The 72,089-nt window shown below is 36.5% G+C and overlaps 1 long non-coding RNA gene across 1 annotated transcript; it reads right to left on the bottom strand.

Moving 5' to 3' along the window:
- Window positions 1-33,455: 33,455 nt before the first annotated feature.
- On the bottom strand, window positions 33,456-48,096 carry LOC122175146. The gene is made up of 4 exons (XR_006177319.1): window positions 47,913-48,096; window positions 43,262-43,365; window positions 38,127-38,186; window positions 33,456-35,301 (listed from the first exon to the last, which is right to left on the bottom strand). It is a non-coding gene; the product is annotated as an uncharacterized LOC122175146 (long non-coding RNA).
- Window positions 48,097-72,089: the final 23,993 nt, after the last annotated feature.

Raw genomic sequence — 72,089 nt, 5'->3', positions numbered from 1 at the left:
CAGAGTTCAGCGGTGTTCAACATTTTTACCTTTTTGTGGTTTCTGTTTCCATTAACTAAATACGCAACTTTTTAAAAAACTTTTTCTCTCATTTACATTTTTTTTTCTATCACTGACATCCATCTTTCTCAGATGCCACTGTCTCTCATTTGTTGCAAGCATTTCCTGGATTTCTTATACCCATCTCCAAGTGTCAGTGACACAATGTGAATTGGCATCCAGGCAACCTTCACAGCTAAGCCAAAATCTGTACAGAAAATGCAGCTCTTCTTTATGTAGATGCTCCCAATGTCAACTCTGACTTTGTTCAGACATAGAGTTTGTGGAAAGGAGGACTGATTCTGAATGCTAGCAATAACCTCTGACAGCTTTACCTGATGTTAACTGAGTATATTTCCATTATTCAAAATATACTCACTGCTTCCCCTGCAGACCTTCATTCACCAGAATGTCTCTAGGCTATTTTTCTCAAGGTTTGAAAAATGACTTATTGTGATTTTTTGATGCAAGTTAATACAGTGATAAGCAGAGTAAAGTCTCCATGAATAGCAAATCATTAATTTACTTCAGAAAATAAGACTTTGGTGATGAATAAACCCTGTAAGGATTCTACAGTTTTAAACAGTTTCACTGGCAGTGAATATGTGGACTGCCAGAAAGAAAAGTAAAGCATGTCACTAAACTAGCAGTTGTTTTATACAATTGATCAGCAAATACACTTTAGAAAGGAGGGTGCTTGACAAAGTGATTTGAGATTAGACTTCACTAAAATGGATGGATGATCTTTATTTTAAACATAATATACATCAAAATTATTGGAGTATGTAACTAGGAGATGTATCTAAGAAAAGTGGAGAAAGTTCAAAGCAAAATAAATAACTTCGTATTGTCTTTTTGAAATTTAGGCAATGTCGTGAGTCAGGACTCAGTTTCATATATATCAGTAAATTGAGAAAATCCTGATGGAAATGATCACAGTGAAGTTATTTGAGCAGTTCTGACATTTCCTGTCCAGACTTCATCACCCCAAGCCTGTTGCTTCTTTTAAATGAGAAGCAAGGAAAACGCGACTTCCACTCTATTTCTAGTGTTGTTTCATTCTTGCTTATTATGCTTAAAGTCATTTTCCCAAATCTACTAATCATCTTTTAAATTGTCTCAGCTGAGTTTTTCTTAACAGATTATTTTAACAGGTAAAGAATGACATGTTGCTGTTACAAGTGCAGGAATGTCCTAAATTCACTGAGAGCACAGTTATCAGGTTATCTATCATTATATCCACTGTCTTTAAAAAAGAAAATGTAAGATTTCCTTCCATAAAACAGTGATTCCTCAATTTTACTCTCAGTCCCAATGGAAATTCTGGTGGTTAATCTTACTTCTGTAATCATATTCATCCTGGATTTATGGACCTAGTTGTAAGTACTGTGACATTATTTGGGCTCCAGTTTCAGAATGAGTGCCGGGGCTGACAATGGAATTTTGAGAGCTTTGCTTTCACTCCCTCAGTGCAAGCTTGCCCAAGTAATGGAATAACAGCTATGTAGGAAAAATAGATAGATAGATAGATAGATAGATAGATAGATAGATAGATAATATTTTGCTAGCTAGGAGTGATGTTAGTCTTGTGTATTGAATAGAATTAGATTTTTTTATTATTTTTCAAGCAGTTCTAACATTTGAAATTCAAAACCAACAGTACATGCAGATCAGGAAAGTGACATTTCCAAGGTATTTATAAAATAAAATGAGAAAATCAGCACTGTATATCCTGGTCTTTCTTCAAATCACATTATTCTAGAAAAATCAAATTTCTGTGCCTAGCTATCTGAAGTCAAAACATACACGTCCAGATAAATATAAATCCTGAAGGATTTTCTTTTGTTCACAACCAGCAATAAGAAGTTGTGAGGGAAGATTAAGATTGCAGGTAAGGGATGGTGTGATAACTCTGCTCCTCTGCAGAAGGCTGCAGCCTGAACGGTCTCCTTGAAGACACTACCTCTTGGAAATCAAGAATGATGCTGAATCCATCAACTTTGTTGTTCTGGCAGTTAACTAGAGAATCAGACTCCATGTAAGTGTTAATACAGTGCTCACAAATGCAATAAATTTGTTGTACGTAAACCGCATTGCAGGATGATTGTGAGATAATTCCTTCTTTAAAAACAGTTTGATTTACAAATGCAACAATACTCTTGCTAGCAGCCTATGTTAAAGGATGAAAAGTTTAATTCATCCTTTTCTAGAAAACAACAAATTAAAGGTGAATAACAATGTCAACAAAAGCAAACTGACCTGCCTGATGAGGCCATGCCATCCTGCATTACGATACATATATGAAATCAAGAATTTACTTCTGATCCAGGTTGCGCAGAGAAAGAGGATTAAAGTAAAGCTCTATCCTGCTTTCCTTTTCCCTATTTCCTCCAGAGGAACAAACCAAAGAAGCAAGGTTAACACTTCCATATTTTTATGCTTTGTTTTTTTTTTCACCAACACCTTCGAAAGCACTTCAGAAAATAAAACTTAAATGAAAGCTTTCTGAGCAAAACTTAGATTTCAGCTGGGTTTATTAGCAGTGGGTTTATTAACAAAGAGCTGATTTGTAATTAATTAATTACAGCAATAATTTTCTGCATTGGAAATCACTCAGATCTTATCCAGAGGGTTTCAAAGGAACAGGAACACTGAATTGTCTTGGCCATGATACAAAAAAGAAAATCTATCCAGGAAAACTGTAATACATAGCAGATTGTATGAATGTTGTTTCATGAATGAATCAGAGCTTTGACATCCTTTTGGAGATAACCTACCGGCTCTAAGATGGTGAATTTAGTCCTGCCCTTCACAGCTTAATGTCAACCTTACAAACAAGCTTTGGCAATTTAAAAAATAACACAGAAACCACTAGAGCACATTGAATATGATCCAGAGGGGAAGAAGGGTGGGGAATCATGGTTTTGTTTTGTTTTTTTCTTTAAACTGCATTTTACTTCTTTCATATTTCCTCAACATGGAAATTTTTATACATTAGATTCATTCACATCTATGGGAAATACATTGAATCATAGAATGAGTTGGAAGGAACCTTAAAGATCATCTAGTTCCACCCCACCACATCAAACTGCCCAGGGCTCCATCCAACCTGGCCTTGAGCACCTTCAAGAGATGGGGAACCCACAGATTCTTTGGCAATCTTTTCAGCACCTTACCACTCTCAGAGCAATGAATTTCCTCTTGACATCTAATCTAAATCTTCTTTCTTTTGGTATATTCATGTATAAATACAGCAAACTATCTGTTGTTTTCAGGCTTTGACCAGCAACTAACTCCATAATTTGCCTTTGAACCTTGGTTGTTGGTTAAGATATAAAAGAAATACAGAAATTTCTTTCCAAGACTTTTGTTGTTTGTAATCTTCCAAAATCAGTAATTTCTACTGTAAATGGAGTGATTTTGATATAAATCAATTTTAATGATGAGAACAAGGAACCTTGGGATATGACAATCACTGAGAGAAATCTCATTCAACTGAGTCCCAATCATGACAGGGTCCTTAAGATCAGATGGCACTTTGGTCCTAGTGACCTTAAATACTGTAAACATTTGGATTGTATTTATATACCAAAGTTTATGGTAGAGAGGATCCCCATGGTAAAGAGCCATGTTAGAGCAGTGCTTGAAAAGGTACGATCTGTGAAAATCCCACATGGGATAATTTAGGGAAGATGGCATCCTGTGAAAGAGAACCTATATGAAGCAGGTGTAGAGTGACCATGAAAGAGATGCAGAGATGAAGTGTTGTAGACTGTTGGCAGCCCCCATTCCCCATTCCTCTGCTTGGAAGAGGAAGTAGAAGAGAATGGGTTGGGAATGTTTTTAGTTTGATTTCAGTTCTCATTAGCCTGCTATCAATAGGCAATAAATTGCCTGAATTTCCCTCTGCTGAATCTGATTTACTTGTAATGGTAATTTGGTGATGGATCCCTTTGTCCTTATCAGCCCTTGAACCTTTTTTCATTGTATTTTCTCCCCTCTTCCTTTGAGCAGAAGTATGAGAGTGAGTTGGTGGATCTCAGCTGCCCACGAGGATGAAACCACCAGTACCGCAAACTTAATAATGTTTGTAGCAAAGGAGACACAAAATTATGATAAGTGCATTACATTTAAAAGGGTAGACCAAATTTTTTGTTTTAAAGTAGAATTAATAGAGAGGAAGTAGAGAATGAAATAAAGCTCAGGATCACTCCTCAAGATTATTTCCAAGCTTCTTTGCCACTAGCAATGGTTTATATTTAATATTTACCCAATTTTTACTGAAATGTTAATTAGGTGAATTAAGATATCCAGAAGGCAGGAAGGGTTTCTGAAAAATGTAAATGAAAGTGCTTTTTGTTTCTCAGGTCATGTGTACAGCTTAAAAGCAAGGTGTTTTCATCTTTTGTACAATGCAATTCACATTTTATCTTGGTCTTTCACTACAGATAATTATAGTCAAATCACTAAAGACAATGGAAGAGAAATCTTATAGCTACAGATTTATGTGCGGCCAATGACAAAACAAATGAAAGTCAATTCGAAAGAAGTATGTACAGACGTGGGCAAAAAGGATGGTGAAGGAAAATAACCTGATTTTTCATTTGGATAAGTGAGAGATGCTGTCAAACATTTTCACCTCCAGGGCTTTTTTTGAATTAGCACTAGTTTGACAGTTTCTGCTGTGAGGTGCCTTAGGATTAAAAGTGTGGAGAATAGAGATGTCATTCTGACTCCAAGAGAAGATGACATTCAGTAGATTTGTATTGGATTGCATCTTTATCACGGTAAAAAGCATGTCTCACTTGTTCTAATAAGTGTCTTGCTTGCTTTTCATTTTCTGGACACCAAAAAATGCAGACTGACAGTCTGATTACTTCTCATAACTTCCATTAATGATTATTCATTCAATTACATTTTAAGGGACATTTATTTTTTAAGACCAGTGATATAGAGTGCAAGACAAGAGTGCCATACCAATTATTGTCTTCTACTCACATGCAATACAGAATTTACTGTATTATTCAACCAAAATGATAATTTCTTTATCAGTCATCTTTGAATGTAAATGCTGTCTCCCATGAGATTTCTACCTGAAATTGAAACATTTGGTAAACAGCATGGATAATTATATTATCTATGTCTGTTTATTTCATGAGGAGTCAGTAATGTTTTGTACATGTTTTGTAGCTTTTTTAGGAGCTTCTCCTAATGTTACATGAAGGAAAACAAACAAACAAAACAAAAAAAAAAACACCAAATAAATGTCCTTCCATTTATTTTGTAAACATTAAAAGGGAAAAATATTGGATTGAATGGAAGAGGATACTCTATATCTTAATTCCTTTCTAGTAATGGTAATAACTCCATAACAATGTTTGAAGAGATTTACCAATGATAGTACTGAAAAAAAAAAAAAAAAAAAATCAAGTCACAGGATACCATGTACAGCATACTTCAAACAAACTGTTTAATATGTTCAAAATTTTGCAGCCAAAAGTGGGACCACCTAAAGCTATTAGTCTCTTGTTCAATTATAGTATTCTAAACTGTTCTGAGCTTTCTTATTTCCCCTCAAGTTTAATATTCCAAAATTAATATGCATGAAATATTAGTAAACCAGGACTCTTTTAAATTAGGTGTTTTAATTAAGTGGCACCTAGAAGGTCGGAAATAAGAAGACTTTAAATACCATGAATATGCAGTTCAGAGGAAGAAATAGCACCAGAATTTGCATCTACTGCAGTATTACTCTTAAAACTCACACTTTGGTGCATGCTTTCTGTTAGTATTAGCAAATCACCATGGAAAAGTAGTGGATTAAAAAAAATCTCACCAGAATTTAGGTGAAATTAATACCTTTATTCTTTATCCAGCTCCATATTTCAGCTGAGATAATTATTTCCTGTCATGATACTTTTACCAGTAGAAACCATATTGCCCACTCAGACTTTACTGAGCCTGAATGTGTGATAAAAATATTTTAGTCTCCTATGATAAAAGTAGCCTATTCTTTTCCCTAAACCATTGCATTTTCCCTGAATTTGCTTTCTGATTTGTACTGAAAATGAACTTACTCAATACTTACTGTACTTAATTTCACATTTACCTGTTTGCCTTTTTTTTTTTTTTTTTTTTGATGGCCTTACAGTGACTTCTTGTAGACAACCAGTTATCAGTGAAAGTCTTTTTCAATTTCTGAGGAAAAAGCTTTTATTCAGTTCAGAAATTTTTGTTACTTAGTCCTAAGTAATTGAACTTTTTTTTTTTTTTTTCATTTTAATTTCTGTTCCTTTCCTCTTTTAATCTAATCATTCCTCCAAGGTACTGAGATTTTCTTCTACAATCCTACTCAGTTTTGCATCAGTACATTTCATGACCACGTGATTTCAAGAAAAAGATTTCATTAAAAAAGCTTTCATAAGACTCATCCTCTTCAGTCTTTCCTCTTTTCTGTACCATATTCTCTTTATCTAGGACCTTGCTTACCCTTAAAAACTTTTATGTAATCTTCATATTTTCTAGTTTTGACATTAACAGCCCATATGGCCATTGGGTACAACGCTTCAGTGGATTAGTTCTATTACGCTTTGTTACGAGGAGGGTCAAACTAGAAAGGAGAGCATTGCTTTGGGAAGTCCATTTTATTTATTTTTCACCTTATCTTGGGACAAAACAACTTGGCTAACTGAAATACATAAATTAGCTAAGTAAGAAAAAAAGTATTTATCTGGTGATAGTGCCTCAATAACAATTCTAGCAATTACATTAGTGAGAGAACTTAATGAATGTATTTATTTCAGTCTGTGGTTCAGATGTATATATGAGTATGTAAAGTGAACTGTGATCAAAACAGTTTGTGAAAAACCAAGATTGTTGTCCAAAGGGAGTAGCAGTTTTTTCTGTATTGTTTCTTTGCCATGATCTCCTGCTGTTCGTTTGAGAAGGACTCCCAGAAAAACATTTATAACATGTTTTGATTGCCAGTAATTCAAGCTGTCATGTTATTTTGTTGTTGTTGTTGTTTTGCTTTGCTTTATTTATTTATTTATTTATTTATTTATTTATTTATTTATTTATTTATTTTCTCCCAGAAAGCTTATTTTATTTCTGCTAGGAATAAATTCAAACTGTAATCAGTTATCCAATCGTTTTTTAGTAAGCTCTGAAATTTCAATACCACAGTTGAACTTTTCATCTAGGACTAGTCTCTAATTTCCATTAGAAATGCATGATTAAACAGTCTAAAATATATAGAGAAAAAATATGGATTGTTATGTCATTAAAGTGAATAAATTCTTTATGGATTGGATTACTTGCTGTTTTCCTTTGAATCTCTTTTTCTTGAAAAATATTTGTCACATTTGTACGAATGAAAACTGAACTTATGCACTGAGGACAAGAAGCATGGATTTCCCTCCTCTCTGCACCTTGCCCCATCCTTGGAGAGTTTGCTTGAAAATTTGAAGGAGTAGGTTATTTCTCATTTTGAACCATTCACAATTCTCTCATCTACAATTGTCAGCACTGAAGTCCATTGTATTTGTATGTCCACTGAACTTGAGATCACTGGCTCACTTACTTTAGACCAAAACTATTACTAAATATTCGCCACATTCTGCCATAATTGTCCCTAACAGTATTTGAAAAGCCACAAAAGATAAAAAGGCACTTAATCCAATTGTAGCCATGTGTATTTTGAGCATGCAGGACTGCAAAGTTGCTGCAAAATTTGGAAGAACATTAGGACAGAAAACTGAATGTGATATAAAATATCAGCACAGTAGAGGAGGAGGGGAAGAAAAAGCTGTCAAACTTCAACTACATCAAACCTTCCATTCTTTTGCAGTTGTCCCATTAATTCATGTTCCTCCAAAACACTTTTCTTGCCAAAATCAGAGTTATCCTTAGTTTTTTGAATGGGAATTACATTTCAATAAGAAAATATGTATTTCTTATACATGTATATACATTTTTCTAAAAATCTACATAAAATTACTTTAGCGAGCCTTTTCTAGGCAATGATAAATTGGCATAGAGCATTGCTATTATTGATTATAATGTTTATGAAGTGCTATAATGTTTACAAAGGTGCTTCTGGAACAGCCAGACGTACACCTTCACTGTCCTAAGCACAGGGAAGACAGAATGATTTACGATCATGCCTTAAAATGCTTTCAAAATGAATAGGAAAACGGGCAACAGATTAATGGAAAAGATGGTATATTTCTTGGCATATATATGGAAAAAGTAGTTTGGAACCTAGTGCGTTTATTCTACACTTATTTGCAAGAGACATTCACAAAATGAAACACAAAAGGAATTATAGTGTTTAAAAGACACAGTACAGGAAGAACCTAAAAGAGGGGAGAGAAGGATAAGTAGATCCAATAAAATGGTAAAAGAATTGTGGAGACTATGAAAAAAGATCAGTAGGAGAATAAACAGAATTGCTATTACAGACTAACTTTCAGGTCTAGTAATAACAGACTGTATTGCCTTTCCCATAAGTTCATTGATTTAAGTTAAAATGGAAAATTTAAATTTCATGGCTTGATGAGAGTTAACCACACTTGGCCAAAGAATGGACTTCTTTCTGTTCATTACAAAAAATATTAGGATATCAAAAAGCTTCCAGATGAATTTATCTTTTCATAGCAGATAGGGTGAACCATTTCATGAACATTTTATCATTTTAATATTAATTCATGTGTTATGTAAAATTCATCTTGAAACAAAAAGGTTTCAGAAATATAAAACTTTTTGTTCCAGGAAATAAAAAAAATAAAAAATAATAATAATAAAAAAGCCAACAACAAAAAAACAACAATAACATTTTCAAATAGTTTTATTTTCTCTACAATATGATATTATGTAATTTTGTCCAAACTGAAATCATTATACATGAAGAAAAGAAGACTGGTTTTCTCTGAATAGCACATGTAGAATTTTATGTATCTTTCTATTAGGGCAACGCAGAAGAAAATGTTTCAGTGAGAATTCTGTTCCTTCTTGGGCTCATCATGTTTTGAACACTGTATTTGGGACATGCACGGTGATTGCACAACACTGATTTAGCAAACTGAGAATGTAACTCCTGGTAAATCATAATTCTTCTATCAAGTGCAGAATACACTTCCATGATAGAGAACATATGAGATATTGAATGATATACCTTTATTCTCTCCAACAGCTTTATCTTCCATGTGTTGTAATTACTTTTTATTTCTGTGAAACTTCCTTTATTTCTTATAGTAATCATTTAGGAAAAACAACAAAAAGTTGTATGCATCCATACAGTGAATTTGAATGACAGCTGATCTTGACTGAAGACCAGAATAATTACATTTCGAAGGTATTTCAGGCAAGAAAGTTTGATTAATATCAAAGAAAGCCCTTTAATGTTACACCATTTTTTGAGTGGAGTGGCACATTTAATAATTATATGAAATGGCTTTAATTTTCAGCACCTTTCCTACACCTTTTTCATTTCCATTAGATTGACAGGATAAAAATACTTAATGCCCATACCAGAATTGCTAATATTCATAACTATAAAACTTCTTATATTTTCTGTGTAACTCTATGACTGGGGAAAAAAAAAAAAAAAAAAGAAAAAAAAAAAGTGTTACCTAAGTTATTTCTTCTCTTGTCTTTATATAAGTAAGAAAAAGAGGAAAAAAATACAGTGCTGTAGATTTACTAGTCCTGCAACTAGGTTAATAATCCAAAAGATATCAGAAAGTACTGACGATACAAAATTCCTTTTAGAAATATTAAATTAAAAAAATTTTAGTACAATTCTTTTATTCATATTGAATCATCTATCTTTTAAATAATGTATATACATTTCAAATCTCCATATGTCAAACAGTTGTTAACACAGAGAATAAAAATCATAATTCCGTTTTATGAATGAGTATCTGAAAGTGAATGTATTATTTAATTTTCATTGTATTTAACATTCCAAACTGCAAGAAACATCACTTGAATTGGCTGAGATGGCCCAGACACACTGCCCTGTAAAACAAGGAATCAATTCATTTTGGTAAATGCCCTTTTCACTGCATGCATGCTGTCGTTTCTTCCATAATATTTGTTTCTAGAAAGAATTTCCTTTCAGGCCGTTTCAAAAGGTCAGAAGCATCTTTCAGTGCTTTTTCAAAAAGCAACTGTTTCTATTTTTAGATTCTCCTGAAAGAGCTACTAAATTCCTTGTTTATAAATGAGAGAATGGATCACTAATCACAAAGGGATAGCTTCACAAAATTCTAAATATTTTTTAATTTGATTTTGTTACAGCATTCTTCTACTCTTAGAAAATTCATTCAACTCCTTCAAAAGTAAGCAATTTTAAAAGATCCTTTTGATCTTCAGTTTAATTCCATCAAGATCCTCCATTGTGAGGATAAATATTAAGGTCTATGTTCCTTTAAAGAGAAGGAGGAAAACACAGCAACCTATAGACTTTTACTACAGAACTGTTGTGTCAGTACATACCCACAAAAGGTACTTGTTTTTAGTTTAAGGTTTTTTGTTTTTGTTTGCTTCCTGTCCCAAAATGAACTGTACATTTCTAACACTTTTTAAATGAATATTTATTGCATAATATGCATTGGTCTGGGACATACAGTTGTGAACAAAATTGGTGCTTTTTGCATTGTTATAAAGTTTGCCATTTTCCAATATCAAATGAGAGCTGCATTAAGTATTTAATTTCTGTCACTTGTGCTAAAGGAAATGTGTGCTGTAAAGGTTAGTGAATTTGTTCTCTTGGGTCCCATTCCTGCCAACTATAATCTGAATTCTGTTATGCAGGGTTTTTTTGCACACTAGAAGAAAGTGCTGAGCACACTTTCTGTTTCATGAATAAACTTCAGTGAACTGTATTAAACCATTAAGCACATAGAAATGTTGTTGGAACTCACCTTGGCATGGCAGGGAACAGAGTGAGTGACCTAATAAATCATCCCTGAGCATCAGCTTTAAGATTTGGTAAACCAAGTTACAGAATTACTTCAGCTCCATTACAGAGCTCCTGCGTAGGGGTGCTGTTTCTGACAGATTATGTATAACCTAGTCCACATGAACAACACGTTTTAAAAAATAAAGGTGGGAGGAAGAATCAGAAAAGAAGGCATAAATAATGTCTTTAGATTCCCCCTATTTAATTTTTCATTCATAACCATTCTTCTGCTTCAATCATATCTACTTCTGCAGACCACGGGAAATGATCTGCTTCAGTGTAATTGTACAAGATTTTATGTCTGTGTCACCCCCAGAAAAAAATGTCTATATTTTTCATTGATACTTTTCTGCATGTGAACAGCTCAACTTTGCCTTCAAATTCTTTTGGTACTGGAAACAGCCAGTGGTTGACATTAATTATGGTCTAGCCAAGATTTCAGGAGATATGAGACAAAGTGCTGATGGCAGGATTACTGTAGGCTAACAGCATCATTTCCAAGATGGGAGAACAAGTCTTCCCCACATCCCATTCTCTTTTCTTAAAGTATATCAATAGCAAAAAAAGAAGACCAAGGAAAATGCGGTCCCACTCCTTAGTGGAGTGGGTGTCCTGGTAATGAAGGACACCACCAAGGCAACATTACTGAATATCTCCTTTGCTTCCATCTTTATTGCTAAGACTGTGTGGAGAAAAGAAGATGTCTTTGGGTGAGAAGAATCTGGTCAGAAATCATCAAAAATCAGACAAACTTCATAGAATCATAGAATTGCTCATGTTGGAAAAGGCCTTAAAGATCATTGGGTTTGAACACAACTTAATCACACTACCCTAATCTAACAACGCTACGCTAAATCATGTCCCTGAGCACCACATCCAAACGGTTTTAAACACATCCCAGGATGGTGACTCAGCCACTTCCCTGAGGAGCCTATTCCAGTGTTTAACCACCCTTTCTGTAATAAGGTATTTCTGGATATCCAACCTAAACCACCTCTCGTGCAGCCTCAACTCCATCCCTGGGAAAGTGGTGGAACAACTTATTCTGCATGCCATCTACAAACAAACAGAAGAGAAGAAGGTTATCAAAAGTAGTTAACATGGGCTTACTAAGGGGAAATTGTGCTTGACTAATGTGAAAGCCTTCCATGATGCCATGACCAATTGGATAAATAAGGGGAGAGCAATGAATGTTTTGTAACCGGACTTCAAGCAAGACTTTAGACATTGTCTCCTGTAACATTCTCATGGGTAAGCTTAGGAAGTGTGGGATAGATGAGTGTTTATAAAATCACAATCTGTGGAGATATTCCAGACCTGTCTGGACGCTTTCCTGTGCAACCTTTTGTAGACTGATTTCAAGAGAGTTGGACTAGATAATCTTCAGAGGTCCCTCCTAACACCTATGTTTCTCTGATTCTGTGATTCTCTTGTCCATTTCTTTCAAAGAAATGTGCAGGGGAGAGCACTCAGGTACATCTGCCTTGCAACCTCGTGGTCACAATGTTTAATTATTTATTCAAGATTTATATGGTCATTAGATGTAAGGAAAAATAAGGTGAGAAAAATGTATCAGTTTTTCCAGTGTAGCATACAAAACTGTAGTTAAAATCATGCCTATAAAGCAGCCCCTTTCCCTGGTCCTATTGGCAGCTCTAGGCCAAAGCCAGCCTGTGATAGAATAGAGGAGTAAATTCTGAAGCACTACTAAGCTGTGAATCTGACAGTAGTAAAATCTTATTAAGCACATTTGAAGATGACTCATCATTAACATCTTCCTAGAAAAAAACTCAGCCTTTAATTGTCAAGTTAAGAAGTAGGTCCTTATTACTGTGTAAGGTTAAACACTAAGGAACATTTACTCTGCAGCCAATAAATAAACAAATAAAAGTGTGTGTATATATTTATATATATATGTTTGTGTGTGTATGATGCATATAAGGATCTTCACATATTTGTTCTAGCCTTAAACTCTATCAAGTCAAAAAAATGTATCTTGATTTGATTGGAAAAAAGGTGTTATGTATTCATAGTTCAGAGATAACATGTCAAATGCTAAGTATTTTCAATTGTTTTTACAATTTTTTTTTTACAATTTTTTTTTAAATACTTTCCTTTTTTTTTTTTTTTTTTTTTTAATTTTTTTTGGTGACACTAATCCATGAAATCTTTTTTAGGCCATTTTCCTTGAGGGATCGGCAGATAATTAGATATTTTCTTTAGTGAAACAGAATAGACTAGTGAACATTGGCACAGTGGTGAGGCAGAGAAGATATAATTCAACAGATGAAGCAGATGGGAAATTTCTTGAATTTGCCATCTTACACAAAGAAAAGTACAGCATGCATATGAGCTGGCAACTTGCTATTATTCTACTGGTACCCAGCTGGCCGTAAGAAATGACTATGTACATTATTCTCTTCCATGCACACATACTCCTTGAGAAAATCAAGAAAGGATAGGAAGAGTTCTCAATTGTGACAACTAAAGCAAAATTACAAGATTAAAATTATTTCATTTTTGTAGCATAAGATCAATAATCCTATTGGCTATTAATTCATTTGTACTCCCTAGGCAATTGCATTATACCAGCACACTTTCAGCACTGAGTTAACACTGCCTGATAAAAGTATTCAACCTCTACTGTAATTGTAATTTACTTGTGGGATGGAATTATTTTTATCACGTGAATGATAAAGCTCTATCCCATTTTGTACTGATATATTGCCCTTATGTGAAGTGCCAGATCAGCAAGAAGAGACCATGAAGGGGAAAGGGAAGGAGAATAATATACAGAAAGGATATATCTATTAAAATTCAACGATACACAACAACACCATAATTTGCAAAGACACCTGAGTTTTCCAAGACTTCTGTCAGCATTTTTCAAGTCAAAGTAAAAATGTTCAGACTCTTTTAGAGTTCCTTTCATAGGCTGAATTTGGAATGACCAAAGGACACAAATCTGGTAAGTTGAATACACAGAACATTGAAGAAGAGTTTGTAAGCTTAAATACGATTATTTTTTTTCCAGCTATGTTGTCTAAAAAGGAAACAAAACAAAGCAAAATCAACAACAGTTAATCATCATATTTGTCCTGTTCAAGCTGCTTTGTACAGAGAAGCTAAAGAATATTAGAATTTTGATGATTTAAACAGTATTGCTTTATGTATACTTGTATGTATGCATATATTTAGGTGGTTTCATGTATATACATGGTATAGGCAGTTGCATTAGGATTCTATATCCTGACTTGCTCAAGGTCCTTTGCAACTGATTCTTCTTCATGCTTTACTGAGGAGACTATTTAATTTTCCACTGGCAAGCTGATTTTTTGCTTTATGTGTTGTATCACTAGACTGTTAGGGAAGACATCAGTAGGCAAGGAAGGGGCTCATGTCATGATTTCTTTTCCTGTGTCATTAGAACCTGAGCAAAACGTTGCTGTGGGCCAATACCATGGATTTTGGTTTGCATACTATAAATACAAAGAGAACTTTAGTAGAATAATTTTAAGACAGCAGTAACTTCTTCCAGATGTGTTGGGGTCCCATCAAATTTAGAGAAAAACAGTCAACTTGATGCACTTTGAATCATTCTGTTTTCCACTTCTCTATTCATTTATACCTTACAGTGCTCCAGGTAAAAGAAAATGAAACAAATAAATGTATATTGTATGGGCAGTTAAAAAAAAAAAAAAAAAAAAAAGCAACCAATCAAACAAACAAAACTCTTTTACTTGGCATAAATTTGATTTTATGCTGGTGGAAAACCAAAGTCAATAAGGCTCTTCTATGATTAAAGTGATGTCTACATATGTTGCAAATGGCCTTCTTACAGTACCAAATAGTGCGTATATGTGGTTGAACAAAAGTATGCATCATACTTGGAAGATAGGAGGTATGAGAAGAAGGAGGCAGCATTTTTTAGTCTGCTTCTGAAAATACAAGAAATATCCTACCAACATGGTCTAAGGCTTACTAAGTCTCTGAGAGCAACAGTAAAAGACTGCATATGGAGGGCATATAGGTCCGACCCTTGTATGCAGACAACTCCCTTAAACTTCCCCATATCTGCAGTTTTTGCTCTGGGAATGTTAGAGGGCATACACCTCCCTATTCACTTCCCTATTGTTCCCTTTATAGAAAAATAGAAACATTAGATGCATGAGACTTCTGGAGGTCATCTAGTCAACCTTTTGCTCAGTGCATGAATGTTGCTAAAGATAGGTCAGATCAGCAGTGACTATTTGAAAATGTCTGGAAAACCTCCAGAGATGAAGATCCCACAGTCTCCCTTCCTCTTATTTCAGTGTTGTGCAACAATTCCAGTAAAAATATTTCTGATGTTTAGTCTGAACCCTCAACAGCTTGTATCCATTGTTTTACAATCTGTCACCACAAGAATTGGGCTCCATCATCTCTGTAACTCCTCTTGATATAATTGCAAGCTGTTATGAGACTCCTTCTTTGACTCATTCAGAATAAACAGTTTCAACACCCTTGAACTTCCTATGTTGTGAGCTCTAGGTTAATTGCATTGGTTGCGCTTTGCTGACTTTATTTCTCCATGTGCATCTTGAATTTGAAGAGTCCAAGAATGAACACTGTGCTCCTCATGTTAATTCACCAGTGTTCATTAAGAGAATAACATAAACAGAGTTTCCTGTCACATTCCTTCTCCTGTAAATAAATATGGAGCATGACTTATTCACTGCTTAAGGGCTCTTGGCTTGTGTTAAACTCAGCATTCACAATGCTCACATCCTTTTCAGAAGAATTCTTGCTGCAGCTGATTCACATCTGTACGAATAAATAGCTTTACTCTGTACATGTCTGGAGCTTGCTCTTCTCCTTATCAGACTCTATGACAAGGAGTTTCTATTCACTCGTTCGTACAGTTCATCAAAATCCCTATAGAATGAGGCTTATTTATTTGATTTAACAGTCACTCAATAATGGAGTATTGACTTTGCTCATTGGATATCTAATTTGTCTCATTTAATTTGTCTGCTTAATTTCTTTAATCCTTTCCGAACCTCCTGATACTCTGTGTCTCCACAATCTCCTCTGGCAACAAGCTCCAGCACATTATTTCTTCCCTCATATGTTGACACCTGAAACTAATAATAATTATAATACAGAGATTTTAATATTCATAGCAAAGTCCAAAAGCTTATAAGGATTAGGATAATTTGAAAAATTACAAATTATATTGTAGCTTTCTCCAAATATGTTCATCTTTTTTTTTTTTTCTTTCCCTATAGCAGCAGTATGTGACTACTGTTAACATTTGAGATCCATGGAGACACGATTTTCCATATATGATCGGTTTTGCTTTCTTTCTTGTCTTTAGTAACTGAGTACCTAATTCAACATAACACCTAAGCACATCCATCAGCACGTTGTTTGTGTATTTTACTGAATAATTATGATGTATACAATCTAGTGCACTGCTGAATTAGGGCCTAAATGGAGCAACTACTCAATTGTCAGATATACTTACTGATTTGTTTCTTAAGTTCTTCAGTGTGTGTATGGAAGAAATGTCTTTCAAAAATGGTACAATGCCACAGCTAAAGGAATGTTCAACTGTTTGGTCATTCTTTCAGGTTAAATGAGGAAATGATGTCAGTGCAGCCAAACGTGTCCCTCTTTTATTGGAGAGAGAGCAGGAAAATAATTAGCCTCTTTGAGAACAGAAAACAAACAAGTCTTTATTTCTTTAGAAATTTCTCAGAAGAACTTCTACACCATAGGGACCAGAGAATCCTTTGTTTCACTTACCCAAGTTGTCAGTAAAAATGTTATTTCAACGTCAAGTGATTTATCAGGGATGGAAAATCTAACAAGCCAGAAATCTTTTAAGGAGTGGAAATGATAGCTGTAACTTTACATTCTCCAGATTCCATCACAAGAGTTTTTGCACTACAGAAGGATGTTTTCAGTAAACATTCTCTAATCTGATCTCTCTCTCCATTTTTTTATTTTATTTATTTATTTATTTATTTATTAGAATTCTCATAAATTTTAGCTTACATTTGGGTACTCGTGTACCCAACTCATGTGAAAAGAGTCACATATCAAATCATGATGTACAAATGGGTGAAGAGAAAGAAGAAGATGGACTGTGAGACTTTGATTTAAAAAAAAAAAAATCTCTCAAGAATAAATTCTTCATTTATTTAGATCTTCATTTATAAAAGATTTTATTGTGTTGAAGGGTTTTGAGATGGCAGTTCAAACTGAACTGCAAAAAAAATGGAAATAAATACATATGTAATTGTTCTTAGTATCTAACTATGAAATTTCAGGTCTTTCCTTCCAATAAAAGGAAAAACCACTTATGTAAATACAATATTTTAAACAAGCATAGACAATTTAAGATCTACTTTAAGAAAGACTTTTTATTTTACACCATTAAAGGGAGTATGATAGACCACAACCGCTTTGCTAAAATCAATATTCACATCAATTTTAGGAAATCTATGGATAGTTTCAAACTGCTAAAAGCAGAAGTATATAGCACATAGTATATAGCTATGTATATATGTATAGCATAGTATATAGCACCTGTAAAAATGTATATATACATCAAGTAATATGGTAACTCAGATTATAATTGAATTTTGGAGATCAGGCAGTCCAACATTCTAATCAGGTCAGTGTTAGCTATATAAGGTTAATTTCATCAGCTAGATCAACCTAAACAATTTGTCCTGTCAAATTTTGGATATCATCAGACACTGCAAAGATTTTGTGCGCATGTTTTCTGGAGCTTGACTACCCCCTCAGTACAACCAGATTTTCATCTCTGCATCTTCTCATCGTCCTGGCTGGATCTGAAGAGCTGGGTCACCTCTCCTATGAAGATAGGTTGAGGGAGTTGGTCTTGTTTAGCTTAGAGAAGAGAAGGTTGCAGGGAGAAGTCATAGAGAACTTCCAGTACTTGAATGGAGCTTGTAAGCAGGAGGGCGACTGACATTTTACACAAATAGTGATAGTACAAGAGGGAATGGCTTTAAACTGTAAGAGGGGAGATTTAGGTTAGATTTTAAAAAGAAATTCTTTATACAGATGGTGGTGAGGACTTGGTAGAGGCTGTCCAGAGAAGCTGTGGGTGCCCCATCCCCAGAGGTGCCCAAGGCCTCATCTGGTGGGTGGCAACTCTGTCCATGGCAAGGGCTTGGAATTAGATGATCTTTAAGGTCCTCTCCAAACTAAGCCATTCTATGTCTCTGTGATTATTTAGATGAAGTCTAAAGTAATACAACCCTTTTATTTGTCTTAAGGATGAACAAAACCAATTTTTTCAACCTCTTTCACTGTACTACTGGACTTGCTCCAATATGTGAATACCCATGGCCAACTGATTTAATGTACAGCCAACATGCTTATGATAATTTCTGCAAATTTCAGGTAGAGCACAGAGAAAGTGTCATGCTCGTTTCTCTGTTTGTTTGTTTATTTGTAAATAGACTATTGTTTGAATATAGGTCGTAAATTTTGCCTCAAGAAGTAGTTTCTTATTCGAGGCTGAAAGATCTTGGACTGTTCAGTCTGGAGAAGACTGAGAGAGGATCTCATATCTGTTTATAAGCATCTAAAGTGCGAAGTCAGGTCAGTGGGGGCAGAATATTTCGGTGGCATGCAGCAATAGAGCAAGAGGCAACAGGCAGAAACTGGAACACAGGAAGTTCCATACTAACACAAGGAAGAACTTTTATTACTGTGAGAGTAATGGAATACCTTAGCAGGCTGTCCAGAGAGGCTGTGGGTTCTCCTTCTCTGGAGATATTCAAGACCCACCTGGATGCCTACCTGTGCGACCTGCTGTAGGGAACTTGCTTTAGCAGGTGGGGTTTCAACTTGGTCTCTAGAGGTCTTTTCCAAACTCTACAATTCTGTGGTTCTGTGAATTGTACTCATTTCAATTTGTACTTAAACAGGTGTTTGAACAAGTGGCATCCTTAACAGCTTTTTTTGATTGGACACTTCAGGTAGTAATTTGAACTGTTGATCACAGGAGTTGTCAGAATTTGAACTACCAGACAGTAGTGGTTTTCTACATTTAAATGATTGAGACTTTATTTGTTTTTAACCTAAGGAAAAAATAAAGGCAGGAAATAAATAGAAAGCCACCTGAAATAGTGCTGCTTAACAATTTTTACTCCATTTTTTCCATGCAAAGTCAAAAGTGCATTAAAAAGTAATATTGTGCTGAGCTCACAAATATGCAAACGTCTCTAGATATCTTGTCTCAATAAAGTTTATAGAATGCATTCCCAGAGGTCTGACAACAAAACAGAATAAATCGCAAGGCTCATAAAAAGATAATGCATGCCATTTTTTTTGCTTACATAAACACAAACAAATGCAGCAAGAGGCAGGAGTGACTCTGAGAGGCAACTTCAAATCTTACTAGTTTCTTTTATCATCATACATATTTGTAATGATTACACTAACTAAGGCAGAAATAAATAGAAGGTTTTCTCAAGCACATCTTAAATATAAAATAATAAAAAAATTAAATAAGACAAAATCCTGCTTTCTTGAAAGTTCTGTAGCATATTGTCTTTTTTTTTTTATTGACAGTTATTTAGATGAGCTGGTCTGGATTATATTCTATAGTGACTCTCTTATTAAAAATAAATAATTAAAAAATCCCTACTTGCTACAGTGCAGCAGAAAACTACCAGCAAATTCCATTACTAACTCATAAAGAAATGCAACTGCATAGTGTTATATATTCTGAGAACTGTGAACCCAGGGAAATCCTCTTCTACATCATAAATTGGGGAATTTACTTTCCTTTACTTTACTCAAGAAAAAAGCTAGGGTTTCCCTTGCTGATATGATACTGGTTAAAAGTTAATTCAGCAAAAACAAATGAATATCTTTACATTATTACAGAATCACTGAATCACCAAGACTGGAAAAGACCTCCAAGACCAAATGTACACCTACCACTAATATTGCCCACAACACCACGTTCCTAATTACCACATTTACAAAGTAACTTGTAACAATTAACTTGTAACTTGTAACTTGTAACAATTAACTTGTAACTTGTAACAAAAAAAGTAACAATTACAAAGTATCCAGAGGTGAAGCGTTGCTGGACCTGCTGCTCACCAACGCAGAGGAGATCATCAAAGGCGTCAAGGTTGGAGGCTGCCTGGGCTCCAGCGACCACGCCCTGGTTGAGTTTGTGATCTCAAGCGATGTGGGCCTGGCAAAGAGCAGGACCAGGACACTGAACTTCAGAAGAGCAGACTTCAAGCTACTCAATGGATTGCTGGCCAAGATCCCCTGGCGCGCTGCCCTCAAAGACAAGGATGTTGAGGAGAGCTGGCGGCTCTTCAAAGATGCCCTCCTGGAAGCACAAGAGGTCTCCATTCCTCTGAATAAGAAAGTGGGCAGGCGAGGTAGGAAACCGGCATGGCTCAGCAAGGACCTGCTGAGAGAACTGAGGTCGAAGAAAGGGGTGTACAAGCTCTGGAAACAAGGCTGTGTCACCTGGGAAGAGTACAGGAATGCCGTCCGGACTTGCAGACGTGGGATCAGGGAAGCCAAGGCGCAGGCAGAACTGAACTTGGCAAGGGACGTGAAAAACAATAAGAAAACCTTCTACAGGTACATTGCCCAGAAGAGACAGGCCAAAACGGGTGTACCTACTTTGGTAAATTTAAAAGGAGAACTGGCTTCAACAGATGAAGAGAAAGCTGAGGTGCTGAATGAGTTCTTCACCTCGGTCTTCACTGGTGGCCAGGATTCTAGTCTTTTTCACGTCCCTGAACCCTGCATCCCCAAACCTCTATGTGGGGACCAAGGAGGTAAATCCCTCCCCACTGTAAGGGCAGAGCAAGTCCGAGAGTGCCTCCTTAGACTGAATGAATACAAGTCTATGGGGCCGGATGGCGTGCATCCCAGGGTCCTGAAGGAGCTGGCTGAGGTGGTTGCCGAGCCGCTCTCCATCATATTTGAGAAGTCGTGGCTGTCAGGTGAGGTCCCGAACGACTGGAGGAAGGGTCATGTCACTCCCATATACAAGAAGGGGAGCAGGGAGGACCTGGGGAACTACAGGCCGGTGAGTCTCACCTCCGTGCCTGGGAAGATCATGGAACAGATCCTCCTGGACAACATGCTCGGTCACATAAAGAATGAGCATGTGATCCGAGACAGCCAGCACGGCTTCACCAAAGGAAGGTCATGCCTAACTAATCTTGTGGCCTTCTATGATGGAGTGACGGCATTGGTGGACGAAGGGAAGGCGACCGATGTCATTTACCTGGACCTGAGCAAGGCCTTTGACATGGTCCCCCACCACATCCTCATCTCCAAATTGGAGGGAAGTGGATTTGATGGGTGGACGACCCGATGGATAAGCAATTGGTTGAAAGGCCGCAGACAGAGGGTGGTGGTCAATGGCTCTATGTCCAGGTGGAGGCCGGTAACAAGTGGTGTCCCCCAAGGGTCTGTCTTGGGACCGGTGCTCTTTAACATCTTTATTAATGACATCGATGAGGGAATTGAGTGCACCCTCAGCAAGTTTGCTGACGACACCAAGCTGAGTGGTGCGGTTGATACGGTGGAAGGAAGGGATGCCATTCAGAGGGACCTCGACAGGCTGGAGGGCTGGGCTCGGGTGAACCTGATGAGGTTCAACACGGCAAAGTGCAAGGTTTTGCATTTGGGCCGGAAGAACCCCAGGCACCTGTACAGGCTGGGAGGAGCGGTCCTTGAGAGCAGCTCGGCAGAGAAGGACCTGGGGGTCCTGATGGACGAGAGACTGAATATGAGCCAGCAGTGCGCTCTGGCAGCTCGAAAGGCAAATGGGATCCTGGGCTCCATCAGGAGAGGGGTGGCCAGCAGGGACAGGGAGGTGATTGTCCCTCTCTACTCGGCTCTTGTGAGGCCCCATCTGGAATACTGTGTCCAGGTGTGGAGCCCTCAGTACAAGAAAGACACTGAGATTTTGGAAAGGGTCCAGAGGAGGGCGACTAAGATGATCAGGGGGCTGGAGCACCTCCCCTATGAGGACAGGCTGAGGGAGTTGGGCTTGTTCAGCCTGGAGAAGAGAAGGCTGCGGGGTGACCTCATTGCAGCCTATCAATACCTGAAGGGAACCTACACCCAGGAGGGGAGTAAACTCTTCAAAAGGGCTGATAACAGCAGGACTAGGGGAAATGGATCCAAGTTGAAGGAGGGAAGATTTAGGTTGGATGTTAGGGGGAAGTTCTTTACTAGGAGAGTGGTTAGGCCCTGGAACGGGCTGCCCAGGGAGGTTGTGGATGCCCCGTCCTTGGACGTGTTTAAGGCCAGGTTGGACAGGGTCCTGGGCAACCTGATCTGAATGTGTATGTTTGGTGGCCCTGCTAGGCAGGGGGGTTGGAACTACATGATCCTTGGGGTCCCTTCCAACCCGGGTGATTCTGTGATTCTGTGATTCTGTGATTCTGTGTAACTGAATATCTTCGATCACCTCCTTGGGCTGTTATTTCCAGTGCCTAATCACTCTTACGGAGAATAAGTTTTCCCTATCATTCAACCTGAACCTCCCCTGGTGCAACTTGAGGCCATTCTCTCTAGTTCTATCACTAATTACATGGGAGAAGATGTTGACCTCCAGCTCATTTCAACTTCCCTTCAGGTAGCTGTAATCCCAGTTCCGTCGGCTACTCCTCATAAGGCTTGTGCTCCAGACTCCTTACCAGCTTTACTGCCCTTCTCTGAACAGTGTCTTTCTTGTAGAGAGGGGCCCAAAACTGAACACAGTACTAAAGGTGCAGCCTCATCAGTGCTGAAAACAGAGGGATAATGACTTCCCTGCTCCTGCTGCCAGCACTATCTCTGATTCAAGGCAGAAGAATTCACCTTCAGTGGCCACTTAGTCTAATATCATGAATCCCTCAAGCAGTGCATGTCAGGAAAGCAGAGGTGTATCTGCATTAGCAGTATGAGTAATCTGTTTAATAATAGTGGTCATCATAGTTGAAGTTGGTCTTGATTTCTGTAAAATGTCACAATTGTGATCTGGATCAGGTTTTCATGTTAAAACACCAAAATGGAATATTGTTGCTGTTGTGTTTGTGAGGTTCTAATGATATGAGAGAGTGCTTCTTTTGAGCAACAAGACTTTGACTAGATTAATTAATAGTTTTTTGAGGTTGGAGACATGGAAAAGAGAGATGACTTTTTACACATCTCCTCCTTAGGTCTAAAATAGCAGCAGTAAGGTGAAGCTTCATAGCTAGTTGTATTCATATTCATATGAGAATAACCATCACAAGACGCTGTGGCTGCAGGGATGCTGTAAAGAAAAAAATAGTAATATGAAAAAAACATTCTGGAGTAGCCTGATTTAAAATGGTATGTTCATCTTATGTAGAAATTGTAAATATGAGCAGAAAATCAGTGTCTGAGACTGCAGTGGATTCCTTCTTGAAGTCATCATTCAGAGTGATTCAGATGTCACCATTTAGAGCTCAAAATCAGTACCACAATGCACTTGAAAAAAAAGCATTTTGATTATGTAAACCAAGATATCTAAACTCTATACATTTCTACCTAAACCTCAAGTGAAAACGTTATACATTAGTACAAATACCAAGTGAATACAATAAAATGTTTCCATTGAGTATCTCACATCTTAAAAACAAAATTTAGAATCAAACATATCTGATTAAGACAATAAATTCTTAAATAATTTATATTTCAATTTTATTTGCGTACCCAATCTGCTAATAGTCCAGGAAAAATCTTTTCCCTTGATCTGTGTTAACAGTTTCATAACTCAAATCTGGACCTTTGCTGTTTACTTTGATCTTATTTTTCACTCATCTCCTCATCAAGGATTCTACATACAGAACGAGTGCAAAATGTATTGCTTACCTTTAGTTCATTTATAAAATTATCTCAGTATCTTAAATTCACTAGGAGTAAGGTGGAAGTAAGATGGTGGAAAAAGGGCAAAGAAAGAGAGAACGCAGAAAATTTCCATTCAGTGAATGACTTCCTCCTGGATTAATCTAGGCCGAACAATCAAAGTTAGATTAGATGTATTTTATTCTCTGCATCACTATTTTCTATTGCTTTGTTATTACGAAGTATGAATTTTCATCATGTGAATCCTATCAATAATATCTTAATATTTACTATTGTAGTAATGAACAGATGAGGGTGAGTTTTACTATTTTTTCCTTATCTCTGAGAAATATCAATATCTTCAGGATAGTTTTCAACGCATTATAATGTGGCTGGCGTGTTATAATTCTTCCATTTACATTAAAATGACTGCTGCAAAACAAAGTAATGTCAACCTATTTTACAGTGATTTTGCCTAAAAGAATAAGTACGCATGGACATGTTCTATTATCACCAGTAATGGAACAATTACAGTGTAAATCAATGTGATGTTCCAGAGTACCTGTAATTTGCATATTATATGTGGGTTTAAACTTCCTGAAGGTATTTAAAATTGAATTATACGAGCAAGAATGTACTTTTTGTAAGGCAAATTGAGATTCTTTCAGCAGTTGTATTACAAACAAGGAACCGTATCATTCAATTTTTAAGGCTTCAGGCTATCATCAATTGAAACAAGTCTCATACATTGGCTGAAGCAACTTTCTTATGAAGAAATGTTGAGGGAGTTGGGCTTGTTTAGCTTGGAGAGGAGAAGGCTCCAGGGAGACATCATTGCAGCCTTCTGGAATTCGAAATAAGCTTATAAGCTGTCTAGGAAGACACTTTTCCTAACCCCAACCTGACCCTTCCCTGATGCAGCTTCATGCGCTTGCCATGAGTCCTGTCTCTGTCATCAGAGTTCAGAGCTCAGTATGGTCCTTCCACTGTCTGTGAGGAGCTGCAGGCCACCATGAGGCCTCCCCTCAAGCCTCTTCTTCTCTGAGCTGAACAAAGCAATGGACCTCAGATACTCCTCATACATCTTTCCCTCTATGGACCCTTCACTAATTTTGCAGCTCAGCTTTAGGATGCTCTCCAATGGTTTCATGTCCTTTTTATATTACAGCACCCAGTCCTGCACATATGATTGGCCATTTTGGCTGTTTTCTCATGCAATTGTTGTCAACCAGAACCCTTAGATCCCTTTCCACAAAGCTGCACTGCGGCCTCTGTTCCCTCATTCAGTACATGTATTCAGGGTTATCCTATCTCAGGTGCAGAATCTGACACTTGCTATTCTGAAATTTCATGCAGTCGTTGATTGCTCAAACTTCCACCCCTAAGGGAGTCAACAGTTTATTTTAATTTAGTATTGTCTGCAAACTCACTTAGTAAATCTTCAAATCCTGCTGCCAAATCATTGATGGAATGATTAAAAAGAAGTGCCCCCACAAGGGAACTGTGCAGAACCCCACTAGTGTCTTAAGTTCTTTACAGAGAGAGTGGTGAGGTTCTGGAGTGCTGGAACAGCTGCCCAGAGACACTGTGGATGCCCCATCCCTGGAGGTGTTCAAGGCCAAGTTGGATTGGGCCCTGGGCAGCCTGATCTAGTACTAAATGTGGAGGTTGGTGACCCTGCATGTGGCAGGGGGGTTGGAGATTTATGATCCTTGAGGCCTCTTCCAACCCTGGCCATTCTGTGATTCTGTGATAGCGACAGGCCACCATCACTACTATAAGAAATATTATTGAAAGCTTTGCTGAAATCCAAACTCCCTCTCATTAACCCACGTTGGATATCAACAGTCTGTTAATCTATAAATAAATATTAGCCTCATCAATGACTATTTCCTTCAAACTAACCATTTTTGAGTAAAGGGACCTGAGATTTATATCAGGTATCTATCTCTGATATCTATCTGTCTCTGATATCTTATATCAGATATCTATCTCTGGATAAGAATCTAAAGATTCTAGTTTGTGTTCATTTTGGACTTTTGAACCATTTAAAGTGGTCTTGCAGTCAAAATCCCACAGGTCACTCAATTCTTACAGCCCACCTACAATACGAATATTTCCTAGAGACCCTAAACTACTGTCTCCTTGACTACTGTCACTTATTCTCTAAGAGACATTCAGTCCAGAGTTGACAAAGAATACATTCATCTACTGAACAGGTATAACCTGAATATTTTTCCTGCTCTCTACTACAATTTCCTTGCATTTTCTGGAGTCATATAAATGTAAGAACATGCTTCCAATTGAGTGATTACTGGCAGGTTTGATTATATAAATAGCACTCTGCAATTCAACAGAGTTGCAGGCAACAATGAAGGATTTGCTGCAGATGTATTCTTCCTTTGCAGTCTCATTTATCAATGTACAGTTTCTTACTTGCCATTTATCATCTGCTTTTCTGTGCTTCCCTCGACATATGGAGGATTTGTAGTCTGCTAAGTGGAGCAAGGCCTTGTCTTGAATACCTTAGCATCCCTGGCCAGCCAACATACTCCTGCTTTTTCCCCAGTTTAACTTTTCTTTAAATAAACTTGACAGATTCAATATATCCTCCCTGCAAAGGATATATTTAGAGAAATTGTGAGTAACAGGGAATAAACTGAAAGGCTACAGCTGATAGAAAAAGAGTGAGACAGAGAGAAATGCCCCTCTAATGCATGTATGAATTTATAATAACAAGCAGTAGTGATAATTGCATGTCTTTTAACTGAAGTGGACCATAAAACAGTGTGATGGAATATAAGCATGAGTGCCAGGTGGGAAGCAAGTCTTCTGTTTTGCAAGTACTTTCAGGTTTTGGAGAGGTAGGGTGAAAAGAAGATCCTTGTTCTCGTTAGTTATGAAAGCAGTTGGGCATCCTGGTCCTTTCACCAAAGAAAGAGTACATGGCATCTAAATATGTCTCAGCCTTGCAAATGCTCCAGTATGGTTATCTAATAACAGAAGCAAAGACAGAATCAATAAAAAATAATGTTCTGGCAGAAATCTAATTAAATAATTCACTTAATTTAAAAAAAAAAAAAAAAAAAAAAAAAAAAAAAAAAGCAACGAGTTGTTTTGATAGTGACCTTTCAAAGTTTCTTTTATTTTCATTTTCAAATGTCAAAACAAGGCATTTTGACAATTGTACAATGTGATATATTTTCTTCGAAGATGAAATGTGGTATTTTTCACAATCAGTCTCATTTTGCAAATGGGTTCACTTTTTGAAAAAAAAAAATCAGTATTTTCAGGACTGGGGAGGGAAATAAAATATATACATATATCTTTCTGGAGAACAGTAATTTCTGCAGCAAAAAGAAGCACATACCTGGGGCTACCTGTCCTGATCCAGAAACCAAAAGATTGGGTCTCCAGGTGAATAAGGATCCTTTAAGATTTACGTTGTTGCCTAGGCTAGTTACTTCTAGCATCTTAAATGAACTGGAAGGACAAGTATGGCTGAGCTGGGATTTGGCCTGCCATGAGTCCACCACCTGGCCTAGCAAAATCCCTGAGCTGACCACCGGGTGGAGGAATTATACAGAATAACGTTTTCCATTTGTAATAACCTTGATGTTACCTAAACAGATTCTAGCATTCTTGTCTCTAGTCAATGTACCAGAAGTTGGTGAAGGACTGACTTCACCAAACTGTGTTCAACTGCATCCTTGTGGAGAACACATCTGACATTGTTGGTTGAAGGAGATGAGAATTAGGAGAGATTAGTTCATCTTGTGGTTGTTATGGATTTGCACAATCTTGGGCTGAGTATGGGACAGTTTCTCAGAGAATATTGCTGTGTTACTGATGCTGTATCTGAGCCAAGGGACCCACCACTCAGCAAGACTTTCATAGGGTCAAGCTCATATTGCTAAATAGCACCAGGATTGTGCAGACTTCCAACAAGGCAGGATGGATCTCTTTTATCTCTTTTATCATTACTATTTATTCTTATCTATTCTTATCTATTTTTCATTTCCAGCTTTTTTAAGATTTATAACACAAAGATTTTTGAACACCCCATGCATTTTTCCTGGAGGTATGTCCTCCTTCTATGTTTCCATGTCTAAAAAATCCCACACACAGTCAACATAGGATGGTAAAACATCAAGTTCACTGATGGGACTTAGATATCACTGGACCTTCTTTCAGATGTTAAGTTTTACCTAAACAACTATTCTCTGCTTTATTCATCCAATTTTGCAAGAAAAGTCAAAAGCACATCATATTTTGAGATATTTTGAGATATATGTTCATCACACTCTATTTAGGGTTTTGTATTGCTACCTGTCACAGTAGTGTTTGATATCAACATGCACCAATTTGATTAACAAAAGCCAGTGTCCCAGAGGACTGTTAGAAGAGACAGTATGATAGAGCAGATTCTTAATTGGTGTCAATTATGAGAACTCCACTGGAACTGATAGAAACATGAATGTTTTCTCCAGCAGATTCATCCAAAATTTCCAATCCCTCAAAAAAATATCCACTACCACAACCATCCACTGCCACTTCCATCTACTTCTTCAGAGAGCTCACACCTTCTCAATGTATTATGTTAAATATTATATGTATTTAAAAGTACATGCAAACCCAAAACCCTGCTGCAATAACAACAGAAATAATACAGTGGTAATAATTAGGGACAAAGAAATAGAAATTCTTACCTCCAGAATAGCACTCAACACATTTGTGAATTTATTCTTATCAGTGGACAGTGGATCAAATGCAAAGCAACTAACAAGGTTGTTTTTGAACTGTCTCCATTTGTGACTTCTGATAAGAAAATTAGTAGAGGGCAATTAAAATAAACAGAGATAGACTTAGTAGAATGCTTTCTATGAGACTCTTCTGTCTTTCTTAATCAACTAAGAATAGGCTGTGATTACTGTAATCATTATGCAATTAATCACTATAATTACTTTTTATTGGAATAATAGTTTTAAAAGCAACTAACATACTTTCTTTTCTTGCTTGACTGGAAGACATTAAGTGCTTGTCAAGAAGTTGCTAAAATTATGTCTTTGTAGTTTATTTTTTCTTTTTTTTTTCTATCTTATCTTATTGTTTTTGTTTTCTTTTTTTAATGAAAGTAACAGCACAAATTTATGCACATCATGTATACTAACAATATTCACGCAAAGTAGGAGTTATGCAGTGGTGATAGGAAGCTATTTTAGTGTAACTGGGATATTGCATGTTTCTATATATTTCTACATAGCATACACTTATGTGCAGCTATCCACACTGTGGTCACAATTGCATGTGCGTTTACATCAATAGAAAAAAAAAATAGAAATATTACAAATACTGGATGACCTTTCAGGGTCTCTTCCAACTTAAACGATTGACTCTATGAATGCACTGATAATTTTAAACCAGGCCTGCCTAGTCAGTGTCAAGGTGTCCAAAGCATTGAGGCATTCCCAAAGCAAAGTCATTGTATGCATCTTCGAACAATGACCCCAGGATACTCAGATCCTGGGTATCACATATTTAGATTTGGCAACTGGGGGCATGATTTAGTAGGCGTGATGGCAATGAGTTGATGATTGGAATAGATGATCTTTGTGTTCTTTTCCAACCTTAAAGATTCTATGATTCTGTGTTACCTTAGTAAATTTCAAACATAAATTCTGTCCAATTATTTTAAAATACAGAAGAGGTCAAAAATATAGTAGATATTTTATATCAACATTTTCTAAAATGATTTAGTCTGAAATGTTGATGTAAAGCATGGATTCAATTGCTGTGAAATTATGCTGTTTAAAAACACTTTCACTCCACCCGTCCACCTTTTAAAGATGGATATGCAATGGCTATTTTTATGTTTCTCCCAAGCAGGGTGTAAAAGTGCTTTTAAATAGCACCCACCAACTCCCCTCTGAAGTGGGACTAAGCCAGTGTACAAAAAACAGGTGATTAAGGTGGAATGGCTTTTAAATATCAATTTCTCCCCACGCTCTCATCTTTCCAAGCATGGCTCTAATTCGCAGCCCAGCAAAAGTGCTCTTAAATGGCAACTTCCTGCCAGTGTGGGATCCAACTGGTACATTCTGAAGAAGTCAATCAATATCACTTGAGTTTAGCACACAGTAGATTTTTACAGAGGGTTGCTGGAGCATTTAGGCAGTTAAGGGAATTACACTGGGATTGAAGGTACTCATGCAGACATAGGCACATTCTTACAGGATATTTTTATTTGGACATTTTCTGACATCTGGAAAAATTCTAATTCTTTTAGAGGGGTAATAAGAAATGCTTTGCCTATATTAGAATTTTTATATAGACAAGATAATGTGTCAGCAGAAATTTCCTGCATAGAAGTCCATGACACAGTTGATCACATAGGAGCACTGAGTGAAATAGTAACAACTTTTTTTTTTTTTTTTTTTAATTAAGAAATTATTTCAGAGAATCCTGTTGTAGTGTTCTTCATTGGGATTCAGGGAATGGTTATTTGTTTATTTGTTTTGATGAACAAAGAAAACCTCAGTAATTTCATATCTGATTAACCAATGCATTGTGGATACTTTGAAGCCATTTTTTATCATTTTAAAAAATTTGTGTGTTTTCTTTTGAAATAAGTATTGCTTTTTGAGATTTCAAAGTAAAATAAATGCTTCTAAAATTGGTATTGTCTGTACCTATTCACAAAGTATTTCATGAATTCTCAAAGAATTGAAATAGCCACAAATTTCCATTAATACATTTGGCAAAACCTGTGGGCAAGTTTTAGCCAAGTATGATGACTAATTTCCTGCTCTTGAAGATGTTTCCTGAGCAATGAAAGGATACACAGTTCTAGAGATGTTTGATGTGTAAAAAGAAAATGTCTATCTCCATTTTGCTTTCTGCCTGTTATCTTGTTATCATTAAAAAAATATTTGGATTTGTAAAGGGACATCATTCATAGTCCTTGATGTATGTTTCATTAATTTTCCATATGTAATTAATGAAAATAAAGAAAAAGATAAGGTGACAGTGATATGCCTTAGTTCATCACTAAAGTTTCACACAATATTTTACACTTAGGTTTTTTTCAAGTAGCATTCCATTTCTGAATTATTCTGTAATATTTTGTGGGTGAACAGAGTAAAAGAGAAGATGCTGATTTCACTGAAGTCAACTGAAATTCTTCAATTGGTTACACTAAGAACTGGATTTTTGAGACAAAGGGTTTGGGGTCTATCAGCATTGTAGGAACCCCCTTACTTGCACAATTTGCAGATTTGCCCAATTTCATGGATTACCATTTTCTAAGTTTCTAAGTCATCCCCCCATTACTCCATGCTGTTGGCCAGCTTTAGCCCTGAAAAGCATTGCGTGGAAAAAAATCAGTTTGTTCAGCAGTGGAGGAAGCACAGTCCTGTTTCCAGAGCATGGAACAGCACAGAAGAGCTGTTCTCACTGAACCTCGTTACAGATGTTCATTGTCAGACAGTGTCCCTCATTCGCCTATGAAAGCTAGAGTGAATTAAAAAATAGCATATTTTTTTCACTGAAATCCACAGCAGATATGGCCATCAAGAGAGTTTGGATTGTATTTCTATGTATATTTTAGTGTTTTGCAAGAGAGAAAATGTGAAATTCACCACTATGGTGTTGTAATATGTGTGGATTTGACATTATGACAAAACAAGAATGTATTATGCCTTTGAGTCATGTAGGTGAACACCTGTTAACTTTAGGTTTTGGCTCAGAACCAACGACAAATTTTCTAATTATCTATCTGAAAGCACCTAGCTCCACCTGGTTTAGACACAAAAAGCCCATTAGTTTTTCCCAGATTAAGCTAAAACAGAGGTCCAGACTACTGGAAATATTTGAAGAGTGATAATTTCCCCTTTGGTGCACTTGAATTGATCTGCAGTGGAGCCTATGAAATTTGAATGTTTTCCGTCTGCCTAGAGGGAATTTTTCATATGTGCAGTAATAATGTGCTTCTAATCTCTAATATGTGTGGAAAAAAAAAAAAAAAAAAAGAAAAAAAAAATTAGAAGTTTCCTTTTTTTTTTTTTCCCTTTTAATTTACAGCAACTGATTCAGGTCATCTAAGCATGAAAGTAAATGAAAGTAAATCAAGTCTTCAAAAAATATTTGGGGCTGCAGTCGAGTCACGATGAGCTGAGGTTGAGGAACAGAATTAGCATGTCTGGGATTTCCAGACTCAAGTCCCTGTACATCAGTAAGATAAGAGGAAATACATCGCATTGTCTCTGGATGCAACTTCTTACACAAACATGAACCCTGGATTTTTAAAGGTTTTCTGTAACATTTCCCTTCTGCTCATTTGGCACCTGCTGATGAAAGAGACCTCGGAGTGATATTCTCAGATTTCTTTAGATCAGATCAAAAGTGACTCTCAGCCTTTCAGAGTAGGGCAAAGAAAATAGCCTTTTTTCTTTTTTCTTTTCTTTTTTTTCTGCAAAGCTGAATTGGGCATAAGAATGGTTTCATCAAACAAAAAATAAGGAAAACAGAGGAAAATTAAGCAGTGCTGAGCATGGCCTGTTTGCAGCGCTGTAAAGTCACTAAAATCTTTAAGGTGCCTAAAATATTTGATATTCATGCCGTTCAGAAGTTGCGACAACCATTAGATAGATATAAAAATTTGTCATTTAATTTTTTTTTTTTTTTTTTTGCCAGCACCAGCAATATAGACATTGAAATTTCCTCAGGAAGTGCTTATCTCATCAAGAGTAAAATTATAGTATATAAAATACTAATTACGGTATTATGAAGAAAGGTGAACTTTCTGGTGACATTGTATCCATTAGTAGAATACTAATGTTCTTCCTTCCTAAAGAACAAGTCACACATCATCATTTCTGTTATTTTCTCATCCGACAAAATATTTTTATAAAATAGATATGATGATTTATTAAATCTTAAGAATCCCCAGCATGTATTTTGGATCACATCTAAATCAGATTTAATTGGTATGCACTGAGAAATTCTTCATGATGTCTAGCCAGCAAGATAGTACAAGAATCTCTTCTTAGAGCCTTGTAGCTTCATGCTACAGAAACAAAAAACTAATAACGATCAGGTATCGTTCTGAAAGATAAATTATGGGGTTATGTTAGAATACCATGACAATTATATTTCTATGCTTCTGTGATGAAGAAATGAGTAGATTTTAATGATTTGCAAATTTACTGCAGTTGGGCTAAGACCAGGTAGAGTCCTCTGAAATCTCATTAACTTTGGTTGACATCTTTATTTAAATAATTGTCTTCTTTTTCATGTATGCAAACAAAATCAGTACCTTGGAAAGCTGCACTATCTTTACTTCCAGAACCTTTTCTGGTTTCTTCAATGCATTTTTTTGTTCACTTTGTGTTTATTCTTGTGGTTTTCTTGGTACTGTCAAAAGCAGTCAATCTGATCTCATGAAATGTCGTACGGAGACTATAAAATATTAAATAAGTTTGTATAAGTTTTGGATATCTAACAAAAGCCATTTCATTGTGTTCCAGCTGTATACAGTCAGTTATGATCACCTTTGGTCAGGTTTAAAATAAAAGCAGAAAAAAAATTCTCAATAAATATTTAATCTGACAAATTTAACTTCTTTTTCCAGTCATATAGTAGTATCCTCCAGTAGATGAAGTTACTCACATATAATTAGATTTTTTTCCCTTTCCTATATACAAAAGCAAGCTTCAAATATTCTGTATTCTCTGTATTAACTCCAGCTAGATGCCTAGCAGAGATTTATTAAAAGTCACAGGGTTTCACTTTCTTAGTTGACAGAAAAAGGCACCACAAGTTCTATTCAACCACAAATACTTCTGCGTGAGTGTTTATCACTTTGTTTCCACATGCAATTTTAACATTCACTTTTGATAAATATTTGACCACTTATTCTATGTGCAGTGCAATTATAAATGTGCAGACAGAACCAATGTGTTGGAAAACCACATTTTTTCACACCAAGAATCTTCTCTTCCCTCATACAAGTTAATCTGACATTTTCCATTAGCTTTTAGATCCTGATTTTTGCTACACACTGCTTTCCAAAATTTTAGCATGGATTAAATCATTTCTGGAGCTGAGGAGACAAATATTTTCGGTACAGATTCTACACGTGTGGAATTTATTTGATTGCATATTCCATGACCACTAGAGTTCGGTTACTTCTCTTGTGATAGAACTTCAATGTGGCTTTCAGCTGGGCCAATAAATCTATCACTAACATATTTAGTGATGCAGGATTGGAATGAGAATCCATAAACTGAGAAGAGTCTTTGTCTATAAGTTTTGAGAGCTGAACAATTTATTTTAATGGCTACAATGGGTGGTGCTTACGCTTATTTCTTTTATTTATTTTAAAGCTGTGGTCAAATTTGTATGAGGAGAATCCAACCAAATGTCAGCAATGTATCAGAAATAGCAGAGCCAGCAACAGTGGGGGGATGATCATTCTGTTCATGGCACTGGCGAGCTACACTTTGCTGTGTTTCCATTTGGTCTCTTCACTATGAGAAAGGCATCAAGGACCTAGAATATGTTCAGAGAAGAGCATGAAAACTGTGAAGGGTCTGGAGTACAAGTCTCATGGGGAGGGGTTGAGGGAACTGGGATTATTTCGCCTGGAGAACAGGAGGCTCAGGGGAGATCTCACTGCTCTCTACAACTGCCTGAGAGGTGGTCGTGGTGAGGTGAGTGTCAGCTTTTCCCAGATAACAGCAAGGGGACAAGAGTGAATGGCATCTAGTTGTGCCGAGGGAGCTTCAGTTGGATATTAAGAAAAATTTGTTTTCTGTAAGACTAATGAGGTATAGGAACAGGCTGCCCAGGGTTGAGGCAGGGTCACCATCCCTGGTGATGGTCAAGTACTGCATAAATGTGGTAATTGGGAACATGATTTAGTGAACAATATTGGTGGCAGGTGGACAGTTGATCTAGATGATGTTAGAGGTCCTTTCCAACCGTAATCATTCTATGATTCTAAGAAGCACACATAAAAGCCAGTTTAGAGATCTTGTCTTAATAAGTCATACACATGCCAATTTCAGTCTGCTTGCCATAGCTGCAAGCCTCAATCTGCAGATAAATCAGACACTGTAAATCTCTATTCTAAGGAGAAACAATAGGAATCCTATGCTATGTGAACGAGCTGCAGGCTGCTAATCATTATTCCACTATAGTTCACCTTCACTATTAATGTCTATCATGTAAAAATAGATGTACTTCACTAAAAGATTATTTTAATTGCCAAGAAAGGGAGAATGAAGAGTTGAGATCATGAACCCATCAGCTCCGTAGAATTTGACCATGCCATCCTCGAGTCTGTATACGGATGTTAGGATCACTGTTCGCTCCCTCTGATCTGTGCCAGTCAGGTGAAGCAGGATCTTGTGCTGCAAGAAGGCCTTCCGCTGAAAACAGAAACACTTCTAATAGTTCTGTAAATCAAATGAACCAAGCTAATAGTTTTTATCTACAGATCTGAAGATTGTTTATGGCAGATGAAGTAGTCAAGGAAATGCATCATCTCATTTTCTCAATGTAATCTGTAGCTAGCACTTAAATCCTAAGGAGGCATTTTCCCAGAATCCATTTGCTGTAAAGAAACAGCTATTTCAAAGAATAATTGTAGATCCTGAACTCTTGATCAGCTAATCAGAATGTTTCCAGAAAAAAAAAAAAAAGCTAAAGCAATAACTACTATCATCTATTGTAATGAATGATCACTATATACACTTTAAAAAGCAATATGATTGACACTTGCATTTACAATTTTTTGTTGAAGTTTGGTCCTGTTGACACCTCACGTGGTGATGTTTTCATACATCATATAGTCTTCTACTTAAATTTGCATTCATATTAAACATGTTAATATTAGACAATTTTCAGATTTTTTTCAATATGTATATAGTTAAAATACTATCAATTAATTAAGTAAAAGTGAGATTTGCTTTTAGTTTCAGTGTAGAGTGGTTTTTTTCTGCCCAAGAAGGTATTGGTAACTATTATTCTGTGTAACACCATTATTCAAAAAAATTGCCTTAGCAGTAGAGGGTGATGCTGTGTTTCTCCACTCAGTTTTCCATTCATCAAGATGGAATCCCTTTTTCCCTTGTTTTCCATTTCTAGTCAACAGTGGAGCAGTCTGAAAAGAGCTGTTTTCTTTACATTTTTAAAAGCCTTTCCAAAACAATTCAAAAGACTATGAAAAACTGTTTAAAATGTTTTTGTTTAAAAGATAATGTGTAGATGTAAAACAAGAACTGGTTCTTTCAGACATGAATACACTTCCTGATATCTCTTCCTACTTTATTGCTAACATTACACCTGAGCTGTTTTCCTTTTTTTTCTCCCCAGTGAAAATTTATTTTTAATAAATTGGGACATTGTGAAATTCATATTTTCTTTTCCTTAGAGATTTTGAATATTTGCTTTTATTAAAAAATATAATAATAATAACAGTAACATTAACAACCATGAGTTTTTGAATATTATAGTAAGGATTATTTTTAAATAATGCTCTAGAAGCATGTGTAAAAAGATGTAAAAAACTGAAAGTATATGTAGCTCTAATTGTTTTCAGTTTAAGAACAATGTATTATGATAGTATATAGTACATCATTGAACAGAGAGCTCCTATTGTCTGTTCTATATAACAGAACAGAAATTAACAGCATAAAGGAAGAGACAGTGGGGTTAGACAAATAGTCTTTCACATGTTCAGATTATGTTTTGCATTTAAAGCTGTGAATGAATAACCAATTTTCTTTGGAAATCTTTCTATACTATAGGGTTGTACAAGATGGTGTATAAATGCTTTGATCCTCACATAATGAGCATTAAGGGTAATAGACAAGCTCATTCTCTGTTGGTTCCTGAACAGGGTCAGGTTTCCTAAACTAAGTCTCTCAGGAATTAGAAAGCAGCTTGGGGCTGAGTTTCTTGAAATAAGGACGGTAGTTGCCTGACTGCATTTTCCTCAGGTGTAAATGTGTAAATGTATTTATATAAGACATGCATGGACCAATCTCACTTTCATTACAATCACCATGCAAAGCATACTCTGGCGAGGAAAAGTGTGAAAAACAGCACAAAACATGGGCAGATTTGAATAGATTGCATTTCATTGTGTAAAAACTTCCTTGTAACATAAATTACACCTTTAAGACAGCAGTTTACTGCCAGCTAATGCTGCACTCCTTCAGTTTCTTGGTGCAGATCTGTGCTCTCCTGGAATGGATCTCCACTTTGAGCACATTAGAGAAAACTCTTGCAATTATGCCAAGAAGCAAGCGTGATACATCAGCAAAAATGCAGAAGGAAGGTTAATCTCAGCAGGATAACTGTTCAAGAGAGGATTTACAAAAATATATGCCACAAGGTCACAAAAGATAATAATGTCACAGAGTCACAGAATCAAAGAATTACAGAATTGCAGTGGTTGGAAGGGGCCTTGAGATCATTGAGTCCAGCCCCCATGCTAAAGCAAGTTCCCAACGAAAGATCACAAAGATAGGCATCCAGATGGATCTTAAATATCTCCACAGAAGGAGATCCCACCACCTCTCTGGGCAGCCTGTTCCAGTGCTCTGTCACCCACAAGGTAAAGTAATGCCTTAAGCTAACATTGGGCTGTGCAGTAACCAGGAAATCAAGTACATTATTTTTTTTTAGCACTGAACAAGCAACGTGACTATGCACTTCACTCTAAGTACATAGTCCCATTTACCTCAGTGGGAGTATTCATATGCTTAAATTTAAGCATATGCTAAATATCTTGTACAATTGGGACCCATTTACATCTTTAAGTAAGAGAAGCAGCGTGGGTGATGGAGTAAGTCATTTCTGGAGCTCAGGCAGGGATAACATAAAATTAAAATTATGAAGAACAAATGAGTAAGTGGTATATTAGGATGGAAAGTGTCTGCCTGTAAATTGTTAGCAAACTCAAGCCATTAACACGAAGTCACATGTTTCCAAAAAGGCAACGTGGAGAGTTATTGTTAATGCATGTCATAAACATCTCTAATTATCAACAGACATAAATGTCCTCAACACTTTTTTTCTTTTTAAGAGAATGTAGCTGTGCATGTGTAACTTTTCCATGCCTAGCTTTTAACAGAGATTTGATTCCTTTGATCTCTACATAACTAGATTATATGGGGTCAGAGTTCAGGGAAGGCAGGAGGGAGGAAAACAGAAAATAAGGAAGGTTGTTACAGCATTGTCTTACTACCTGTGTTCCTCCTCCTCCCTATGCATTGCTTCCTCTGTGGTCCTGGCAGTATTGATGTTACTGGAAGAGACATAGAAGAACAGAATGATTAAGGTTGGAAAAGACCTTTAAGATCATCTAGTCCAACTTCACACCTACCACCGATATTGCATATAAAACCATGTCCCTAAATACTACATCTTCACATTTCTTGAACTGCTCCAGGAATGGTGACTCTATCACCTCCTTGGGCAGCCTGTTCCAGTAATCAATCACTCTTACAGAGCAGAATTTTTTGCTAATATCTATCCTGAACCTCCCCTGGTGCAACTTGAGTTCATTCCTTCTTGTCTTACCAACATCTCATGATGTTATGGAGGTTCCTTCTGCAGAAGAGTTTGAGAGAATGAGGCTGTGAAAATGCAATAACAGACAGTTGGCAATAGCTAAGCTCATTTACCAAGTATGCTAGATGCACCAGGCCACATGGCATTCCCGTTCCTTATGCAGACCATGACATTTCTATCACCCTTTACATAAAAGATTGCTGGAGTTTTGCAGATAGAAAACAGCTGAAAATTCTGCCATACCCAATGAGGAGCAACAGATATACACAAAGAAATCCAATGACAGGCACCAAAATGATGAAGAGACTGAAACACCTTTTACTAGAGATGTGTGAATGCAATCTCTGCAAAGACAAGCGTCATATGAGGTGGCTGTGCTAAACTCAGATGGGGCCACAATGCAGCAGCTCTGAGCAAGGTCTAAATCTGCCAGCAAGGTTCCATTTTTCCTGTAGCAAATTTCACGCAGATTCAATTATTTATGGTCAAATAAGCTCATGCCTACAGTTAATAGGAGAAACTGAGTATAAATGAGTCTTTGTGGACATATATGTGGTTCACTGTCTGAGTACAGAATTTCAGGCATAATTTAATAGACTTCTGTGAATGTTTGGCCTATCAGCTTTGAAAAATAACTTTTGATTTAGATTTACCTTGCTCAAACACAATGCTGTTATTTCTTCTTTGCACTACTCCACGGAAAACTCCACTGATAAAATTTATATTCATAAGTTTCCGTGTCTTAAGTAAGTGGAAGAAAATTGAAGTACATGCAGTACACTTACCTATATATAATCACTGAAGGTACATTTCTTCCAATTCTACTTTTCTTGAATTCTAAAAGCGTAATCATTTTTCTGTGTACAGGCAGAAATTTGAGCAACCAAAAATGATAATACTGAATGTATAGGTTTTGTGTATATTTTTTATCTCTGCATGCCACAAATATTCTGAGAAACCACTCATGAATGCACATACGTAATGGTATTTATTTCTCTGTGAAATGTATCTGACTGGAGAGTAACTTCTCTTCCATGGTTAGCTACATGTACAAAAGAAAAAAAAAAGTATAAATATAAATACATGTCTATATATATTTATAGATATACTAGGGATTAAAAAAAAATCTTTTTATTTGTACATCTTGAAGTATTAAGTTTTTCTTTAATTTAAATTTCATTCCACTGACCAAACACAGAGCACAGGTAGACATATCAGAAAGGAAGAAGCTGCAACAAAAAAAGCATTGTGAATCTATCACTTTTACGTTATGCTCATCGCTGAGTATGAGTGCCAAGTCTATAACAGCCTCTGTGAAGGCACAAATAGGTAGTGTAAGCAATATCCCGAAGGAAAATCATCATTCTTAAACCACTGCCAGAGTGACTGTAAAAAAATATGCCCTTCTGTTTCTGGGTAGTAATAGAAGTGCCAGAATCAATTATCTCAGAGAGCTCTTGGGCAGCAGGAAAAGACGCATCTGACAATGCAAGGTGCACTTGCCACACCATTAATTGGGTCTAAGATATGTAGCTCAGACAATGGCTCCCTGTTATTGCAGGATCTACTTCTCTTCCAGTCCTTTAAGGGGCAATTTAATCACTAGAGCTAAAGAAGCTGGAGTTACATGCACGGATTGGATAGTCCATATTTACAGGACAAGCTAGGAGCCTCTTGGGTCATTTTTATTTACACAAACATCACTCATGAACACACATTTTGGATGCATAATAGCAGAAATTGGCGGGATATGAGATAGACCCACAGCTCTGAGAAATAGCAGAGCTCAGTGTGCTGAGGTCATTTTGAGGGCTGGCCATATATATCTATAAGGAGCAGGCAAGAAACTCATCTGTTTAACGAAGCATTGTTAAGCTGCCTGTTAATATTGTCTGTAGAGTGCAGGGTGCCTTCAGCTGACTGCTGACTTTTCTGAATGGAGATCTCGAACAGTAAATCCCAGAAGGTGTAAACAGGTATAGTACCCAGAACCTTTAAGATCTTCTAATCTATGCAGTATACCCTAAAGGAATAGCTTATAAAGGAATAGAGACAGAAAACTTTTCCAAAGTGAGTGTTGTTCTGATTATGTATATGCAACGTAAGAAATCACTTGTTAGTCAAAATATAAATAATAAATACAAACAATAGCAGAAAAAAGTACTTACAGTTATATAAATAAACTAATGAGGTATTTTATCAAGCCTAACTCTCTCTTCCATCCTCCTTGTTTTATTAATTGGTGTTCAAATAAATGAATTTACTTTGTGACTCAGAAGAATACTCAGATCTGACAAATTAACAGCTAAATTTTTTCAGTACTGTATTTCAGCGATTATCATGAGGACCATTAGTCACTGTTCAACTTGCTCAAGAAAGATGACAAACCCTTTTGTCAATCATTTTGCCAGCAGTTGTAGCAACAAGTAAAACAATCCTTCTCGGGGCATCTCAGCACAGCTTTGGTGGTGGTGTGGGTGTTTTTGTTTAGCAGTAGCACCTGATCTTCTTCAGTCTTGATGCAGAAATGTGCGTAAGCACCCACGTCAGTGGAACAAATCTTCTGCTGAAATTTTGGCATCCACTTGGATGTTTTGCAAAATGAGAGCCTCAGCTGGGCAGGAAAATCTTTTAATTTCTGCTGGAATCTTACAGAAATTAAAACTCACCAACAAAACGGGGCCTGAAGGCATATTTATACACACAAAAAGGAGAAGGGGAACAAAATAATTAAAAAAAGAAGGTAAAAATAAAAAATGAATGAAGTGTAGGCTTTACACACAGTGCAGCTTCTTTCTCCTATGCTATATAGTTGTGATATAAAGATTAGGGAGGAAGGCACCAAAACTCACTGAAGAGATGGCTAAGCTGAATGGAAACTGCACCAAGCCTAGGGGAAAAAAATATATATAAATCAACCAAGATTGTTTTCATTTAGAAATGTGTTTTTATGCATAATAATCTGAAAGGGAAAGGGCTCTTGTGGGGCTCCATTTGGAGTACTGCTTCCAGGTCTGGGTCCTCCAGCTCGAGAAAGAGAGAAAGACAAGGAGTATTTGGAGCAGGTCCAAAGGAGGCCATAAGGATGATCTGATCTGAGTGCTGGAGCATTTCTGCAAAGACAGGCCGATGGAATTGGGCTTGCTCAGTCTGGGGAAGAGGAGCTCCAGGAAGACTTCACTGCGGTATTCCAGTACTTGTGCAGAACAGTCCAGTACTTTTGAGCAGAAGGGAAAACAAATTTTACATGAGCAGATGGTGACAGGAAAAATGGGAAAGGTTATAAACTAAAAGATTTAGATAAGATTTTAGGGGGAATTTTTTCACTAAGAGGATAATGAGGTGACGGACTGCCCAGAGAGGTTGTCAGTGCCCCATCCCTGGAGGTGCCCAAGGCCAGGCTGGATGAGATCTCCTGATCTAATGACTGATTTAGTGTTGGCAGCCCTGCCCATGGCAGGGAGCTGGAACTAGAGGATCTTTGAAGACCCTTCCAACCCAAGCCATTCTATGATTCTGTCACTTTTGTTTGCTGTTTTTCTTGGCCAGAAGGAATTCATCCTGACAGCTTGGATTTCTGTTTTGTTTCTGCTGAAACTGTACCTAAAAGCAACCAAAAATGCAAAGTTCTAGAACCAGAAATCTTATCAATCAAGGAGGGATTTATGAGAGGCTCCCTTTTCTCCTGCTGGGGTACCGTATCAGCAGTACTCGAGAGCACAGAGGTTGCGCAGGATAGAAAACATTTTAAAGAGCTCCACTAAAGCTTGATATCATTAACTAGAAAAAAGAAAAATAAATTCATGACATGCTTAAATTTCCACAATGACTCAAAGTTAAGTTAAAATATTAAGTTATGCAGTAGCTAAAAAAGCTTGAGAAGCTAGTTTTCAGAGGATTTCTATTTTTATACTGAAGATAAAACATCACTTTATCTGTATTCTGACAGAACAGATTTGTAAAAATAAATAAATATGGGAATGATTAGCTAATTAATTTGACAGCCAAAGATCTTATGAATCTGTAGTAACCTTTCAAGAGACCAGTAGTTAAACTAGCCATCAAGCTACATTAGAAATCAGGGAAAAAAACAGTGTTTTGGTAATTACTGCTGCATTCTCCTATTATTGTTTAACTCTAAATTACAGAACTGACCTAAGATTACAGCTGTACCGCGCCAGATGCTTCATGTGCATAAAGTATTATCCATGACTGTACCACCAAATGTAGAATTTGAAGACGTAATTTGGCCAAGCATCAAATTTTTACATTAGTAGGAAAATCTATATAACATGTTTTCCATTTGTGTTTGTATATTGTTTATAGCTCCTTTCCATAATCTTAATGTCTTTAAAAATTTTTCACCAATTTTGTCAGCAAATCTGATTGGCAACTAATTTTTGCTGATAGATATTGAGATAAAAAATCTTCAGACATCTCTTAAGGGAAATGATGACATCATGTCACATGCACAGTGGCCAAGACACATCTGAAAATATTGCACTCCCTATACACACACTGCAGATTCAGCGTATGAAAGGCACAGCTCAACACAGTTTAAATTCATGGAACTCCTGTCCTCCTGGTCCCTTAAAAGCTTTTTTTTTTTTCTGAGAGCAGTGGCTAGAGTTCTATTTGCAAAATTTTTAGAGAGACAATTACCCCAGTATATCGGGACTTTTATTTTGTTTGTTTATTTTTGTATGGTATTATTTCTATTGATTACAGATGTCAGAAACTAACACGCATTTGAAGTTGTAATTTTTAAATGGTAGCTCACGTCTTTTTTTTTTTTTTTCCAAAACTTACCTCATAATTATGTGTTTCGTGATTCTTCTTGTTCTTGATTTTCAACACAGAGTTGAGAATGGGCTTAAGCTCTCCAGACACAAGATAATCCTCAGTCTGTAAGCCTGAGAAAGGAACCAACATATTTTAATAAGTTGTTTGATTATGTCAGAAATACTAATCTTGTAGAGCTCATAAAAATGATATTTATGATCAGTGTCATCCCCTAAAAGTAAAATAAATAAATGAATAAAATTAGACATATTCTTTAGCCTGGGATTTTAAATATGTCAGATGAATTTGAAAAACTCTGTGTATTCATAATTACACTTTTCTGCACATTTTCATTGGTGTTTTTTCTATCTAGGTTAATAAAATTCCACTGAAGGACAGTCTGTGGGAAAAATGTTTCACAAGCTAAAAGCCCTTATTTATTGAAAATGAAAAAAAAATCTTAGGTCTTATACTACTAGATTTGGATTCAGCATTTTACACGTAAATTCTTGCATGTAAGATACTTAGGTAACATGTAACCTAAATCTCCTTTTGCTCACAAACTTTTCAGTAGTTCTTAGACTACCTACACAGGTACACTGAAAACTAGACTGATCATATTGAGCTACCAACCAGCTAATGAAGTTGATGAGGACATGCAAATGACTTCTGATTGGTTTCCTGCTATCTGTATCTGGTGTGTCCCATCACATTAGCATTTACTTGACCTACAGCATAATATGATGTGACAACTCTTAATACCAAACGAAATGACACAATGTTAAGTGACAACAATGTAAAAGAATACACTGCTTTCAGACTGAGCTTTCACCCTTCATTTCCGATGGACTATGCACAACCTAAAATAACCTAAAGTGATGAGATGACAGTATATAATAACAATTCTAAATACCTAGGAAATAATACTGCCCACCATCTCACCGATGTGTTTTCAGGCTATTCAGATTAAATATTATCTTTGTTCATGTGACTGACGTAATCAAATTATTACATTTTCAAGTTTGAGCATATGGGTAAAGGTTGCATAACCTAGAACAGATTTTCATTCAAAGTCTCTTGAATTTCTTTAGCCATAATCAGTGAACACATTACTGTCAGGCAGTCATTCATTCATACTTCCTATCTCCATCACAAACATCTTTTTTTTTAAATCATTTTATCATTACGGTAGATTGTGTGAGAGGACTGGTCTCTGTCCCAGAAGTGATAAGCCATCCATATTTGCTGGACTCTCTGGGATTGTTTATTTCTTAAAATCCCTAATCAAAAGTTAAAATTATGGCAAAGATTGAAGTCACTGTGCACATGAATAAGGGCTAAAGGGTAAGGGTCAATAAGGGCAAAAAACAATCTCATGACATTAAACATCCAAGATATGTTCGAATGTATATAAACAGTAAACAAGAGCATTTAAACATGCCTATACAAATTTTGAATTTTCCTTCCTTCCTTCCTTCCTTCCTTCCTTCCTTCCTTCCTTCCTTCCTTCCTTCCTTCCTTCCTTCCTTCCTTCCTTCCTTCCTTCCTCCCTTCCTTCCGTCCTCCCTCCCCCCCTCTCTCTCTTTCTTTCCCCCCCTCTTTCATTTTTTTTTTTTTTTTTTTTAATTATTTTTTTAATATCTACTTCTGCATTCATTCCAACTGGCATTGTTTGACAAAGCAGGTTGTCTTTCTCCAGATAATTAAATAGGCACCACTGAGTACAAAAGCATCTTCAGATCTGAGCTTACTCTTTTTGAATTGTCTTAGAGCAAAGATGTGTAGCCTTGCATTAAAGCATGGCTTTGAATAGCAAATTATTTGGAAACAAAAACTGCATGATCCTAATTCACATAAAGATGTATCACCTTATCCACCTCACATTACAACTCTTTCCCAGGAGCTTGGAATGTACACTACTCTCTTCAGGACTAATCTATGCGTTGGAACAAGCCTATAATGTTTTTTCACATTATAAAATCTTTGTTTCCCCCTGGAAGCTCAAGGATTTGACCTCTCCGATAAATAAGATTAAAGTCCTGAGAACCTTGCAGGTATTTGTTAGTTATTACTCACAGCATCCTACTAGGAAGATAAGAAATTGCCGTTGCTCCATTTTATATGTCAGGAAAAAATAGAAGCACGGAATAGCTAAGGCATTTACCAAGCCTTTTGTCTGTGTCTCACCTAACAGCAGGGGCTCTAAACAGCATGTGCTGAAGTTACGTGATTACTTCGTACTTGAAGTAAGTACAGAAAAACATTATCTTTAAAAGACCAAAAATGGCAAAACACTTATTTATCTTAAATGACAACTATTATATTAATATCCTCCACATTTATTCCATTATATTATTTCTGAGAGTAAATAGATGCATATTTTTAATGCGCTCTTAGGAAAATCTGAAGATTAACCTTTAAGAATAAACCTTGCTAATTTGCATAGTCTCTCAGTGCTTTGAGCAGTGCTTGGGCTACTGGTCATTAGTAGTAGTGTTAATGGTCCATTGTCATTTCACACTAGCTGAAAGGTTTTCTTGTAACTTTCTATTAGGAAATTTTCAGGTGATTCTGTTTCCCTGGAAGGTTAGTTAGCTTTCTGTAGTCATTTTTAAAACGACTTCACTGTGCTACCTCAATAATGAGCAACCCCCCCTCTGCTAACAGTGGATCCGCATTCAGACAAGATTGCCTTCATCAATGAGATTCCTCCTCTTGCCACTTACTGGTACTTGAATACAACATCAAAAATCTAATGAGAAACATGAGATTCAGAAGATGGGATATTGAAAAAAAAAAAAAAAAGAAGTAAGGCACATTATTCTTTTCTTTCATCAAATATATCTTTTTCTCCATGTAGTACTGTTTCACATCTGTCAGATGTTTCTACCTATGCATCCATTATATACCATGTCTTAAGACCAGTTCGCATTGTCCCAGTTCATCATATGATCAAATACATGTCTGCAATGTAGACTAGGAAATATGTGCTAACAAAACCCAACAGAACATAGTGAAGTAATTGACACTGCTGGTCTGTGACCCAGGAGCAAGCAAAGTCTTGATAAGAAACTGGATACAAAATCATTGCAAGGAAAGCTAGCCCGACTGCTTAAATAATGGAAAAGTCCTGGTACCAGTGGTCCTCTCGGAATGTTTTCCCCTTTTATTTATTTCTGCTTTTCTGTAGCAATTGATCACAGTTCACCAAGTTTAAATTTAGATTTCTGGAAAAAAACATTATGTTTCTGATAGAATATTCATGGGATTTCTAATTCTACAAACACAAAATTTAGGCAGGCAAGATGATATTCATGCTACATCTGATTTGTAACAATTGCAAACGTACTTCAGACTGTTAGCATGCTTTTTTTTTTGTTTAGATAATTGCCAATAGCAGAAGACAGGAAATTAGTATTTGTGTGGTTCAAAAATCCAACAAATCCTTAATTAATGCTGAAATATGTCTCTTACTAGGCACTGTTACTGCGATGTGTTTTCTGGTGACTTGTTTTCAAATTTTTTGTTTCATGGACTCAATTTATCTGCTTCTGAATCCTACTGTTCTACTTGGTTTGCAAATAAAAAGTAGCTTCAGAGCACCAAAGTCTTTGTGGTGCTTTTTGAATGCTCATTTTAAAGAAGATTTGCAGGCAGATACTTTTCTGAATTCCGCCTGATTCAAGGTCTTGCTGTTGCACGTTTTAACATTCTTTTGTCTTGCATATAATTTATGAAAATTTGTGCAGGTGTGAGCATTGTGAGCCTGATGCTGTTTGCCTTTTATTCTGTCTCATTCTTATGATGTCTTTTAAATAAATCTCAACATAAAATACATAGAGAGAGATAACTGTAAGATGTTTTCAAGTGGTCTGAAAAATGTGAAGTATGTAAATGATACCTATTGCTGTTATAACTAACGTCTCATGTTTATATCTCATTGTTTGTACAACACAATATTCATAGCCTTTAAAAATGCCTGCACTGGGAGCTATTCATCTGCAAGGTCATTCTATCATCACATCATCTAATTTTATCCATATGAAAGTTAGTCATCAAAGGTAATTATCTACAGCCAACACAGAGAATGTAGCACCTCTATGGGTAATTCATCCTACAGATCACAGGCATCTACCCTTGAAAGTATTGAATCACCCAGTGCTGATGCCTGTGTCTCTTTATTGCATTCATGGGGCATTAAAGCAACATAGTTAGGCTAACTGCCTGAATTCTTGATGACCAAAGTTAAGCAGAATAAATAGCAATTGAGATGAATTGGCTTTCAAGGAGAGGTTGAGATTCCACCCCACTAGTGTGAGGTTCAGTGATTCTCAGAACATCTTAGTATTCACTGATGATTTGCCTTGCAAAAAGTCCTGTCCATTTGGATTGTTGAAGGGTTATAAGCTTCAGAGGGAGCTTTGGTGAAGGAACAAATAGCCTTCAGGAGCAACAGGGAGAGAGGGATGGATTCGTGCATGAATGCATAGATGATAAAGCTGTTATAAAATGAAACAGTTAATTGAGCCTGGAGGCTTAGAGCATTTAATGGTAATAAGCAGCACCCAGAAGTAGTGAAGCAATTTGAACAAGCCAAATTTTGGAAGTTTCTTTGATGTTGTGATAGAAAATAATTTGAATCAGCATGAGAGTCTGAATCAAGCAGCGTAAGCCTTACCATAGCCTGCTGGGGCTGGTGTTTTCTGTCTTGATAAAAGGTTTCTCAAGGCATTAAGTAAAGTCCATGGGGGTGGGAACATAAACACAAACAGAAGCTACTGAAATGTAAACGCTAGCTTTCCCTTTCCTCCTCGTTCTTCTTTTCTTCAGTGTCAGACTGATGAGGTGCTTACTGTCTTAATGTTGGGCCTAAAAAAGAGGAAATGGATAACATGATCACGTGCCTTAGTGATCATGTGATTTAGTGATTGACTACCCTTCCCACAGAAATGTGGTTGGAACTGGATTATCTTTAAGGTCCCTTCCAACCCAAACCATTCTATGATTCTATGATTTTTCGTACTGAGCATCTTGGAGAAAGTTTTTCTGATGGGCATTTGTTAAGTTAATTCTCCATCTGCCTATGGCAAGCTTGGACACAGATATTTTAAAAACCTCTATGTGAACCCCTCAGTTTTGTCTGCACTAGCATAAATCATATTAATCACTCCCCAATAAAACAAAAGCTGTCACTTATCCCTGGTAGGTTGGAGCTGAGGCGGGGGGAGGGACATGTCCTCCTACAGTGACCTGAATCGTTTGGCCAGACCAACACATTGTCAAAAGGTGTCTTCTGTGGTTAATCTTTCCTGAAGTGTGGCTTTTGTAACACCAAATGGTGAGTACCAGAAGATGCTGATACTCTGCTTGCAAAGATGGTAACTTAAATGTAAAGCTTTAGCTGCATACGAACACAGCATACAAACAGATTGCTTTTAAAGCCTTGTGATTACATAGAAGCACTTTGTTGAGGGCCTTTAGGGAGAGAATACCTACCAAGTTAGAGCACTGTGAAAAATGATCAGTAGGGACTACAATACATAATAAGGTATATAAATAAGTGCCACACAACACTGCCATAAAAAAATAAAAAAAACAAAACTTGCAGCATTCTTCCTCATAACGGCTTTACAGAAACATTACAACATTACACAAAGCTTGGAGTACAATATGAACCCCTGCAGACTCTGAAATGTGGTAAGCTGTAGGATACAGGAACCCATGGTGCAGTGAAAGCAAAGGTTTAATAGCATTTTAAATGTTATGACTATACAGAAGACGAAATCTGCAATATAATCCTTTTCAGAATCCTTTGTGCATGGTAGAATAGGTGGCAACTCTGAGGCTGTCCTCTAAATCTGACCGCAAACAACCAAAGAACAAATGTTGGTAAGAGGAGCAATCAGAGGAAAGAGTTTATAACAGAAGAGCTTCAGACAGGAGAGTATTCAGTGTTCCTCTTATTACAGTGAACTGTTGACATGGGTATGTGTTTCCATTTTGAGAGGCCCCTCTCACAACATGAAGATTTTGCTGCCAAAGAGAGGAGGTTGTATGGTCAGATTTTATCACATTTGTCTCAAGCTACAATCCCAGGAGAGTGTGCCAGAAATCCAAAGGAGAGGGCTTGAGTTTCAAAAGTAGGGCACCACTAGGTTAAAAATGACACTGGAAGATTTAAAAATACCATAGAATTGCATAAGTTTCTGAAGAGTTAAATCACCTGGAATTCAGACAGTGCTCATGCGACGGAATTACTTTTTTTCAGAGGATATTTTTTCTCCTCTGTTGGATGGATCTGTCTGCATTGCCCTGTAACACCACTGGCTGGAATCAGATGGGAAAACAGGAGAGGGATCATCACAAGAGAGTGATGTGAAAATGAATATACTATGCTAACAATCCCTTTCTACCTGGCTGCCCTTTTATAGTTGATGAATAGACAATAATAATAATAATAGCAATAATGATTATAATGCAAAGCACATTTCAATGTAAGAAGTATTCTGATTTTTTTCACATCTAAGACTCTTCACAAATTTTATTTTAAACGCACAAATCTTGAGCTTGAGAAGGGAAAATTTAGATGTATGCAAGCTGTTTAATGAACAAGAGAAGGAAAACAAAACAAAACAGAAATTAAAACACATCTTCAAGTAGATGTTTATTTTATTGTCTCAAAACAGAACTTTGTCAGCCTCGAGTCCTGTTATTATCCAGCTGCTTAGTTAACTGAAATATTGATCAAGTCTGTCACACTTTCTTTGTCTGTCACAAGTAAGAAAAGGTGCCAACCCCCTGCAGGAAACTGTAGTGACAGGTCTGTAATTTGATAATCCCTAGTTCAGGAAAGGTTTCACTCTGTTCCCTAATGTAAACTCCAGTTACTTTTATTTACTTATTTATTTATTCTCTTAATCATGTCAAGTTTAATCTCCTAAAAGCTTCAGAGTTAGATAGAGAAACAAAACATGAATACAAGTTTTGCAGAATACACAGAAGACACCAGATTTTGTCTCTTTTTCACTGAGGTGACTGTTCTTACTGAGGAGGAGCTATTTATGATCCAAAGGATGTAACATCTCCACTACAAGGGCAGGCTGAGAGCTGGGGCTGTTCAGTCTAGAGAAAAAAAGAATCCGTGGAGACCTGAGAGAGCATTTCAGTGTCTAAGTGGAAGCTACAGGAAAGAAGGGGACAGATTCTTTACCAGTGTCTGTTGTGACAGGTCAAGGAGAAATGGTTTCAAACCAAAATAATGGGGATTTAGATTGGATATAAGGAAAAAAAATAATTGTAATAAGAGTGGTGAAGCACTGGAGCAGGTTGCCCAGAGAGGCATCTCTGGAGACATTCACAGTCAGGCTGGACGGGGCTCGGAGAAATTGATTGAGCTGTAGATGTCCCTGTTCATTGCAGAGGAATTGAATTAGATGGCCTTCCAACTCAAATGATTCTACAATTCTATGATTTTTCTCTCTGATTTCTCTCCTTGTGAGAAGTTTGTCTACAGAACAATCCTAACAAACTGTTCTTTTTTCTGTAGACCGGAGATAAAGATTGGCATCTTTCTCCTACATCCCTTCTTACTGTAAAATCTCAGAAGGTCCTCCCGTTACAACAGGCTGCTTTGTGGACCTGGGTAATTCCTCCTGGTAGAGTTAGGGAAGCTGTGGAAATACCTGCTATCTAGCCACAAGGCCCCAGTTCAGGAGCACTCTCCTGTTTCTTGAAGGAGTTCAGACATTTGTTAAAATCCTGATTCAGCAGGAGCTTAAACATAAGGTCAAGCTCTGAAACATTCTTCCTGACAAAAGCAGGATGTGCTCTTGTCTTGAAATCTCCAATATCCATACACACTACAGCAGTGTATGTAATGGGAAGGATCTGGCTATGCAGTGAAATGGATCAGGATGCTCTCAAAGCACTCAGCGGAGCCGAATCTCCAGTTTGTTCAGCTTCACTAGCAGAGCATGGAAATCCAGAGCAATCATGCACCGTACAAAGCAGAAAACTTCTCTCTCAAAGTTATGAATAATCAAATAACCCAGTTAAGTAATCCTCCTGTAATTATTTTGTTCCATTAAATGTTCTACCCATCATAAATTAATTGTTATAATTAACAATAGAAGTATTCTCTCTCTTCTTTCTATGTCACTGAAATGATCTTCTTCATGCCATTAATTGGCGCCGTTAACAGAAATGAAGTCTCTGTGTCTTTGTTTGATGAACAAGGCTGTCACCTTTCCAGGATCTGGATTCTTTTTTTTTTTTTTTTTTTTTTTTGCATTCTCAGTCTAATCAAAGCAGTCAAATATTTTTTCCCCATGGCTGAACTACAGCAGTCATGCACAGAGGTCACACATTTGTGATACTGAAGCAATACTTTACATCAAACCTCAGTTCTGAAATAGAAGTTGGCTGAAAAGAGATTCGATGTGAAAGCATGTTATTAATGTGGCACTATTTTGTTTTTTTTTTTTAAGAAAATGTTGTTTGTTATCTGATCATGATTTATTCTTGAGGATAGCTGTGAGTCATCTTCAACAAAAAATTCCCTAATAGTTTCATAGAAAGTTTAACCCAAATCCTGTTACAAACTGTGAAAGTATTCAATGTTTTAGAATCCCATCTTAATCTTGTAACGCTGCTACTTTTCACCTACACAGTACATTTTAGTGTGGAGATACCTCTGCAGTCCTTCAAAAGTGAGTGGAACCTGTTCTCATATGGGCTAACTGAAACCCAAAGAGCTTTCAGAGTTTTTGCTTTATTTGGGCCTTCAGAAGTTAAGCAACTACAAAACTAATTCTTCCTAAAATAAGGTGAAATGTGAAATTTATCTTGATGAAATTTACAACACAAAAAATTAGGTAACTAGGGTGAGCTGAGGTTCCTTCTGTATTTGGTTGAGATGCTAGTTAGAAAACCATCCCAATCTGTGTATGACCAGAACTCCTAAGGATGTGTTGTTTTCCATGTTAATCGTTGAAGAACCTGAAAAAGTGCCTAACTCTGCAGAGCTAAACCTTGATGAGCCTTACTTGATCCAGCCTTACTGACAAACAGTTCCTTATCCAATTCAAAAGACATCAAAATAGCATTTTTCACATCTAGGAAATCTCTGTGATTCCATGGCAACCTCCTCTGCCAGAATCAGTGGATTGACATCCTCTCTGTCTGTCTGATGTAGATCTCATCGCAGGAGTTTGTTATTGCCTCTATAGTATCTTAAGAAGCAGTTAGAAACCACGAGGCAAAGCAGATGTAATTCAGTGAACCAAGAAATAACTTGTTGTGCAAGAGCAGAATCTTTTTTTAAAGAGAATAACTCCTTCAAGAGGTCTATCAGGCATGGCTCGTATACACTGACTTCAAGACATGAGTGAAAAGGCTAAGGAAAAAATGAAACAGCAGAAAAAATGGTGTTACATATTATCTGCAAGTTATAATAACTGTGGGCATAGTTGCTTTTTATTTTTATTGCTTTGTGTAAAAAAATGCTTTAATATTACCTTTTTGAGTTTATGTGTAGCTAATTTTATACTTGCTAGCCTTTTTTCTAAGAAGTTAGTAGTCTCATAGAAGCCTACTAAAATGCAGAGAATTTTTGCTTAAAAATAGAGGCTACAAGGCTTGCTGAAGACAACCTTTATTAAAGCAATGTAGAGAAAAAGTATTTTGAATCTGGATTATCTAGGGTAGCTACTGGACTGCTTGTGCTAATATTATACTTACTATTTCCCTGTGTCAGTGGAATATTTTCCTCCCCCTTATTATTATTATTTTTAAATAAACTGCACTTGGTTATACTTTTTGGTGAAGCTCTTTATCCCTTTCCTGGAACGTAGTCCCACTAAGATCAGAGAAAAAATTGTAACCCAAGTTATGTGCATGAGACCCCCATTACTGCTGCTTCAGCAATTCTTTGATATATTTTTAAATAGTATCCCATTTTCTGCTGAGCATAGCCCAGTGCCTTTAATGCTGTGGTTCTGAGGAGTTTTAGCAACCATAGATGGTGCTGTGCTGTAATTCTTTGATTACTTTTTGTAAGTAGCTGAAAGAGGCAGAGACCAGCAGGAAAGAATCACTGGTTATGGTTTACAGACCAAAAGAATAAAAATAAAAATAAAAATGGATTGGATCCATGCAAAATAAACTCAGAGGGTGTTCTGGTACACTTCTGAATTCTCAGTTTCTTTTATTCTCTCTCTCTCTAATGTATATATTTCTCTACTTATTTCCTCCCCACTGCTCTCTTCTGACAGCATCACCACCTCTGGCTGTCCTTTTCACTCTCATATTTACTGGGCAGTCCATTTAGTGAGCATCTCACAGCTTGCCATCTTCATTTCTTTGTTTATAGAGTCATAGAATGGTTAGGGTTGGAAGGGATGCCGAAGATCATCTAATTCCAACCCCCATGCTATAGGCAGGGGCACCTTCCTCTAGACCAGGTTGCTCACAGCCCCATCCAACCTGGCCTTGCATGCTTCCAGGGAGGAGACATTCACAACCTCCCTGGGAAACCTGTTAAACTTTTTTGTGTTCAAAAAAACATCATCATGGAAAGTTTTTTTTTCATTTATCATTGTAACTGCTTTTCTTGATGTCTCCAAAATTATCTTTGGAACAATATAATCTTGTGAAGTTCAACTAGAGATAAAATCGTGGAATGGGGCATTGATCCAGAATCTGGTCTGAATTTCTCCAGTTTGGGGACAAGATGATTTACTGATTGTTTGCCTGAATTTCATTGCTGTCTGTATGATGCTAAACTAAAAACGAACTGGGAAAACCAGTTCTGAAAGAAACACTTCCTGTTTCAGTTCAGCAGAAAAAATGTGGATACATCTTGTCATAGAGTAATATTTTGAAAATGAGTGCAATAAATATAACTTGTATTTTCTGAAAATTTTAAACTTTTACAAATATCTCCTCAAAGGGTCCCTTTACATTTGATTTTTGACACAAGATTTTACGTTATTACTCTTTCTTAAAAACAGTACTTCCATTCCCAGGTGTTGCAGGGGTGCTGCACTCCTTAATTTATGTGGTTGAAATCAAATGGTATCAAGGAAGTATGTAGATTCATTAACAACTTATCATTATCTTGCAATCAATGAGCCATACATTTAGGATCAATTCAGCAGTAAAACAAATAAACCACAACACTGTAAACTTACAAAATGCTAATGAATTCCTACACATTTTGAGACATCTTTATGTAACTAATCCCATAAAATTGGACTCACACCCACATACACCCACACAAACATACAGAGTTGAGCACAGATGTCCAGCAGACGGGCGTTACAAATGCACACCCACTTTCTAAGGAAAATCTCCAGCTTTGGTACTTATCCTTTGGGAAACATCATGGCCATACCCAAGCTACACTCGAGCGTGCCCAGATACACCAGTGTGCGTTGACATCCATGTGTATCAGGTGTGAGTTAGGCCCACAGTGCCAGTCCACTAGTTGGCTACAAGCTTTTCCCACCAACCAGGAGACATCCTTGGGCTTTATACAAATATCAGAGTGATTGACCACCACTAAATTCTGCAACATTTTTCCCCACTGGAACAAATTTTTGTGCTATGATTCTTTCATATTCCTGTTCAGGTTGACTCTTCTCTTTTTTCCAAAAACATATTTCTTATTACATAGTTACTATTTAATTCAGATGATGGATTCCTTCCTCTTCAGCATGATCACTTACAAGCAAATATGCCCTCCGCGTTTACAGAATTCCAGAATGGAATTAGTTGGAGGGCACTTCGTGATTCTTCTAGCCCAACTTTTCTCCAGCAGGGACATCCAGAACAGGGTGCCCAACACCATGTCCTGGGCCTTTTGGAGATATACAAGGATATGTCAGCAGCACTCTGGTCCCTGTGCTAGCACTCTGGCATTCATATGACACAGGAGAGCTGCCTGAGAAGCTCCAGTTCATGGCCATATCCTCTTGTCCTTCTGAGCAGACATCTCAGTTACTGCTATTCAGGCCACTCTGCCAAGGTTGAGCCAGGTGGACAGCACAGTTGAATAGAAAGGGAATTGTACTAACCTTATATTCCTAGAATTATAGAATCATAGAATTGCTCAGCTTGGAAAAGACCTTAAAAATCATCAAGTCCAACTGCAACCTCACCATACTGCTCCAACAACTCTCCGAAAAACCATGTCCCTGAGCACCACATCCAAACAGTTTTTAAACATATTCAGGGATGATGACTCAATCGCCTTCCTGGGGAGCCTGTTCCAGTGCTTAACAACCCTTTCTGTAAAGAAGTTTTTCCTGTTATTTTCTTAGGTGATATGCAGCACCATCTACTTTAGTCTTCCTTTACTGAAAACATGCATGCATAGCGGCCAAACCTTCCATTGCTGCATGTTGCAATAGAGCACATGTCCTTGGGAATCCTGCTGGATTTGGCTTGTCTGGGTGTGGCAGTGAGCTCTGAATGATTATTGCTCATTAGTTGCTTACTTCATGCCTTTTGATAGACAGGATCAAAAACAGGTATACAATACTTTCTTAAAAATTCATTAAAATTCGCTGCAAATATTAAAATGTGAGTCCTCAGATTACATTAAAAAGTCAGTTTATTAAAAAAGGAAGAAAATCTTTCAAAAAACATTGCAATTTCTGAATTGCTTTTCTCTTTTCTTCCTGCCTGGCTGAGTATCCTTATTCTTTTTTATCTTGTAAATACAAGAAAAGGTCCAAGAGATATTTTTTTTTTTAACGGAAGAGCTTAGTAAACACCAACTGGACTCCAGAAATGTTTTATTTTCATTTTAATAGACATCCATTTTGGACACCCTGCAAATGTCATGGACTCTGATAATATTCATTTTCTTTCTACTTTTAAAAACAAATGTACTGCACTGAAAAGCAGAAATACTGTGTCTTGCTTGCAATGACTTTAGCCTATGTAATAGCTCTATGGTCTTTGTTCTGGCAACTCTCTTTGAAATATCTGAATGTTTAGCAGACAGTAATAGGAAAATGCAAATTCAGGGTAAGATTATTATTATATGGGGACTGTTATTATAAATTCAATTCTACTAATTTTTAAAAAATCTCTTTTTTAAGAGATTTTGTGCAAGTATTTTCTGGAAGCTTAGTTCACCTGTTTGACTCCAAACTAATGATGATTTTTTTGTCGTTGTTGTTTTTGGTTTTTTTTTTTATTCTGCGATTTATGCTTAAATAGTTATAAAGGATTCACATAGTTGCTGAGGCACCTACAAGGAGAATCTCTAAGGTATTCAGAGATTTATTTATGAATTGCTTTGAAAAGCAGAGTTCACCAGCAGCCAAGGGAGTAACAGATATGTTTATGGCTCATCTTCATACAAGGAGGAGGTCAGCAACCAGCTGAGATTGTACATTATTTTTCCCATTCAGCAATATACACAATGAAAAACAGAAGTGCAGTGCAGAGGTGAAAAATGCACATGTCACCATAATTACATTAATCTGTGGGAATAGAGAAGAAAAACTTCTCAGCGGCTGGAAGTGAAAGAAGATGGGATGAGCATTATGATAGTTAGAGAAAGATGTGTATTGCAGTGGTAGGAAAGAGCTTGTGCTACAGAAGTAGTCTTTAAAAAGGATTCCTTGCAGATATGAACTTGAGCAGAAGGCTGGTGCACAACTGATCTACTTTGTAAGTCTAGAAATCAGAAAAAATTATTAAGCAAGGGACCAGTTTATAAATACAAATATACTGGGTTGGGAATCACCAGACCCACAAGATACAGAGGATCACATCCATAAATACATTTCAGTTACGAATTAGAGAAGTCTGAGGCAATAGAGTTTACATGACCTCCAAGTTAGACATAGTTTTCAAGATTATAGAATCATAGAACCGTAGGATATCCTAAGGTGGAAGGGATCCATAAGGGTCATCAAGTCCAATTCCTGACTTCACATAGGACCACGCAAAAATCAGACCAGACTTCTTAGAGCTTTCTCCAGAAAAAGGTCACAGAAAGATGCAAATTACAGTCGCAAAGGAAATCCTGTGGTAGCATCTAGAGGGGATAGAATGCAATGACCAAAGAAAATCCTCTCAGTTATATACACTTATTTTTTTCTTCCAAATAGACACAGAATCAAAGCCCAAAAGCTCAGTTCACTCCTTGATAGCAGCTTTGAATTCAAGAAAATGTTGTGGTTTGATATGGGTTCAACAGCAGTCCTCTGTGCGACATTCCAGGGAACAGCATTTCTCCTAGAATTCTTTTCCTAGAATTTTCCTAGAATTCTTTGGGATTCACAGGGATCAAAACCAAACCAAAACAAAAACCACAGTCCTGAATCTTTAAAATTGTCTGTTTTGTGATATTCTGCATTTCCCGGTGCTAGATACCAAGAAAGATGTAAATATAGGCAGTGGAGGAAAATATAAGGGATAGTCTTAAAGATAATAATTTCCCTCTTTTACTTCTGCCATTTAGAATCGTAGAATTGTGTGACTTGGAAAGGACCTTAAAGCTTATCTGTTCCAACTCCCTGGCAACAAACAGGGAAAGCTACAGCTGGGTCAAATGCTCAGAGTCCTATCCATACTGACATTGAATTTCTGCAGGAATGGGACATCCATCATCCCTGGTCAACTTGTTTGACAATCTTCTTCTCAAGTGAGAAGTGTAGAAACTCAGACATAAGCTGAGTTATATTCACATGCATTTTTGCATCTTCTTTTCTGCTGTTCTGGGAGTTACTCTCTGCTTTCAAATATCTTCTCTGGAGCTCTTTAAAACTGAACATGAACTGTATCTCTTTCTATCTGCCCTGTTTCTAAATTTAAACATTGAAATCTACATGCAATTACCACCCAATTACCTTTACTTGTTACAAACCTTCTTCCTCCCACCCATTTTCACTCAGCGCTTGTTATGATTCCCATTTCTCTTCTTTGAGCCCCAAATTATGTCTTTTAGTTATTTCTGAAGATAAATAAATAGTCATTACTGAGGATGATGAGATGAAGTAGAATTCTTTGAAATAATTATGGATTTTAGAGCATGCAGTGATCTGCTTGGCTTCCTCAATCATCTGGCAAATTTTATCCTCTGTGGACCATACTGGACAAACAAAGAACAGAGGTGGGGGGACACTGGGAAGATCTCTTCATTTCAAATAGTAAGTTCCAAAGTCTGTTGTTTTGTTCAGTGCCTTACCTGGATATATCATAAGATATTTATTTGCCTAGATGATTATTTCTTGAACAGAAATTCACAGCAGCTCTTGGAACATTTCTTTTTTCAAATGTAGCTGATAAATATTTACACATGTATTAAAAATAAAATATCTAAATCATGCAAAACATGTAGAAATCATTTTTGATCTGTTTATTTAACCATACGGGATAGAAAAACTAACATAATCAAGTCAAATAACATCTCTAAGCTCCACTGAAATTCAGCTTACGGAAGGAAAAGTGTACTGATAGATTGATATTATTCTGGGGTTTTTTTTGTTTGTTTTGTTTTTCTAAACATATTAGATTTTCTTTGGGTTTTTGATACAGGGGAATAACTTTATCTTTTCTTTTCAAATATATATATGTATTTTTTCTTTATCTTATGAAAAGTTAAATCTACATATGCTGACATTTATTAAATTTATTTAAATTCATTAAATAATCATTTATCAACCGTCTTCAGACGTGAATCATTATACCCAGTTCTGGAACTATTCGCATGTTATTTTGCATTTGATACCTCTGTGCTTTGTTAATGCTCCTTCAGTTTAGCACTATTTAACATTTGTTTTCCCCTGTATATGAAGTAAAAGCAAAGTTTCTGAAAAAGAGCCACAATTTCTCAGCATTTTGAAATTTGGAAACCCTTATTAGGTAAGATATTACACACTTACCTTCAATCATTCTGCCAAGCATCTCTAAGTCTGATATATCAGTTTACAGAGGTTATGGTATCAAGACCTAATCTATTCCACATTTCAAGGCTTGACAACTAACTGAAGGGATGCTGTAATAGGTCAGTTGTATATTCTTAGTCTCAAAACAGTGAGACTAAGGATATAACCATTGACCTCCTTTGCTGGCATTTAAGCTTTAGATAAGAACATGCATCTGATCCCAAGAGTAGGTCACTAAGGGACCATGGCTGTGTATTATTTTATGATGGGTCCAAATCCTAAATAAGAGGTAACGTAGACTGCCAGTACCTACATGGGTCTTCATGTAGTAGAACACATAAATTTAGCAGACTGCTCAAGAACCTTAAGTTTAGAAAAGTGGAAAGAACGTATTTTACTTTGTAAACAAGAATTTAAGACTTTAAAAGAGAGTTAATGAGTTACTAGCAGAATAAGAATCATGGAATCATAGAATCATTAAGGTTGGAAAAGTCTACTAGGATCATCTGGTCGAACCCCAACCCATCAACACTGTGCCCAATAACCACAGTGTCATACCTAAATTTTTCTTCAGCATCCTCAGAGATGATGACTCCACCAATTCCCTGGGCAGCCTGTTCTAACATCTCATCACTTCTTCTGGAAAGAGGAAAAATTTATATATATATATATATATATATATATATATATATATATAAATTTTCCTATATATATATATAATTATTATGAGTTTTCCCATTTATCTCTCAATTACATTGTATTGAGAAGATCAGGAATTTTGTGTTTATAAATGACAAAAATTCGGTTTTGAACATATATATTGAAATGTGAACTTTTCCACCACTATCTTCCTTAAAGTTATTCCAGCTTCTTTGCTGACATCTCAAAAGATAAGCACAAATAAATTCAATGAATTCATCATTGATTTATTATTCATACTTTTATTCAAGGAAAAACATGCCATTAGTTTTATTTCATGGAGGACCACTCATTCAACAAGGTTGAAAAATGCTATTTTTAAAAGACAGATTAGAAAGAAAAGTAAAGGGAAGGGGTTCAGAGAAGAATGATAATGATTCAAGTTTACTTAAAATTATCTACTAGAAAATCTTTGTTGTTTTTCATCTGTTCTTCTAGTGTAATGCATACCCAGTCTGCTACATGCCTTAGGATCCCTATCATTCCACAGCTGCAGATTTTCTGAAATGCCACATGTTCACAGCAAAGTCAGTGCTTCAAATCCTTGAAAATCATTTGTATTTCCTTAGTCCTATATTTGTCAGATGTTCAGTTAATAATGGTAACCTATCACGTACCAGTATGCCATCTTATACTCTGTGAAAATGAAATGACACAAGTCCCAAGGGGATAGAAAGGTGTTTGAAAGTATGGCTACTGAGAAAAGCAACATAATTGAATAGCCTTTAAAAGACAAAATTCCTTATAATGTTACTTAGGCAGTAATTTTGATTCAAATAATGTCAGTAACATTATTTTAAATCCTTTTAGATAAGAACTCCCACCCCCTCACTCATCTCTTCACCAACTGACACCTGTCAAAAAGAAACTGTGAGGGGAAGGAGAGCTCTTGAAGAGGAATTTGAATAATGTTAATGCATTGCTCAACAATATTCAGTAGACACTTTTCTTTCTTCCTATAAGATCTCTTATTTTATCCTAATGCGCTTATGCAATATCCTGGCAGAAGAACTAGGAAAATATAATAATACATCAGTTAGAGTTAGTAATTTCCTTTTTTTTATTATGAGGGAAAGAGCTCAACTTGGCCGCAACTATGAAAGAACTCAACTATGGCTGCAAGTTGTACCAAAGGAGGTTTAGGTTAGACATAAGAAGAACTTTTCTCTCAGAGAGTGGCCAGACACTGGAATAGCCTGTCCAGGGAGGTGGTGAAGTCACTGTCCCTGGCAGTGTTTAAGAGATATATGGATTAGGAGCTACAAGAATACGGTTTAGTAGCTTGTGGTAGCAATGTTAATGGGAGGACAGTTGGACTAGATGATCTTGCAGGTTGTTTCCAAATTTGCGATTCTATGATTCTATGACTTGTAAAGTAATTTTCAAATTACTTTTTTTTTTTTTTTCCTGTAAAAAAATGTTAACTGTATGAATAAAATAATATATCAACTATTCTAAAATATTTCATTTGTTCCTATCAATGTCAGTAACAGTAAGTACTGATGAAGTGAAAGTGTCAAAAAGGGTGTCAGTGTTTTAATATGTTCATTAATGATCATGAGCAGGGATTTTATTTACACATAGTTAAGAACATTGTGGAAAACCTGAGATGAAACAGAAAGAAAAGACAGCCATTGGAATTTAGAGCTGTAGACTTAATAGCAAATATTTACCTTAGTTGATTTTGTAGAGTCACTGAATTATAGAATCATAGAACAGCTTAAGTTGGAGGGGATGATAATGATCATTTAGTTCCAACAGCCCTCCTACCACAGGCTTGTCACCCACCAGATCAGACCCAATCTAACCCGGTCTTGAGCACCACCAAGGATGGGGCATCCACGATGTCCCTGGGCAGCCTGTGCTAATGCCTCACCACTCTCTATCCTAGGAGGATGATCTTGTTGGAAATTCAGATCTGATGAATTCCCACTTCTGAAGTCAGCATCAATTTTTTAGTGCTGTAATCTATGCTGAACACTCAGTTAATGGTGTATTTAGGAGAGTTAAAAAATGAAGATTTTAAGAGACCTCCTTGAGGTGGCATGGTGGGCATGTAGAACTTACTTTTTACTTCCAGCTTCTTGCTACCAATTAATTTTATCACGGTGTTTGAGTGTTACTTCTTCCTGCCTGAGCCTTCTTGGGAATGTGGGCAGATGAGATGTGGATGGATAAGTGGCATGGTTGGTGATCATTGGCCAAGGGCTGAGCCCCACACCTGAAAGGGTTACGAGTGCCACACAATAGTCAAGAAGCTGGTGGAAAGAGAGGCCAAAACTGACAGCTGGCATAAGTCTGACTCTTTCACATCTCTCAATGCCTTCAGTTGTGAATGTCTTTCTACTATTTCATGTAGACAAAACTACTGAGAACAACATAAGATAGCTGTTGAACAGCTATAGCAGGGAACAAATTATATGCAGCTACCATAGGAGACAAACTGCCAGTAGAAGATATAGAATACTGTTTTTGTTCTCTTCGGTGTTACACAGAACTTATAGAGTCAATAGGCTATATTCAGAATATAGGTGTTCATTTGATAGCAGGGATATTCAAAAATAGCTATAAGATGTGATGATTTTAAATACAATTTGTTCTTTAACTTCACTTGTCTTTTTTTTAGTGTCTTCTTTTTCTTTTCCTTTTCTGAATCTTCATCCTGTTAGGAAACTCAGTAGAACACTATTTACAGAGATTTCTTCTCACTGAATAAAGGGTCTTTCTCTGATGTGTGCAGTGAGCCAGGTCAACAGGTTACTTAGCTCAGATCTAGAAACACAGCACAATTCAAGAGCAGTAATTTAATTTTTCTTTGCTTTGTTTTATGCGTGTGAATAAAACAAGGAGAAAAAAAAAATAAAAAAAAAGCAACTTGCAAAGTCTTAATCTGTTTCTGAATATTTTGAAATTACCTTTAGCTTTTCAGGTTAGAGGATGAGAAAGACTTGTACATTATTTTGCTATTGCATCATCAAAATTAATTACTGATTTTGATTTTTCAACCATTTAGAATTTCCTCTTTAACTGTTAAAAACGAGAAAAATAAAAATATATCTATATTTGAACTTATTTTTAAATTTTGAATTAATTGAAGCATAGAGACAGATGTTTCAGGAGCTGCCAGACACCATCCTGGCATGCTCTGTGTGCAGACTGTGTTACAGTACTCCTCTGTCCTGTTCAGTGTGTTTGGGAACAGTCACAGCACATCCAGCTCCTGGCTCTCTCCAATCCAGAGGCTGCCAATGGAGCAGAAGTGTGTTAGGCTGTAAAGGTTTACAGTGTAGAGAAGAATAGTTTACATTTGTACTACTTCCTTTTCTCATTACCTACCCTCTTTGAAAACAGCAGATTTAACATGGCCATTTCCGATTCCATAACTATTTGTCACAATACTGAAATATCAAAATTATAATGACATGCACATAGCACTTTGGCATTATTGCTGTTCTGTAATTCAGTTGTCTATAGTTTTTTTCATTCATTTTGGTTTTTATCTTCTTGATCTCATAGAAATAGAAGCTAACCTCATCCAGACAGAAGTGGCTGAAGTTCTTTCAGCGAGAAAGATAAAGAAGTCATTTTTCAGTAGTGACCAGAATAGTTGAGTTTTATGTTCTAACGAGTACAATCCCCTGTGGTGAATAATAACACCTCCGTTTGCTTCCATATAAGCGCTTTGAGTAAGGTTGTCTTGTTTCTTGGTACAGATGTACAAAACAGATGTCAATACATGTTTTTTTTCGGGTGTTCAGGTTGGATATTAAGAAAAAATGTATTTTCAGAAAGAGTGGTGAGATATTGGCACAGGCTGCCCAGGGAAGGGGTGGAGTCACCATCCCTGAAGGTGTTCAAGAACTGTGGAGTTCTGTGAAACATGGCCAGTGGTATGTTGGTGATGGGTTGATGGTTGGATAAGGTGACCTTAGTGGTCTTTTCTAGCCTTAATGATTCTATAATTCCACTATATTTTTATTTAAATATTTAGAAGTCACAACACGGAGAAACACAAAACTGCCACCACATAAAAGCTGTGAAGGATTGTGACTTCTTTCTCTGATGTGTGCAGAGTCAGCAGGTTACCTAGCTGAGAACTAAAAACACAATACAATTCAACTCTGTTTCACTCTAGGATTCCAACCCAGTCAAGGGAAATGAAGGAACTCGGCTAGAAGAGACTAGTCTTATGGTGCAGTGTATTACTGAAGTAATTCTAATTAAGGCACTCTGAGTATAGGTATCTTCTCTGCAGACATCTAAAGTCGGGTGAGACAAACTATCCTCAAAAGAATCAGCAACTTGCTTGCATTTCTCAAGGCCATGCACCTAAAACATCATAGATGTGATATAATTCAAGACAGTTGATAACAAAAATGAATCCATGACTCTAAACTCTGAAGTGAAAAAGAAATGTGCATGAACAAGTAGCTAAGAGCACAGCAAATCGTTCCGCGGTGCTCAATTATGAAAAAGGGGAAAATATTTAAACCAAACACAGACGCATAGCACAGTAAGGAAATTTGTACTGCTTTGTATCATTTCACTTAAAGAGATAAAATTGATATTGTCATCATTAATATAAGCAAAACCCAAGGAAAAAAATGGAAACCGCTGAAGTAGGGCAATCTTTTTACAGTGGAATCAATTAAATACAGGCTGCTCCCTTAAAATGCGCCACTTCATTTTAAGGAGCTTAAGGTATGAATAACAAGGCCATAAAATGTTAATAACTATAATAACTGTAGCTTCTATGATGTTTTTTAACTGTGCAGAACTGTAATGTGACAAGTAACAATAAAAAGAACTTGCTGAAGTGCCTTGGATTGGGAAGGGCTGAGAGATTTTATGGAAGGAGCTCTGCTCTTTCATCTTTTTGACCTTGAATGAATAAAGGTCTAGAGAAGTGAACTGATCATGTAGTTTTTTCAACCAAACCCTTATGAATTGCCATCATACTTATCTTTTTCTGTTGTTTATTTTACTATAATGCCTAGAGGCCTTGTCGTGAACTGTTGTGCTAAACACTGAAAAATGCAGATTAAAGTGACAGACTATCTTTGAGACCCTGTATACAAAGTAAGAAAAAACACACTCATGCAAAGAGACAGGACAATACAAGGAAATGTATTTCTTGTTTACTCAGTCAGCAGTCAATTTATTAAGGCTTTTCTCAGCAGACTTAATGATAGAATTTCATAAAGAATTTGCAAGAAAGTAGAGATCTGTGGAATGTTTCAGAGGGTTTTTGTTAGACAGGGACACTATGTAGCAGACTTCCCAAAATTGTCTTTTATGTGCCTGCATGGAGCTAATGGAGACTGGAGGCTGAGCTGAGCTGATCCAGAATAAGGAAGATCCTTTGAAAGATATGAAGAAGGAACAGAACCAAGAGACTAGGAAAGTCAATGAAGGGAAAACAAAATATTCAGCTATGTTAAAAGTGGATAATAGGCTAAGTAGAAGCAAATGTAGTGACCACACCAGTTTCTGAAAGCATGGAAAATCATAGAAGTATAGAAGCATGGAATCATTTGAGTTGGAAGGGATCCTTAAAGGCCACCTAGCCCAACTCTTCTGCAATGAACAGGGACACCCACAGCTACATCAGGTGATCAGAGCATCGTCCAGCCTGACCTTGAGTGTCTCCAGGTCCATCACCTCTCTGGGCAACCTGTGCCAGTTCTTCACCACCCATATTGTAAAAAAGTTTTTCTTCGTATCCAATCTAAGTCTCCGCTCTTCTAGTATGAAATAATTTTCCTTGACCTATCAAAATGTTTAATGTTCATTCTCCATTCTGCTGCCTACAAGCAGCTGGACATAAGAAGTAAGAGGAAACGTCACCACTCCTTGTCACTGAAAATATAGGGTCTTTCTTCTGCCTTTGAGAACTGCCTGTCCATCAGAAAGGAGAAACATCCAAAATTTGAATGACCAACTTCAGCTCGACCAGTTCTACATGCTCTTGACATTCTCTGCAGCTTAGAAAATTATCAGAGGTGACCCAGGACCACGTTACCTCTGCGCAGGGTTTGTTCTCTGCAGAGCTCATGCAGATAAAGCTCATATCTTCATCACTTCTATTTGTCTATTTCAAATTTTTAATCTGTCATGAATGAATGCATGGTAAACATCTAGGCAATAAGTTAGATATATGTCAACCTAAAGAGGAGCAATCACCTCTTTCTGTAAGAACTTCTTTCACAGGAAATTGCAGGAAATTAATTCCAAATTAATTTTTAATGGTTTAATGAAGCAATGTAAAGGCATATTATCAGGAAATCAATATGGAGATAATTTAGCTTATTTTAAAAGCATGTCATATTTGTAGAGTTGTGTAATTTGGATCATTCTTTCTGATTTTCATTGTAGAAATGAGCACTGAGCCTTCCAGAAGTTAAAGTTCTCTTTGGTATCACAAAAAGGTTTTGTCCCCAAAATCCAAAGAATAGTTCTAATCAGAATTGTTTCCACAGAAAAGTGTATGTAAAAATAAAAATGGCAAAAAATATATATATATTTTATGGAAAAAAAAAAAAAAATAGACGTAAAAAGCATTCAGGTTTCAACAACAATAAAATAAAATTAAATTTCATGAAGTTTAGGAATATATCTCCTCCTAGTTTTTCCCCTTAAGATATAGTGTACTTTTTTTTTTTTCTTTTTTCTTCCTTCGATTTTTGTTTGTCACAGATTAATATAGTAAGAGACCTTTTGATTAAATTGAAAGGTAAGACTTTTTCAGCCAACTAGCCTGTCAATTAGAACAAAATGGATAAAAATACAAAATTCTTTATCCTCACATTGCACAGAACCTTCTTAAGAGAGCTTATGGCTTTAATCATTTAGAAGGAATTTAAACATCAGTTTCAATATCTGTACCAAATATGTATATATATACATATATATATTATTCAAAAAGAATTTTCACCAGGTTTATGAATTTAGTTTTCTATTTTTCACAGTTACTGCAGAACTGCATGAAACAGGCACATTTCCTTCCTCAATGCTGAGCTAGCCCATAAACTGGGCAAGAGGGAGCTTAATGAATAACACCACAGATATACCTCTCTTGAATGTCAAAAAAATGAGCTTTGGTTTGAGCTCAGGTGCACTCTGAGACATTTGCTCTCTGGTTGGATACGGAGAACAAAGGTTGCATCTATAGCCTTTCCTTTTCAATCACCTGGACTGAACTTTTCAGTATTTTGAAGGTTGTTTTGTTTTTGTTTTTGTTTTTGTTTTTGTTTTTTTTTACAGTGTTATTTATCTTTTTTACAGAAATGAATACTTGGCAGTTGTGGTCTGTGAAACATTTCTTTAATCTCCAAAGACAGTGATTTCTTATTCAAAATTAGAAATTGAGTTTAGACCATGGCAAAGTTACAGATGTACATTTTATCTTAGGATCATAGAGTCTTATAACTATTAAGGTTGGAAAAAAACACAAGGATCATCTAGTTCAACCGTCAACCCATCTCCACCATGCCCACTGATCATGTCCCTCAGCACAACATCTACTCTTGAACACCTCCAAGGACAGTGACTGCACCACCTCCCTGATCAGCACATCCCTATGCATTACTACTCTTTCTGAAAATATTTTTTTTCCTGATATCCAACATAATTTAACACTTAAGTAATGAGGACAAAAATCTGAACAAGCAAATGATTCCTGTTTCTGTTCAAGTTTTATGTTAGGACAGTCCAAAGAAAAAGGTCTTCGTATCATCTATTCACTTTGGTCAGGTGAGGAAGCAAAATGTTTTACCATTATTATTCAGTTCTTAAGGGCCCTGAATTAAAACTACTGTGGATGGCATTGCTTACTCCCCTTCATGTCCCACAGTTCTCTTCTTATCATTAACTAAAAGAATATGTAAAAGCTTGTAGTTGCACCTTACGCTTAATCATGTGGACAACAGAAGATTTTTGAGAAGAAATACTTGTGAAATATCATTTTATCAGCATAAGTCTTACCATGGATTGTGTTCTGTGTCTGGGAAAATAAGAGAATGACATATCTAACACACTGGGAGAGCAATGGCATGTGCAGGTTGGCTACATAGAACTTTTTGCAGTAACTCAGCTGTAACGTTGATACATACTGAGCATTAAATGGAAAGCCAAACTGATAGACTGATAATGCCTTTTTTGTTGGGTGGTCAAACTGAATGAAGTTTTCATTCAATAAAGGACTGTTTGGAATACCTGAACACGCTGCCTGATACACTAATATACAGGTTTGCATTCAGTTCTAAATTATGTAAGAGGTTCTTTGGTCTTCCTTTCATGGTAAGTAGGTATGAGATGGAAATAGAAGGGGGTGAGCTCAATAACAGTTGCCAGAAGAAAGACAAGTTCTGAGAAGCTTTTGTACATGAGGTGATAGTGAAGTATTAACAGATATTTAGTACCTTCCTTAAAGCTCTTATCTTCGTTAGATTTACCATTGGGAAAAGGAACTGGAAAGGGAAAGAAATACAAATTTGACCTTACTGCCCTACCAGTACTTTGGATTGATAGTCAAAAACAAGTACAGAGGAGAATGGTGAAAGGGTGCATCTCTGGTTGCACTGTTTCTTTACAAAATTATAGTGAATTGAGCTGCAAATTGACAAATAGATATGTTTTTCACTTTATTTATATTTGCTTATTCACAGAACTGAATTTTATAGACTTTTATAGACAGTAGCAAAAAATACTTAATAAAAATATCAGTAATTAATCAATTAATTGCTCATTTTTGTCACTGAGTGGTAACACCATGCTTAGGCAGTGCATGTGTTTCACGTTTTACTAGGCAAACTGTGTAGTTAATACCAATTGCAGAAAACGTCTAATTTTCCTTTTAATTATTCTTAATTAAGTTGCTTTTTGATATCAGTGAAACACCCCTGGTGTCCTACTTTATTCCTTGCTATATTTCAGAAAGAAATGTGTACATGAGAGATGTGGGAATGACTGATGGGTTCTCAGAGTATTTGAGAATGAAGGAAGGAGAGTGGCCAAACAGGATTCCCTTAGCTTAAAGTAGAGGAAGATAGCAATCTTGTCTGAAATGCACTAAAGCAAAAATGAATGAACGGCTCCAACCTTGAGCAAATATTAATCTTTTTTTTCTCTCAAAGTGTCTTCACTTTGAGAAGAAAGATATGACTTAGTCTACTAAATCCAAACATATTTTTTGGAAAAAATTAGGTGAAGCACTAAGTCCTGATTTCATTCAACCTCACTGTTAGCATTACTTGTAGCATACTAAAAAAGATTTAAAATCTCTGTTTGATTTCATGCCCATGAGCTACTGAAAATTATTGGAAACATATTTTCGTAGTGCTTTCTTTTTGGAGAATGCCTTCTAAGATAAAGTACTGATTTTTGTATATAGAATGTCTTCCCTACAAATCACTGGGTGGAGTCAAATTATAAAACCTTCCTGCCTTGTAATCTCTTAAACTAAAATACATAAACAAGATCACATCTCTGGGAAGCCTGTGCTAAAACTGAATAATTGCTTATGCAAAAGACCAAGGAAATCACATTCTCAGAGACTGAAATTGTTTTTGTCTAACTTCAGTCAACAAAAAGTAGGAAAATAAAGTGTGGTACTCACATTACCAAATCACAGACAAAAGGAATGTATCTGATTAGCTGAACATGTATATGTGGTGATGTGTTAGCTGCACAGTGTATTCCAGCTGGAATTCAGCATTTAATCTACAAAGGATGGTATTTCCTTTGTCCCTCTACTAGGGCAAAGCTGTTTCTTCCATGAGAGCAACAGAACTGCACAGAGCAAAATGGTGGGAGATGGTGGGGCAAATGCACAAATGAAAGAAAGGTAAGGCTCCCAGTCAAAGTTGCAGAGGGAAGCTAAGAAGAAATAAGCCTCTTTAATAAGGGCAAACTGGACAGGAGAAGAGTTTGTTTGAAACCCTTTTATATTGTATTAAATGTATGCTGTGGTTTCTGTTTTACAAAGTTTAAGGATCTCCTTTATGTTCTGATAAAACTTAGCTCTAGATTTGTCAAGCTCTTTTGGTGTGCTTTGGGCCCCTCCATTAAAACAGGAGGTGCAGACAGACCCAGCTTCAAGCTCTGGGACTTATCACAGACACTTTCTAGACACATAGGGAATTTTATCCCTTAAAAGAAAGTCATAAAGTCGCTATAAATATTTCCAATTGCCACTCCATTGCTTCTGCTCCTTGCTTTCCCTTGCTTTGCCTGTCATCTCTTGGTCTCCTTCACCTTCCCGTCACAGCTACTCCTATATCCCAAGGAATCAGATCTGCCTGTGGATGAATATCTCTGCAATAAAGTTTTGATCATATTTATTCTGTAGCCCACCTCACAATCCAAGATGCAGTGAGTTATTATAGAAAGAGGAGCTGTTTCAAGTGAGTCTCTTGGGAACCACGGATGCTCCTGAACCAACTTGGGGTGGTTGCCATAGAGAATCACTAACCTGCTGTTATAAAATAAATAACACAAGAGTCAGGAGAAGGTCATACCAAACTTCTTTCTTTTTGTAAACCATCTTTAAAGTGTCTGGTCAATGTCAAGTCTCGCCCCCTCACCTAAAAGGCTATTTGCTTTTCTCCTGTATCTCTTTATGATGCAATGCAGTAAATCTGTAAGGTGATGCTGCCTCCATTGCACAGCTGTAGCATTTCCCTGTGTCCTCACTAGAACTATTTTCTGTATGAGAGACCTTCATTATTTCTATTCCAAAGTAGTTTACAATTAGAGAAGAATTACGTTATCTTTACTATTAAAATTATTGCCTCACTTTTGGAACAAATCAAAAGGCATTGGCTACTGAGCTAAGACAGTTTCAGCAGGATAGCTAGCCAAAGAAAATGCACATCTGCAAGAAAAAAACATTTTTCTTCCATTCTTGATTAGTGCAATTTCCTTTCAAATGTTCCAATCTATAGCTACGTGTGTCTTCCATTGTTTTGTAACTAATATCACTGTCAATGCTGCAGAGTGCTTGTATTTAAATTTATCTCTACTGCCAGATGCATCTGAAACAGATGCAAAGCCTTGCTCAAAAAACTATATAAGCCAATCTTTACTTTCTGTTTACAGAGATGAGTTGGCTTAGTCCAGCCTTTATTGACAAAAAAGTTATTTCATCCTTTACTTTTGCAAGTTATATTTGTGTGGAAAATAAAGCAGTCCCTAGGAACAAAGAGAAGAGCAGCAGTCCCTGTCTCTCTCAACCTGGTTGTGGAACAGAAACATTGATCCAAGAATATGTTGTAGTTTAGAAACCTGATCTGCTTAAACAACAAAAAGTTTGGATTTAATTACAACTGGATCAAAATGCAATTTCAGTACTATTTATATTAAAGGAAAAGAAGTGAAGCATGTTGCATAACGTGACATTAAGTCACCTGATGTCAAATGAACACTTCTCTCCAATGCCTGTTGAAGTTTTCATCTTTGTCTCTATGCAGATAGTTAAGATAATCAGGTGGGACATTGAGTTCTAACTTTGGATTTGGGATTTTTTTTAGCACAGAGAGATATTTGGAAATAGGAAGAGAGAAATTGCAACATACTTAACCTACTCACTGAATTCACTGCTTGAGAGATTAACCATGATCAAAAGAAAGAAGAGAAAAATCTTGAAATATTCCAGCATTTGATGTTCGTAATGACTCTTATAATTCTTTGCTTTGCAAACAGAATTCTGTTTCAGAAACAGTTTTGAGTGTCAGTGTTTGAAACGGGTGAACAATTTAAAATGACAGTATAATTCTGTTTATTCACTGCTTTCTATTGTCATGAACGGTATCATCAATGGAAGCCTATATTAATCAATCAGAAATTGTATTTTGGTTTGACCCCAAAAGAATATATGCCTATATACTTTTAATTAATTTTGAAAGGCAAACATCCTTTCATTTGCTAAGCTGTAACTTAATGCAAGTGCCATGAGCACATGAGATAGGGGAGGAGATCTGAGAAACTGGTTTGATTGTGTTGGATTGAGAAGGGATGATCTATATTCAGAGCAGAACATGTTTCTAACCCCTGGAAATCTACAGAACTAACTTGTTGAATTCATCACAACAATACTTCCATTTATCCACTTGATGGGGAATTATCACTGAAATACTTTGACTAAATAGTTATGTACAGCTGGTAACTAATGTATGATTGTCTGCAGAAGCCTGAACAAAGTTTAATGGAGCTTTATTGCCTTTCATAGAGTTCTACTGTTTTCAGCTCTATTG

The sequence above is a fragment of the Lagopus leucura genome, unplaced genomic scaffold (genome assembly GCF_019238085.1).
Source record: "Lagopus leucura isolate 7727_CA_CO unplaced genomic scaffold, USGS_WTPT01 Super-Scaffold_702, whole genome shotgun sequence".
Classification (NCBI taxonomy): Eukaryota; Metazoa; Chordata; class Aves; order Galliformes; family Phasianidae; genus Lagopus; species Lagopus leucura.
The sequence above is the reverse complement of the archived record's forward strand: the minus strand, read 5'-3'. Positions and strand labels throughout refer to the sequence as shown.